The 71,312-nt window shown below is 45.6% G+C and overlaps 1 protein-coding gene across 3 annotated transcripts; it reads left to right on the top strand.

Moving 5' to 3' along the window:
* Nucleotides 1-27,617: 27,617 nt before the first annotated feature.
* Nucleotides 27,618-41,538, top strand: BATF3 (basic leucine zipper ATF-like transcription factor 3). 3 transcript variants are annotated; one of them, XM_086342307.1, is made up of 3 exons: nt 27,618-27,917; nt 31,089-31,193; nt 40,891-41,538. In XM_086342307.1, the coding sequence occupies exons 1-3, from the start codon at nt 27,688-27,690 to the stop codon at nt 40,946-40,948; spliced, it is 393 nt and encodes a 130-aa protein (XP_086198433.1). In that variant the 5' UTR covers nt 27,618-27,687; the 3' UTR covers nt 40,949-41,538. The 3 variants fall into 3 exon arrangements, with proteins under 3 accessions (XP_086198433.1, XP_086198435.1, XP_086198434.1); XM_086342309.1 differs by lacking the exon at nt 27,618-27,917 and adding an exon at nt 28,097-28,330; XM_086342308.1 differs by lacking the exon at nt 27,618-27,917 and adding an exon at nt 30,841-30,993.
* The last annotated feature ends 29,774 nt before the right edge of the window (nt 41,539-71,312 follow it).

Here is a 71,312-nt window from a genome sequence, read left to right as displayed (position 1 = left end):
CATAATCACACCTCCTTTTACCCTACAAATACTTAGTGAATCCAAATGCTGTGCTAAGGTGTATGGCTACACGCGTGTAAACAAGGCACAGACCCTGCCCACAAGCAATCTGCCTTTGGTTCCCAGAGATATCAATGGCAGCCAGAAATTCAATAAGGTGAAAAAAAAGAGCAGAAGGAAAGGGGCCCCCAAGTTTGGGGGCAAAATTGCACTGCTGCTGGGTTCCAGCCTCCCAGAGGGAAGATGAAAGTAACACGCAAGGGTTTTGAGACTTCTGTGGAATTAGCTGCTTGTAAGACATTGCTTCGTCTGGCTTCAAAAGCTACGATGGAGCCCTAAGAAAGTCCTGTCATTTACAGGCAAATCTTAATACTTTGATTTCTCTTTGTTAGAAGCCCAACCCAAGAATTCCGCTTGGGAATTTTTCAGATATGACAAATGATTGCTTCTCTAGAAATAGTCTGTCCTCATTTCTTTTGTCTCTCACACTCAAAAGGAACAAAAATCCAAAGACAGAAATCAGTATTGTGTTCTCTCTGTTTGGGTGATGAACGTGTGGCTCCCTCACTGCCAACTTCCAACACTCCCGAGATGGTCCTTCCTGAAACACAGGACTTGATCTGCTGCACAATCTGCCCCGGAGCCCCTCCTGCCTCCCAGCTGTTGTCGGAGTCAGAGAGAGGGGAAGCAGAGGAGGAACAAGATGAAGTGTGGCAACAAAGGGACCGTGACCAAGTGTACCACGCGTTATCTGTGAAGGTATCACACTCTCCAGAGATTTCCTCGAACGGTCTACGTGATGTGCAGATAAGCCCTGTGGTTCCCTTTGCTATTTAATACATCAGATCAGAGTCTCAGAATTCTCAGAAATCACTTTTTCCCCTAACACAACCCCTTTTATCTTTCATACCTCCCTTTAAATATGATGTGGAAGAGTTGTGTAAACCAACCCTCAAAGTAGTGGTGCAGCGAAATCAGGTGAAAGGCCATTAATAGATTGAATTAGAAAATTGTTTAAGGCAATGTGTTTTTGTTTGTTTTTTAGTTTATTTTAAAAAATTTAGTTTGTTTTTAAAACAAGCACATAAAGAAACCACTTGGAAATTCCCTTGCGGTCCAGTGGTTAGGACTCGGTGCTTTTACTGCCGGGGCTGGGTTCAATCCCTGGTTGTGGAACTAAGATTCTGCAAGCTGCACCACAAAAAAACAAAGCAAACAGAATTCACTATATGCCTAGAATGGTACAGAAATACTTCCCTATAAGTGTTGAAATATAACCGTATCAACTTATTTGCAGAAAGTGAAGTCGTTCAGTCATGTCCGACTCTTTGCAACCCCATGGACTGTAGCCTACCATGCTCCTCCATCCATGGGATTTTCCAGGCAAGAGTACTGGAGTGGGTTGCAAGATAATAGTAATAAAATACTAATAGTTACTATGTCATTGAGTGCTTCCTGTGTGCCAAGAACACGCTAAAAACTTCACGTGCATCATCTCATTTAATCCTCAAAACCATGCATGAGGTGGGAGCTATTATCATCTCCTTTCTCAGGATAGAGAGATAAAGGTAAGACACTGTACGTGCCCAGCCACCTTCCTGGGGGTCTGCAGACAATACTCGGTGAAGCGAGGTGGTGTGACTGCAAACTCTGCCTCCACCCCTCCCCATCAGTTCAGTTCAGATCAGTCGCTCAGTCGTGTCCGACTCTTTGCGACCCCATGGCCTGCAGCACTCCAGGCCTCCCTGTCCATCACCAACTCCCAGAGTTTGCTCAAACTCATGTCCATAGAGTCGGTGATGCCATCCAGCCATCTCATCCTCTGTCGTCCCCTTCTCCTCCAGCCTTCAATCTTTCCCAGCAACAGGATCTTTTCCAGTGAGACAGTTCTTCACATGAGGTGGCCAAAGTATTGGAGTTTCAGCTTCAACATCAGTCCTTCCAATGAATATTCAGGACTGATTTTCTTTAGAATGGACTGGTTGGATCTCCTTGCAGTCCAAGAGACTCTCAAGAGTCTTCTGCAACACCACAGTTCAAAAGCATCAATTCTTCTGCGCTCAGCTTTCTTCACAATCCAACTCTCACATCCATACACGACCACTGGAAAAACCATAGCCTTGGCTAGACAGACCTTTGTTGGCAAAGTAATGTCTCTGCTTTTTAACATGCTGTCTAGGTTGGTCATAACTTTTCTTCCAAGAGTAAGCGTTTTTTAATTTCATGGCTGCAGTCACCATCTGCAGTGATTTTGGAGCCCCCCAAAAATAAAGTCTGCCCCTCCCCATGACACAGAGAAAAGGCCCTTGCCTTGGGTCGCAGTGTCCTTGCCATTACGCCACAGCTCCCTCGTGCACTCCTTTTTTTTTAAATGACATGTAGCAACATATAGTAACAACAAACATTTCTAAATTTCCCAGGAGTTATGAGCAGCATCTAAGAAATTGCTCAAAATGGTTTTAAAAAGTTGATTATCTTAAGGAGATTGCGTGTGTATTTCTGCTGTTAATTACTTGAGAAATATAAATCATAATAGCCAACCATTACTTCATGGCAGGAAGTTAACAGTCCTGCCCATTCAAGATTACCGTTATAAATTCTGAATTGGCCAACTGTGAATTAATAAGCTTTCAAAGCAACTTCCAGACAATTGAGTCATCAAGTTTTTCAGAGAAGTATGTGGCACACATTTAAATCATTGCCCTCTTTGGTGACATGTTCATGATATTAATTTAAATTATAAAAGAGGGATTCCCTGGGAGTTCAGTGGTTAGGACTCTGTGCTTCCACTGCAGTCTGAATGGGTTCAATCCCTGGTCAGGGAACTAAGATCCCACAAGCTGTGGATAATAATAATAAAATGATAAATAACAATACATTAATATTATATATATTAACATATATTATTATGTATTAATATATTACATATTAATATAATAATATATATAATAAATAAAAAATAATAATAATAAAAGAAATAATTTTAGTTGACTAAAAATTATGTCAGTTTTCCAAATACATGTAGCATCTGTTACAAAGATAGTGTTTAGAAAACATTAAACTGACTTTGTTTCGTTTTCCCAGTTAAACTTTATTGTCTCCTGGTCTTCCACATCTAAGGCTGAGCGCTGAGCCTTACTGCACCCCAGGAATGAGGGGGAAGCACCAGCCCCACCTGGAACAAAGGACCGTGGAACAGTTGCGCCTCTTTTCTTTTGGCTGATGTTGTCTTCATTGCATTGCTGGAATTTCTCTAGTGTGGCTCATGGGCTCCAGGATTCCCAGGCTCAGTAGTTGTAGCTCGTGGTTTAGTTGCCCTAGGTGTGTGGGATCTTGGGTCTCTGACGAGGGATTGAACCTGTGTCCCCTGCATTGTAAGGCAGATTCTTAACCACTGGACCACCAGGGAAGTCCCCAGCTTGAGTCACAAGGCAAGTCCTGAACACCATATTTTTGGGGTAGAGAAAAGGATTTTCTAATTCCATTAGCCTCCATATACCACATTAAGAGTCAGGTCTGGTGGGCTGGTTATCAGCACAGTCTAGGATAGAGGCAGGTGAGGAATCTTGGTGCATTCTGTCCCCATTGCACTGTGGAAAGATGAGGAGGGTGAAGCTGGCAGGCTCAGAGCCCGACTGTCCTCTCTGGGCAGTGGTCTAGACTGACTCCAGGAGGACAGAGTCTGGAAGATGCTGTCTCTGTGCTCTTTGCAGCGAGATAAGACAGAAGGGTAAAATCAGCGCCGAGGTGGTGCTCCACAGTCCAGCCCCTGACCCTGTCTCAGCTCTGTTGTCTCACAGAAGGCGTTTGGAGTTCTCCACATGCCACGTGAAGGACTGTAGGAGCAGCCAGCCAGTGGAGGTGGCTGGCAGCCTACTGTGGGGTACCAGGCAGGAAGTCATACCAAACTGCCTTAGTTTTTATAGTTTTATGATGCATTTATTTTCTACTGACTATTCCTCTGCCACTTATTATTTTTGCAGAAAGTTCTTGGCTACTTTTTTTCTTATCCCCACATGAACTTTAACATCCGATGCCCGCCTCCAAAAAAAAAAGTCTTGTTGGTATTTTGGGGGAACTGCATTAATTTTATAGCTTATTTTTTAAGGAAGATGGACAGATTAATTCTTATCTAAGAACTTGGTATGATCTGTTTTTTTTTTTTTAAAGGCCTATTGCTAACATGACTCTGCTTGATTATTAAATTTCAAAGCCCTTGGCCTATTAATCTGTCTTGAAGTCACTTTGGAACACCATATACTCCTCTCTTGTTTTTAGGAATTACAGGGTGTTGTTGTGATTTGTCAGAGAAGGCAATGGCACCCCACTCCAGGACTCTTGCCTGGAAAATCCCATGGACAGAGGAGACTGGTGGGCTGCAGTCCATGGGGTTGCTAAGAGTCGGACACGACTGAGCAACTTCACTTTGACTTTTCACTTTCATGCATTGGAGAAGGAAATGGCAACCCACTCCAATGTTCTTGCCTGGAGAATCCCAGGGACGGGAGAGCCTGGTGGGCTGCCGTCTATGGGGTCGCACAGAGTTGGACACGACTGAAGCGACTTAGCAGCAGCAGCAGCAGCAGCAGCACTGTGATTTGATTGTTTATGAGTTGCTATACAGTAAGCCCCCTACATATGAACCTTCAAGTTATGGACTTTTAAAGATTCAAACTTGTGTTCTCAAATCCAATCACATAAGTTAGTTCACGTGTCAGGCGTACATTGACATGTGCGTGCTTCCTCTACAGGTGGTTGTGATTTGTGTACTTTAGTGTACTGTACTGTATGGACGCAGTAGTACAGCAGCTTTATTTCAAGCTAGATCTGCAAGAGGGTGACTTCTCTGTGCAATGTGAGGAGCTTACTAATGAAGGCCCAGTGGAACTGGAGGCCCGGAGAAAGGATGAAGAGGGACCAAGAGGAGAAGTAACTGAAGAACCAAAGAGATGCACGACGCAGGAGATGGAAGGAGATTTTCTTGAAGGCATTGTTAGTTGTTGAATCACAGGACCCAAATGTGGAACAGCACACAAAGTTTGCAGCAACCATTCAGAATGCAGTCCAGTGCTCCTGCGTCATCCATGACAAGGGAAAAAGAGCTACTACCCAGGCATTACTGGATCATTTTTTCAAGAGGATAGAGAGAATTGAATCCAGCAAGGAGCCAGAACCTGTGCCATCAACATCAAATGAGAGTGAAAGTGCAGCCTGCCCTCCGTCTCCTGTCACTGCCGATCCTTCAGTTCTGCCATCTCCCACCGCCTCCCCAGTCAGTAACTCTTCTCGCCTCTTGACTCCGTGCCAGTCCTGTGTGCCAGCTGTGTACTGTGTACTTTTTAAGGTACTGTACTGTAAGATTAAAAGCATTTTATTTATTTTTTGTGTTTGCTTTTCATGTATTATTTGTGTGAGAAATATTACAAACCCATTACAATACAGTACTATATAGCCAAGTGTGTTAGTTGAGTACCTAGGCTAACTTTCTTGAACTCAGGAAAAAATTGGACTTAAGAACGCACTCTGAGGATGGAACTCTTTCATATGTAGGGACTTATTGTATAACAAATCATCCCCCAAATAGTGGCTTAAAACAACCAAATGATTACTTGCTCACAGTTCTGCAATCTGAGCTGGGCTCAGCTGGATGGTATTTCTGGTCTTCATGCTGGTGTTCACTCATGTGGCTGCATTCAGCCGGCAGGTTGGCTGGAGGCTGGGTTCCTTTGGGACTTGGGATGGTCAAGCATCTCTCTCTTTCCCTATAGTCTCAGTGCCTCTCTCTTTCCAAATGGACTTCCCATGTGATTTCTCCAGCAGGGTAGCTGATCTCTTTACACAGTAGCTCAAGGATCTTCAAACTACAAAAGCAGAAGTGTCCAGGTCTTGGATTTAAGCCTGGAACTGGCACAACACCACCTGTACTATGTTCTTTTTTGGATAGATATAGGGACCACTGCAATGGAAATTTTTTTTTTTACTTTACAGTCTACTAGACTGTACAGTACTGTACTAGGCTGTACTGCTACTACTAGACTACTATTGCTAGACTGTACTAGGCTGTACTAGACTGTACTGTAGGCGGGAGGAGAAGGGGCCGACAGAGGATGAGATGGTTGGATGGCATCACCGACTCGATGGACATTAGTTTGAGCAAGCTCCAGGAGTTGGTGATGGACAGGGAAGCCTGGCGTGCTGCGGTCCATGGGGTTGCAAAGAGTCAGACATGACTGAGCGACTGAACTGAGCTGAGACTACACTGTATTCTATTAAAGTAGGTCCTGGGCCAAGTCAGGTTTAAGAAGGGGTTTGAGGGTGGGGGCTCTACAAGGGCATGAATGCTGGGAGACATAGTTCATGATGGGCCACCGAAATGATGGGCTACCACAGTAGTCTTAAAATTCTTCAACGGGCACTAAATCCCCAGGATCTAACCCAGTGCTTGGCATCTGTTGAATGAATACTGCTGAAGCGTCTGGCTGATGCTGCATGTATAAGTAGCACCACTGGAATGTGGAAACTCAGGTTCTGAAGGCAAGGTCTGAGTGAGCAGCCACCTGCAAAATCACACTTACAACAGCACCACTTGTTTGCTGATGCGTTGAGGTGTGTGGGGCCTCCCGCACATCTGTGAGACACCATCCTCCTTCTCAAAAGGCATCACCGATTATTATATCCTTCTTGAGAATCTATTCAAAATACACACAAGACAATAAATAAATTGCAGCACTTACATTCTGTGGAAACAAAGGGGAAGTTCTTTGAGGAGAGTGGTTAGCGTGGAAGGAGGCCAGAGATTTCACTGTTCTGGTTAGTCAAGGAAGATTTCCTGGAAGAGGTGGTTTCAGGAACTCTACGAATAATGGGAAAAGATTGAGGTCGACTGGGGGATATTCTGAACAAGTGATACGACCTTAAAAAAATCCAAGACGCCAGAGTACGATGGATGAAAGGAATGACAAACAGCTGTTTGCAAAGAGTGAAAGGCCAATTCGGGAAGGAGTTTGGCGGAACAGTCCAGCCACTGCCTGCAAAAGTTGGGCAGTGCCCGAGACATTGCTGCAAAGGTCGAGTCTGAGACTTGCTGTCACTACACTGGCACCATCTTCCATTCGTCTTCCCTGTTGCTTCTAGAAGGATTCAGGTCAAGGCACAGAGGTGAATATGGCTGGATCTCTCAGGCTCATGGGTAGCAGCACACAGCCTCAAAGAGTGTGTAAAACTGACTTCCCTGGAAAGAAAGGAGACCAGGAGGAGGCAAGATGGGAGAGGCCCCAGTTAGCTAGAACTCTGGGTCATGTTGAGTAAAGCAGCCCCCGTGAAACCAGAGCTCCTTGAAGAACAGAACCCTCTGGGCTGCCCTCCTGCCAGGAACTCACAGTAAGGGGCAGAGTGAGGTCCCTCAGGCCTGTTCTTTGTGACCCTTCCTTTCGTGATGAATGTGGGGGAAGTGACCGGGGAGTGGGCAGGAGGCCTGTGTTAGTTTTCCTGCTCCATCCACCTCCCCCGAGTAATCAGCCAATTCCTAGAACTGCCTTTGCCATTCGTGGCTCTTATTAGCAACCACACTCTTGAGTCAGACAACCAGTAATGCTGTCTGAAAGCCAGTAAATACTTGCCGTATGTAGAATCCTAAGCCAGGCTCCAGGAGAGGGCACATAAAGTCAGAAGTGAGAGGAAGGCCCAAAGGTCATCTGATCTAGCCCTGTGCTCCCAGAAAGGAGAATAAGCAGGTCAACCAGTTGTCAGGAAAAACAGCCTCTTCAAAGGTTTCAGGGAGACTGCAACTCTTTGAGGTATAACTAAAATAACTGGAAAAGAGACTCAATGCCAAAGAGAAAGAGCCTTATGATTCACTCCAGAGAAGAGCAGGTTGAGGGTGGAGTAGTTTGTTTAGTTCTGTGGAAGATTCTCAGGCAGGGGAGACTTGCCAGCGCTCCTCGGCCTCTGGTGGGGAGAGAACAAGAGGAAATGAGTTTGAAGGACAGCATGTGGAACCGAAAATAAACATGAACTGCTGACCATCAGCGGAATTAGGTCCTGGAACACTGAGGGTGGGTAGAGACTCTTCATTAAAAACAAAAGAAATCTATCAGGTATACTTTGTCTAAACAGGAATCAGAAAGGATCTAGAACAATCTTGCCAAGGTCCTTCAATGCTATCAGCAGTTCTTATTGAGTAAAGGGATTATGGGCAAATTGATTACAATAAATTATTTTAATTATTAATTAAATATATAATAGTTTGTTATTGATTATCAGTGAGTATTGCCATTGTTATTTTCTAATATTCTATGATAATTGTTTCATTTTTGTAATGAGATAAGAATTTTTATTAAAATTTTATTAAAATTCTGATCTTCTGTGACTTAAATATTTATAGCTCAATTTTTAATAAAAAATAAAATAAAAAATTTTATTTAATAAAATAAAATTGCTTGGTGTGTGAAATTGCACACACAGGAAATATAAAACTTCAGTTACTTTTATGTAGGTAAGTGTCTGAAACTTGCCTGGAACTTCCTATTTACTAAATACTATATACTAAATAACATAGTAGATATTTTTTAAAGTTCTTTTGTATTATACAGTTTCCTGAAACTTCCACTTTGCCTGAAAAAGTGAAAGGTTTTTTTTCCTTCCAGTTTTCTTGAAGTATAATTGAAATACAGCACTGTATAAGTTTAAGGTGTAAGAAGTAAATGTTTGAAACTTAGTGGAGACTTGTCCGTTTCCATGCATAAGAAAATGCATCAGGATTTTAAAAATACACTTCTCAGCTGTTTTGCTACTGTGGGGATATTTCATGTGTCACTGATGCAGAAATCACTTTGTAGCACGAGTTTATCAGTATTCTGAATAATTCATCCTTCCAATCTTGTGTAGGAGATATTTCTGCTCAACGAATTGGAAGTTTTTCTAATGTACCACTTTTGATGAATTTGGTTGTTCAAGATGGAATTTTAACAAATGTTCACTATGTGAGCTAGAATGTTACTACAGGAGAGGCACATCGCCTACCAGCCAAGACATAGGCATAAAGAAACGACAAGACAGTCCTGGTCTGAATCACTAATGGGAGAGCCCGTCACTCGTTTCCCAGATGCGTGCAGTTCGATACCAAGCCACCCATCATCTGACACGTGTTAGAGCACGATGGAAGAGGGCCATCACTTCCACTTGGAATGATTAAGAACGTCTCCACAGAGGATGCATTTGAGCCACATTTCATTTATTTATTTATTTATGACTGTGCTGGGTCTTTGCTGTGCCTGGGTTTTCTCTAGTTGCGATATGCAAGTTGCTCATTGCAGTGACTTCGCCTGTTGCAGAGCACCAGCTCTAGGCTTGCGGGCTTAGCTGCCCCACAGCATGTGGGATCTTCTTGGACCAGGGATCGAACCCATATCCCTTACATTGGCGGGTGGACTCAACCATTGGGTCACCAGGAAAGTCCCTGAGCCACACTTTAAATGTAAGTAGGATTTGGTTGACAAAGTACATTCTAGGCAGAAGCAATGGCATGGGCGAAGATGAGATGTGCTGGCAGGGACCATCCTAGCTGGGACATACTAGGATAATACCGAGCCATTGACATAGCTGGATTTGTTACATCAGAAATATGCCATGAGCTTTAAAAGTTGGGTTAAGGTTTAGGATGGTATTTGTCAGAAAGTGGGGAGGTTTTAGAGGTTTATGACCTAAGTATGTGTATAATTGCTTGTGGCACTCTGCTAGATGGAGACATACAAGGAGATCTATCCAGAAACATATTCCTGGCTGCTCTATTCAGAGGCATTGGCAGGGTTCACTTCATGTGTGAAAACAAAAACAAAAAAACAAATGAGTAGAAAAAGCAATAGGTTTGAATAATCGGTAAATCTCAACATGTTTTAAAGGGTACAATTTGAGAGGAAGGAAAATATTTAATTTGATCCTCAGTCTTACTATATAACTCTGGGAAATGCAGATCAAGACCACAAGACAACAGCATTTCCCACCTCCTAGACAGGCAAAGATTTAGGTATCTGATGACTAATAGAACAACTAAACAAAAGTCAACGAGGATATAGAACTCAAGCAACAGGTCAAAGCAGTACTTATAGAACACCCTACCCAACAGCTGCAGAATGCACATTCATTTCAAGTGCCCATGAAACATACACCAGGTTAGACTATATCCTGGGTCATAAAACAAACCTCTGCAAATTAAAGAGAATTTTAACTATAGAGAGTATATTCTCTGACTACATTGGAATCAAACTAGAAAGCAATAGCAGAAAGATAACAGGAAAATCTTCAACCACTTGGAGTAAACATTATTCTAAATAATTCATGAGTCAAATAGGAAATTGCAAGGGAAATTTTTAAAATTCCTTGAACTAAATGGAAATGAAAATATGATATATCAAAATTTGCTTGACATAACTAAAATGATGCCAAGAGGGAAATTTATGCAGTAAATGTGTCAAACTTTGAACTAAAGGACCTAGAAAAGAGCAAAATAAGTCCAATCAAGCAGAGAGAAGGGAAAAGTTAAAAACAGAAAAATGATAGAGAAAACCACAAAAACAAAAAGACGATTCTTTGGAAAGATTAACAAAATTGACAAATCTCTAGCAAGACTGACCAAGAAGGAAAAAAAAGAGAAAATACAGATGACCAATGTCAGGAATGAAACAGGGAACATTACCTGAGAACCTCCAGGCTCAAAAGAATAATAAAGGAATATTATGAACAATAACATATACAAAGATTTGACAACTTGGGTGAAATAGACTCGTTCCTCAAAAAATATGAACTACCACAACTCAATAAGCAAGAGATAATTTTAATAGCCTTATAACTATTGAAGGAATTGGCTTCATAATTCTAAAACTTATGAAAAGGAACCTCCATATATGGATGGTTTCACCAGAGAATTCTATTAAACATTTAAGACAGAATTTTAGAAAAATTTTTTAAAACAATTTTTAAAATTTATTTTTTGTTGAAATATAGTTGATATACAATGTTGTATTAGTTTCAGGTATACAGTAAAGTGATCAGTTACATACATATGTATTCTTTTTACATGTATATAATAGGCTTTCTACATACATATGTTCTATTTTTAATATTCTTTTCCCACATGTGCTGTGTTATACTTAGTCATGACGGCCTCTTTGTGACCCTATGGGCTGTAGCCTGCCACACTCCTCTGTCAATGGAATTTCCCACCAAAAATACTGGAGTGAGTTGCCATTTCCTTCTCCAGGGGCTCTTCCCAACCCAGGGGTCAAACCCATATCTAATTGCATCTCCTGCACTATAGGCAGATTTTTCACCGCTGAGCCACCAGGGAAGCCCTTTTTCCATATAGGTTATTACAAAATAATTAGTATGGTTCCCTATGCTTACAGTAGGTCCTTGTTGGTTATCTATTTTATATGTAAGAGTGTGCATATGTTACTCCCAAATTCCTAATTTATTCCTCGCTCCACATTTCTCCTTTGGTAATTGTAAGTTTTTTTCTAGGTTTGTGGGTCTATTTCTCTTTATAAATAAGTTCATTTTATCATTTTTTTAGATTCCACATATAAGTGATATCATATGGCATTTGTCTTTGTCTTTGACTTCCTTCACTTAGTATGATAATCTCTAAGTCTATCCATGGTGCTACAAATGGCATTATTTCACTCTTTCTTATGGCTGAGTAGCATTCCATTATATATATATATGTGTGTACCACACTCTTTTTTGCCATGCTGAGCAGCTTGCGGGATTTTAGTTACCCCACCAGGAACTGAATTCGGGCATCAGCAGTGAAAGCTTGGAGTCCTAGCAAATGGGCTGCCAGGGAATTTCCTGTACCACATTTCTTTATCCATTCTTCTGTTGATGGACATTTAGGTTGCTTCCAAGTCTGGGCTATTGGAAACAGTGCTGCAATGAACATTGAGGTACATGGATCTTTTTGAATTATGGTTTTCTTCTGATAAATGCCCAAGATTAAGGCAAAATTAATACCAATTCCATACAGTCTCTTCAAGAAAACAGAAGAGGGGGACATTTTCCATTTTATCTTACGAAGCTAGTAATACTAATACCAAAACCAGACAAAGCCCATACAAAATAAAGAAAAATACAGACCAATATCCTCCATGGATACAGAAAAAAAACAAAATATTAGCAAGTAGAAATCAGCAATACATAAAAATGAATTACACACCATGACTAAACAGAGTTTGTTCCAGAGAGACAAGGTAGTTTCAGTACTTGAAGATTAATTGGTATAATCCACCATTTTAATAGACTGAAAAAGAAAAATCTCATGATTATATCATTTGATGCAGAAAAAGTACTTGACAAAATTCAACAATTCATGATAAAAACTCCCAGAAAAATTAGGAATAAAGGGCGTGCATGCATGCATATTAAGTTGCTTCAGTTGTGTCCATCTCTTTGGCACCCTATGGACTGTGCCCTGCCAGGCTCCCCTGTCCATGGGATTCTCCAGGCAAGAATACTGCAGTGCGTTGCCATGCCCTCCTCCAGGGGATCTTCCCAGCCTAGGGGGACTTCCTCAATTTGATAAAGAATATCTACAAAAAAAAAAACTACAGCTAACATTACAATTAACATGATGAAAGACCAAAAGCTTTACCCTCTAGGATCTGGGACAAAGTAAGAAGGTTTGCTTTCACAGCTTTTATTAACATTTTATTAACTTTTATTAACTGGAAATTTTTGTCAGTGCAAATAAGATAAGAAAAAAAAAAGCAGATCAGAAAGGAAGAAATGAAACTACCATTATTGGAGATGACATGATTGTTTACATAGAAAATCCCAAAGAATCTGCAAAAAATTCCTAAACTAATAGGTAAGTTCAGCAAGTTCATAGGACACAAGATAAATCTAGAAAGAGCAAATAAACACATGGACACTGAAGTTAAAAATATAATACCTTTTATAACCACTCAAGGGAGGAGGCAATGGCACCCCAATCTGGTACTCTTGCCTGGAAAATCCCGTGGACAGAGGAGCCTGGTAGGCTGTAGTCCATGGGGTAGCTAAGAGTCGGACATGACTGAGTGACTTCACTTTCACTTTTCACTTTCACGCATTGGAGAAGGAAATGGCAACCCACTCCAGTGTTCTTGCCTGGAGAATCCCAGGGACGGGGGAACCTGGTGGGCTGCCGTCTATGGGGTCGCACAGAGTCGGACACGACTGAAGCGACTTAGCAGCAGCAGCAGCATAACCACTCAAAGAAAAAAAGAGAAATATGTGTTAATCTAACAAAACATGTAGAGAACTTGTAGCTAAAAGTTATAAAATGATGATGAAAGAAATAAAAAATCTAAATAAATGGAGAGACATACTGTGCTCATGGATTGGAAGACTCAACCTAGTAAAGATATCAATTCTCCCCAAATTTATATATAGGTATAATGCAATTCCTGTCAAGATCCCAGCAAGATTTTTTGGTGGATATATACAAGATTGTTCTAAAATTTGTATGGGATGACAAAGAAACTAGAATAGCTAAAATAATCTTGAAAAAGAAGGAGAAAGTAGGAGGAATCAATTTATCAAATTTCAAGACTTATTATTGATATATAGAGATAGTAATCAAGACGGTGGTATTGGCAGAGAAATAGATACATATGTAAGTAGAACAGAGAACCCAGAAATAGACTCATACAAACACAGCCGGCTGATTTTCTAAGTTTTTCAGCATTATATTTATTTATTTATTTATTTGGCCGCTTTGGGTCTTAGGTGCAGCACATGTGATCTTCGTTGCATCATGTGGTATCTTGAACACGGAACACAGGTTCTCTAGCTACAGTTGCTCTAAGGTATGTGGGATCTTAGTTCCCTGACCAGGGATCAAAACTGTGTCCCCTGCGTTGCAAGACAGATTCTTAACCACTGGACCACCAGGGAAGCCCCTTGGCCAGCTGATTTCTGATAGTGATGCAAGAGCAATGTGGTGGAAGAAGACTGGCTTTCCGACAGTCGTGCTGGAGCAACTGTACATCTATAGATAAAAAGAAAAAATGAACATCAACCTAAGACTTCACCTAACAGAAAAATTAACGTGGATCATACACTTAGATACAAAACATAAAACCATGCAACATTTAAGAAAAAAATAAGAGAGAATCCTTAGGATCTAGGGATAAAGAGTTCTTAGACTCAATACCAATAGTGTGATCCACAAAAAAGAAAAATTGATAAATTTGCCTTAATAAAAATTAACAATTATATTCTGCAAAAGAACTTGATAAAAAATGAAAAGACAAGATTCAGAGTAGGAGAAAATAGTTGCAAACCACATATCTGAATAAGGACTAGTATCTAGTATATATGTAGAGCTCTCAAACGTCAATAGCAAACCAACAACCCAATTATAAAATGGACAAAAGATGTAAAGAGAGAATTTACTGAAGAACGTATAGGTATGGCAAATAAATACATGAAAAGATATTCAACATCATTAGCCATTAGGGAAGCACAAATTAAAAACCACAGTGAGCTATCATTACACATTTATCGGAATGGTTAAAATAAAAATTAGTTACAACAACATGTGCTGGAGAACATGCTGAGAAATAATATCACTCATGCATTGCTGGTAGGAATTTAAAATGGTTCAGCTGTTCTGGAAAACACTTCATCAGTTCTTTAAAAACTAGACATTCAACTGTATGTCTAGTTCAACGGTCTCACTCTTGGGCATTTTCCCTGAAGAGTAAAGATTTATGTTCACACAAAATCCTGTAAACAAATGTTTGTAGTAGCTTTATTTTTCATATCCAAGAACTGGAAGCGACCCAGGTACCTGTCAATGTGTTAGTGGTTAAATAAACTGTGGTACCATAAAATACTACTAAATATAAAATATATAAAAATGCATAAAATACCATAAAATACTACTCAGCCACAACAACTGCAAAAATGACCTATTGCTGATCCAGGTAACAACTTGGTTGAATCTCCAGAGAATTATGCTGAGTGAAAAAAAGTGAATCTCAAAAGATTATATACTGCCTGACTATGTTTATATAAAACTCTTGAAATGAAAAAGTTATAGAAATAGAGATTTCTATACCAAAAGCTATGGGTGATCCTTGTGGTGCTAGAAATGTTCTGTATCTTGACTGTATCAGTGTCAATATCTGCTTGCAATATTTTACTAAAGTTTACAAGATTCTAGGAGGAACTGGGTAAACGGCACATGGTGTCTCAGACTTCCCTGGAGGCCCAGTGGTTACGACTCTGCTTGGCTGGGGATTAAGGTCCTTTCTGCTGCATGACGTGGCCAAAAAAAGGCAAATCTACAAATATCTCAAAATTTTAAAGTTTAACCAAAAAAGGCAACAAAATGATAAAACTTATGATATTTAAGGTAAGGAGGTAGATGGAGTAGGGATGAATTCAAAGTAAATGAAAGGGATTGTCAGTGCTTTGGTTTTTTGATTAGATGATGGGTTTAGAAGTGTTTGCTATATTATTGGGCTCTTCTCTGATGGCTCAGTGGTAAAGATTCTGCCTGTAGTGCGAGAGCTGCAGGAGACTCAAGTTCCATCCCTGAGTCTGAAACATTCCCTGGAGGAGGGCATGGCAACCCACTCCAGTATTCTTGCCTGGAGAATCTCATGGACAGAGAAGCCTGGTGGGCTACAGTCCACGAGGTCACAAAGAGTTGGACACAGCTGAAGAGACTTAGTGCACTGTATTATTAATATATAACTAAGTGACAAATAATTAAAAGAAGTCATGAACCAATGATGACAGAGTAAAAGGTACCAAGAATCAAGGTTGATCCAACTTTGTGTACCTCAGGTCTACTGGGGGGAAGTAACAAATGAGCTCAGTTCCTTATGAGAAGCAGACTTTAGGCAGCTTTCTTACACATACCAGAGGCTCTTTCTGCCATAAACAAGTCAACAGCAAGGGCAGTGGTTAAGAGGGAAAAGGGATTCCTTGAAACAGCCACAAACACCCATTTTGAGAGTTTGGGGAAATACCAAAGGTATTATCCTCTTTCTAATGAAGTGTGCTGCTTGCTGGTGGAAAGTCATTCATAGTTTATTCATTCAGCGGCTATGTGACCAGTGCGTGTTGGCACAGCAAGAAGCTGGAGATGCCTTCAAGGAAATTACAAAGTAGTTGTGGAAAGTGGTCACTTCTATAGGAAATGAGTGAAATTATTTTTTTAAGTGAGTCATGAATGTCTTATTCATTGTTTTAAAGAGAATAATGAGCAATCTCTTCAGACACCAGGCTATTATCATTCCTATGGTATGCCATAATTTGGGGTTGCCTTCAGTTCAGTTCAGTTCAGTCGCTCAGTCGTGTCCAACTCTGCGACCCCATGAATCGCAGCATGCCAGGCCTCCCTGTCCATCACCAACTCCTGGAGTTCACCCAAACTCATATCCATAGAGTCGGTAATGCCATCCAGCCATCTCATCCTCTGTCATTCCCTTCTCCTCCTGCCCCCAATCCCTCCCAGCATCAGAGTCTTTTCCAATGAGTCAACTCCTTGCATGAGGTGGCCAAAGTTTGAGGTGGAGTTTCAGCTTTAGCATCATTCCTTCCAAAGAACTCCTTGCAGTTGGATCTCCTTGCAGTCCAAGGGACTCTCAAGAGTCTTCTCCAACACCACAGTTCAAAAGCATCAATTCTTCGGCACTCAGCTTTCTTCACAGTCCAACTTTCACATCTATACGTGACCAGTGGAAAAACCATAGCCTTGACTAGATGGACCTTTGTTGGCAAAGTAATGTCTCTGCTTTTGAATATGCTATCTAGGTCGGTCATAACTTTCCTTCCAAGGAGTAAGCACCATTTAATTTCATGGCTGCAATCACCATCTGCAGTGATTTTGGAGCCCCAAAATAATAAAGTCTGACACTGTTTCCATTGTTTCCCCATCTATTTCCCATGAAGTGATGGGACCAGATGCCATGATCTTAGTTTTCTGAATGTTGAGCTTTAAACCAACTTTTTCAGTCTCCTCTTTCACTTTCAGCAAGAGGCTTTTTAGTTCCTCTTCACTTTCTGCCATAAGGGTGGTGTTATCTGCATATCTGAGGTGATTGATATTTCTCCCAGCAATCTTGATTCCAGCTTGTGTTTCTTCCAGCCCAGCGTTTCTCATGATGTACTCTGCATATAAGTTAAATACTAGTATTTCACAACCTGTTAACACATTATTCTACTAGATGTCTTTCTGTGGGAAACAGAAGTGCAGGGGGAAAAAAAAAGAAAAATCAGTTACTTAATTTTTCTGTGATGTATGCTAACATGATGCTTCTGAAAGTCATTAAGCACACCCATATCTGCCTTGATGGTCTGTGCTGGACCTTCTTTGGGGGCAACTCTTCTAATCCAAATGCTAGACGTCCCAGTGCAAATGTTCTTTATGTATTAATCAATTAAAGACTTAGTAAGTACATGCTCTGCCTGAGTTTGAATGCTAACTCTGCCATCTTTTTCTTGGTAATCTGGGAAAATTTCTTAAGCTCTCTGTGCCTCAATGCCCTCATTTCTAGTGCTGGTTATTCCTACAATGAGGCACTGAGTTGGGGAGGAGGGCTGAGGGGTACAGGAGACATTGGTTTTGCCTTCATGGAACTTTTAATCTAGTAGGGGAAGACAGTAGGGCACTAATATATGAATAAGAATATTCATTGGAAGGGCTGAAGTTGATGCTCCAATACTTTGGACACCTGATGTGAAGAGCCAACTCATTGGAAAAGACCCTGATGCTGGGAAAGGTTGAAGGCAGGAGGAGAAGGGGACAACAGAGGATGACATGGTTAGATAGCATCACTGACTCAATGGACATGAATTTGAGCAAACTCCAGGAGGTAGTGAAGGACAGGGAAGTCTGGTGTGCTGCAGTCCATGAGGTCGCAAAGAGTCAGACTTGACTTAGCAACTAAACAACAACAAAAACTGGAAAGACACATCAAACTGCTGGGGGAACTGGAGGTGATGATGACTTTTCATTTATCTATACTAGTTGAATCCCTTCTTCTTAAAGAGAGAGTGCATTCATGTATTTCTTTTGTAAATGAATATTTTTTAAAAAGCTTCCTAAAGGAGTTGAGTACTGGAGAGAAAAGGGATGTGTAGTTAATTCTTGGTTTTTCTGGCTGCGCTGGGCCTTTGCTGCTGCTCTCATACTTTCTCTAGTTTGGCAGGCGGGGGCTGCTCTTCATTCCTGGATGTGGGCTTCTCATTGCAGTGCTTTCTCTTGCTGCAGAGCACAGGGCTTTAGAGACAGTGAGCTCAGTAGTTGGGGCCCTTCAGCATGTGGAACTGTCCCAGACCGGGAATCACAGCGTGTCCCCTGCGTTGGCTGGTGGATTCTTAACCACTGGACCACCAGGGAAGTCCTGTAGTTAATTCTGATCATTAAGGAAAGTCTTCATGGAGGAAGAGATGATTCAGCTACTTTTGGAAAAAGGAGTAGATGTCCATCAGGTCAGCTGATTTAGGGGCGGGGAGGGGATGTGTATGGAAAAAGGAAGAGGGGAGCAGAAGGACAGGAGCCACAGGTCCTTGTGGCCTGGAAGCCTGCAAGCATGCTACTGCATGTGCATAAAGGGGTGAGGTGGGTCGAGGGGGCAGAGAAGGTTGGAGAGGTGGAGAGAGCCCTGTGAGGCCAAGTAGGATTGCTGGGCTTCATCCTGGTGACAAAGGGGAGCCAAGGACGAGCCCTGATTGGTCGGGTGGAAGGTGTGGAAGATGTCCAATGATTTCTGCTGGGCGGCTGGGCAGCTATTGGCACCAGACTGTGGGCCAGGACACAGAGAGGAGCATGCTTGGGTGGATGATAGACTTAGTGTGGATCTTGTGAGGCTGAGGTGTCTGTGGGATATCCCAAGAGAGAGGTCTAGAAGGGAGGTCTTGGTGCAGAAAGACAAACTGGAAATGAATGAGAATGTGAGGAGCTGGGCCAGGGATGGAGGGTAGAGCTCAGGGCAGCCATGACCAGAGGCAGCCAGAGCTGCAGAGATGAGAGAGACAGACAAAGGCAGATGGATACACAGAGAGACAGAACAAGGATATAAACCCAGTCGCTTAAATTCTCCAGCCACTATTCCAGAACTTTCTTTGACATCTGGGCCAAACACTGGCATCCCACCACCAATAACTTCTTTTCTTTTTCTGTCTCCTTCCCCCCATCCTGTTTTCTCCTTTGGCCTTTTTCTTTTTTCCTCTTTGCTTTGGAAGGGCCAATTCTACTTGCAGAAACAAGAAGATAACAAGCTAACATACTGAGATTAAGGATTCTCCCCAAATCTCTTCCCCACTTTTAGGACCATGGAGCCTAAAATTTCACCGTGTGGTATTTGTCCTCTGTGTAGATGCATCTTCAGTACTTTTTCATTTTATTAATAAAATGCAAGTATCTTTAGTAGAGGTAATATTAACCCTTAGGTTTGACTTGCTGTCTTTGTCTTTCTGGTCTGAGAGCTAAGGGAGAGAAAAACCTGAAGGGTGGGAAGACTGGGTGAAGAAAATGTGGTGATGGGTTTTGAATCAGGCTGCAGAGCATTGGCCTGTAGCCTGCATAGCCTGCCCCTCGAGGAATCCTGGGCACCAGGGAGGTAGTTCTGAGGAGTGGATATAGAAGGAGCAACAGAAGGAAAGTTGCTAAAAACAACCCTTTTTGTTGTTGTTCTTCAATTGAGTTACCTCTTTGTATCGGGTAGCCAAAGTAGTGGAGCTTCAACTTCAGCATCAGTCCTTCCAATGAATATTCGGGACTGATTTCCTTTAGGATTGACTGGCTTTATCTCCTGCAGTCCAAGGGACACTCAAGAGTCTTCTCCAGATTCTTTCCAGAGTTGGAAAGCATCAGTTCTTCAGTGTTCAGCCTTCCTTATGGATCAACTCTCACATCCGTACATGACTACTGGAAAAACCATAGCTTGGACTATATGGACCTTTGTCGGCAAAGTGATGTCTCCGCTTTTTAACAAGCTGTCAGTTTTGTCACAGCTTTTCTTCCAAGGAGCAAGCGTCTTTTAATTTCGTGGCTGCAGTCCCTGTCCTCAGTGATTTTAGAGCCCAAGAAGATAAAATCTGTCACTGTTTCCACTTTTTCTCCTTCTATTTGCCATGAAGTCATGGGACCAGATGCCATGATCTTAGATGTTTGAATGTTGAATTTTAAGCCTGCTCTTTCACTCTCCTCTTTCACCCTCATCAAGAGACTCCTTAGTTCCTCTTTACTTTCTGTCATTAGAGTGGTATCATCTGCATATCTGAGATTATTGATATTTCTCCTGGATATCTTGATTTCAGCTTGTGGTTCTTCCAGCCTGGCATTTCTCACTGCATAGAAATTAATAAGCCAAGTGACGATACACAGCCTTGACATACTCCTTTCCCAATTTTGAACCAGTCCATGTTTAGTTCTAACCGTTGCTTCTAGACCTGCATACAGGTTTCTCAGTAGGCAGGTAAGGTGGTCTGATATTCCCATCTCTTTAAGAATTTTCCATAGTTTGTCATGATCCACACAGTCAGAGGCTTTAGCATAGTCAATGAAGCAGAAGTAGATGTTTTTCTGGAATTCCCTTGCTTTTTGTATGATCCGACGGATGTTGGTGATTTGATTTCTGGTTCCTCTGCCTATTCTAAATCCAGCTTGTACATCTGGAAGTTCTCAGTTACCTAATTAACTAGTAGGATATTCATACACTGCTGACAAGAGTATCAAATTGCAAGACCATCTTGTAATATGAGTCAAATACCTTGAAAATATGTTATTTCCTTTTGATTAGCAATTCTTTTCCTAGGAATTAAACTTTAAGGCCATAATCAGATAAATGCAAAAATATGTTTATACCATGATTGCTATAAGCTTTATTATATGCCCTCCTTAAATTCATATATGAACCCCAGAGTGACTATAACTGGAGATAGGATCTTTATAAGGTAATAGTTTAAGTGAGGTGATAAGGATGGGGCCCGAGGTCCAATGGACTGTGGCCTTAAAAGAAGAGGAAGATAGAGACATGTCTTTTCCTCTGTCTCTTCCTGCCATGTGAGGGCACAGTGAGAAGACAGCCTCTATAAGCCAAGAAGAATCTTTACAGGAAACATAGCTGGCTAGCATCTTGATCTTGGACTTTCCAGCCTCTAGAATTGTGGGAAATATGTTTTTGTTGTTCAAGCCACCCAGACTGTGTTATTTTGTTATGGCAACCAGAGTTGACTAATACAATGATATTTATAACAAAGTTGTTTACACATATGGAAAAATTAAAAACAACAGAGTAATCAATTTTTCTTTTTTTGCATACAGAAAGATTGAAAACAGAGTAATAGATGGGCTTCCCTGGTGGCTCAGATGGTAATGAATCCACCTGCAATGCAGGAGACCCCAGTTTGATTCCTGGGTCGGGGAGATCCACTGGAGAAGGGATAGGATACCCACTCCAGGATTCTTGGGCTTCCCTGGTGGCTCAGCTTGTAAAGAATCCATCTGCCATGTGGGAAACCTGGGTTTGATTCCTGGATTGGAAAGATCCCCTGGAGATGGGAACGGCTACCCACTCCAATATTCCGGCCTGGAGAATTCCATGAACTATTCCACGGGGTCACAAAGACCCAGATAAGACTGAGTGACTTTCACTCACTTTTTTCAAGTGAAAAGGAATGTTAGAGTATGACTTCATGTATACACATACACATGTATATCAATATAAGCTTGCATTTAAACATGTGGAAAAGCAATATATGTGTATGTCAGTGTTCTCCAGAGAAACAGAACCAGTAGGAGGTATTATACACATATATATACCCGAAACCTCTTCGTCTGTGAGGCTGTTTCTCCTTTCCATAAGACAATGCTTCTGTAATTTCACTTTCTATAGAGAGACCAGAAGGATAATTCATTTTTTTTCCAATTAAAGGATAAAAATTTGATCAAAAATATTTATGTCATTTCTTTCAGCCTCTCAACAAATTACTGGTAATGACATATAATTTTTTAGAATTGTCAGATTTGAAAAAATTCTCTAAATTTTTCAATAGGTAATGTGTGAGTTGTAATATTTTAGGACATTTCACGTTTTATTTTCCAGTGATTCATCTTAAACATTCTTAGAACTGATGACCTTCATCAACCAATTTGTGACCAATGTCCTCATTGTACTGGTATCGTTTCCTTATCAATGTCAATATTTCAGATAAGAGCAGCAAGACTTGTAAATGCTTTTCCATTGTGTTTGTATAACGCACTCTACCTCACGAGTGGGTCATCAGACAATCCAAGAGCTTGTTCACTGGTTCCATTTGACGCTGTATTTTCCTCTAAATGAATTACTGCTTCATTGTAAGCTGAAACGTGTTGTTATAATTTGCTTATTTTTGTCAAAAATTTTCTACTGATTTTAATTGCTTATCTTATCTTTTACATTTCCCTAATTTTATGTGTCTTTTCCTCTCAGTTGTTTTTTTTTTTTTCGGCAGTGCCATGAAGCTTGAGGGATCTTCTTTCCCCAACCAGGGATCAAACCCAGGGCTCCTGCAGTGGAAGCACAGAGTCCTAACCCATCGGACCACCAGGGAATTTTCTCTCAGTTCCTTAATACATAAATGAATTGATTTTCAAATTTTTTATTTATTGTAATTAAAATATAATTGATGTACAATATTGTGTGAGTTTCGATGTACAACATAGTGATTTGCCACTTAAATACATTGTAGAATGATTGTCATAAGTCTAGTGACCATCTGATACCACACAAAGTTACTAGAGTATTATTGTATATGTTTCTCATGCTGTAAATTACCTCCCTGTGACATATCAACTTTATAATTGGAAGTCTGCACCTCTTATTCCCTGTACCTATTTCATCTAACTCCTTACCCTACACATAAATGAATTTGAAGAAAGAATGTTGTCCTCCCTATATGAAAAAATCAGAAGTCTGTACTCTCTTTTATTGAAAATGTTCCAGGACATATTTCCAAATAGCAGTTAAAGGGTCATAATCAAGCTTCACCAAATAAATCACTCCCATTAACAAAGAAAAAAATTCCGTATGTTACATTTATTATTGTATAAGGTGTGTGGTCGATTTCATTCCTGGAAGGAGAGAATTTCGACTAGAACCATACACGTGTGACAATCTAAGAATTTTCAAATTAGCTTCTGGGGCTGTACATTTCAAACCTTGTTTCTCCTCCACCACTGACATCAGTGTGGCATCTGGCGGTGCAGGAATATTCACGTCTCAGTACAACCTACCTTGTCAGGTGAGTTAGTACAGAAGGCAGCAGGAATATTCCTGGGAGCCATACAGGTAGCAGTAATAGGACTTGACAGAAGAGACTGCAAACCACAACCCTGTATCCCAGTATATAAATATATCTCTGATTAAACCTTCCCCCAAATGCCCACAGCCACTTCAACACCACCAGACTTGAAGGGACTGAGTGGAATTTGGGGGTGGAAAAGAGACAGTGGTTTGAACCATCTGTGGCTGAAATATCCCAGTTGTCCAAATTTTATTATGCCCTGTCACCAACCATATGGACACATTGCCAGGGCCCATTCTGGTCCAAGTGAGAGGCCTTGAAGCTGATGCCCTTTGACTTCCTGGCAAATTGGCCTCAGGCTCCTCCACTCTCAACAACTTCCAAACCCTCACCCCCACTCTCCTGGTTTGTTGCCATCGACTCTTTTTGTCTTCCTTGCCCATTTCAATCTGTTCTTAATGCCGTGGCCAACATGGTCCTGTAAAAACTGACAGTCAGATCATGTCACACTTCTGCTCAAAAGATTCCGATGTTTTCCCATTTCACTTCCATAAAAGCCAGTAGTCCAAGTGGCCCTGTGTGGCCTGGCTCTTTGCTTTTCTGACCTCGCCTCGTGGGATCCAGCCCTTTCTCAGTTCACTCCAGTCACCTACAGTTTCTGTAATGACCGGGCACAGTCCCATGAGGCTCCCGAACTTGCTGTTAATGCAGTCTGGACAACTCTTCCCAGAAAACCCTTGCTTGACCTACCCTCATGTGTGCGTGGGTGCATGCTCAGTCACTCAGTTGTGTCTGACTCTGCGACCCCACGGACTGTGGCCGCCAGACTCCTCTGTCCATGCGATTTTCCCACTTGAGTGCGTTGCCATTTCCTCCTCCGGGAAATCTTCCTGACCCAGGGATCGAACCCACATCTCCTATGTCTCCTGCATTGGCAGGAGGGTTCTTTACCGCTGAGCCACCCGGGAATCCTGACCTCCCTTCACCAGTCCCTATTTCTTGTCCCCGCTTTGTTTCTCCATAGGCTGTATCACCATCTAAACAGATGTTCTGCTTTCCGTCCCTCTCCCCACTCTAGAACTGAGCTCCATGAGGTGTGGATCTTTGTGGGCACGGTTGTGCCCATTTCCTGGAACATGACCGATTTCAGGTAAACACAGGGGTCTCTGCCTTTAATGGACCTTTCTCTAGCCCCACCAGCAGCCCACAGGACCACCTTCTGAGAAACAGCAGTGAAAGTAGTTACTGGAAGTCCTGTTTCCCTAAAAGAGAAGAGCAAAGGTAACACAGTGGCAGGATTTTCTAGCATTTGAGCAACTTGGTTTTATAATGAAATGTTTTCTTGCGAAGTGAATCACCAGAGAATTTGATCACTGAGCTATAAACCTCTTGCATCTCCTTCCTTTGTCCCCAAAAATGCAATCCAGAGTCACTGTGGTAGTAATAGGAAATTGCCAAATCATATAATCTTCCCAGTTCAAAGGAAAAAATACAAATGAAAAGGAGGAAGAAACAAAGCAGACACTTGAAATGTCTGTTCTTGTTTATCTTTTCTTCCTTTTCATTTTTATTTCTCCTTCTGATTTCAAATAAAATGAACTAGAAAATAGCACAGAAAAGCAGCAAATACAGGCTGTCATTAGAGCATCCCACTTGATCAGAGAGGTGTTGACATTCTGGTGTAACAAATGAGCTCAGGACTAGAAGAGATAATATCACTTGTAAATATAGAACATTTTAAGTTGTTAATGTAATAAAACATTTTCCAAAATGTATAAAAAAGACAAGTGAAAGTATTTATAATCCTACCACCACAATAAAAAAACTAGAACTTTTGTATATTCCCTTCTAATTTTTCTCATATGCATACACTTTTTCATTGTGGTAAAAAAAAATACAACATAAAATTTACCATCTTAGCCATTTTTAAGTGTACAGTACAGTAGTGTTATGCATATATTTTTATATACATGTTACTGTTATATCTTTTGTATCCTGATTTTTTTCCCTCAGTTTGCCTCATATCAAATAAATCGTCCATGTAGCAAATCTGTCTACATGCTTGTAATTTTAAAGATGCATAACAGTCTATCCTGTGGTTAGAACATACTTTATTTAGCTGTTCACCTATAATGGGACATTTATGGTGTTTACAATTTTTCACTCTTACAATATTATTATGAATTTTTAGTTAGTATAGTATTTTTCTCTTTAATATTTTCGCTGATCTTCTTGAATGCTTTTCTAGAAGTTTCCTAGGGAAACTAAGTCAAAAGTGATATCTTGCACGATTCTTGAAAATTACAATAGAACTGCTTTCCAATGCTTTCTACCAATTTACAAGGATACCAGTGCAATATGAGAGCACCAATTTCACCACACTTTCACAACTTTTTCTTTTGATATTAATATTTTAATTTAAAGGTCATATTACTTTAACATGTATTTTTCCTACATCTATTTTCCTTGATTGTTTTCTCTGTTGGAGAATGCCAGTTTGTGTCAGTTGCTATTTACCTTTAGGAGGTTGTCTCAATATTTTTCTTATTTTTTTTCATGTGCTGTATATATAATAAAGATTTTTAACACTGTCAGATTTACTGTGAATATTTTTCCCCATCTGCTGGTTTAAAATGTCTAGTTATACTGTCACCTGAGGCAATTTAACACTGTTACACTGTTCAGATCTATCAATGTGGTTTTTCCTATCACCTTCATCTTAGAAAATTCTCTCCACTTTGTCTTATCCCCAGGGCTTTGATGAAAGATTTAATTCTGCTTTATCTTCCTGATTTTATTTTCTATCATTATTTCATTCATTCCTTTTGATGTACATGTAGGTCAAATTAATGCGTTCTGTAAATTCTCACTAATTAACCAGGACTCTTCCTTTTAATATATTTGAGGAAAGCCCTGAGTAACTGAAACTGTAGGTCCATCCCCGTGTGAAGAGTTCTTGTGTACTGGGGCAGGGTTCCAGCCTCCCTGGGGGAAGAGGAGGAAGGTAGAACCCAAAGGACTTAGAACGCGATGGGTTCAGCGAGACCAGAAAAGGAGCAATATCTCGAATGAAGTGTGGGAGTGCACCTAAATGTCCTTGCGTTTTCACCTTGCTCTTCGGTCAGAAACGACACTGGGGGATGAAAGTGTTTCTAAACATTAAAGACTACTTGACCCGGAGATTTCCCTGTCTTTATTGGAGTCGTGCCGAGTTTTCCAAGAAGGAGCCCCTCTCAGTTGACCTACAACAATACATACACTGATCGTGTTTGGAGCCTTTTCTACGCACAGCACGTCGTGTGTACCTGGATGAGAGGCAGAATAATAGCCCCAGGGCAACCATGAGTTCTGCTGAGCAAAGAAAAGGATAAAAGGACATGAAAAGAGAAATCCAGGTGGACGGAGAAAGGGCTCCGCCGCTGTGCAGCCTTAATCGTGCGGGGCGTCCACCCTCTGTCCTCCCGCGACCCGCGTGCACCTCCACCCTCCTCTCAGCTGGTCCAAGCCTCTACACACAGACAAGAATCACCACTTGCTTCCCTGCCCTCTAGCCAGCTGCATCTCAAAACTTTTGCAAGAGTCTTAAACCTGGCGCGGAGAGCCACGTGCACTAGACTGGGAGTCACAAGTGCCCGACCCCTCACCCCACCTACCCCGCCTTCATCCCCACGGCTGCCCACGAACCTGGAGCCTGAAAGCTTAAGCGACCACACTAGGAAGGCACGTCTGACCTCCTGATTCTGGTTCCCACCCGCCGGCCCAGGTTCGCGGTTATCTTTCCTTCCCGGTGCTCACAGTATGCAGACCACAAACCCATAACCACCTTTTTTTTTTTTCCCCCTTTGCTGGGACCACGTACAACATCGCTTGACTTTGCATCTTTTAACTGGCAGGCAGGTGGAGGGAGAAAGCCTCGGCCTCTGTCTAGCACGAAGTCCCGCATCTTAACCTGGTGGGCAGAGCATCCGCCACTTGAACCTTGGGAGAGAAAAAGCATCGGGTCCATTTCACGTTAGCGCGCAGGGTCCAGATCCCCGATCCTGTGTACCAGGGACGTCCCCCCGTGCCAGCCAGGCTCCGGGGAAGCCCAGCCACTGTGAAATCTCCAGGACAATCTTCCTCGCCATCCTCCCCAAGGGAATTCACCCTCCGGGGCCGCCCCGCCTGGTTCCCTCCCACTGCCCCGCGGAACTGGCGAGAGGAGAGAGAAGGTGCTCTCCTCAGAAAGGCCCCGGGGTGCCCCGTGGGTCTCAGGGTACACAGGCCTGCGTCTCCCCGGTGGGGCCCCGGAGGGAGGGAGCGTGACCGACCGCAGCGCAGAGAAAGTCCCCCGAGACTGTGACCCCTGCGCCCGGGCGCGGGGGTGAGGGGGAAAGGCGGGCGGATGCGCAGGAAGGTGCCGCTATGGGACCGGGAAAAAAAACACCGACCCCCCAAACCGCCCACTGGAGTTTCTCAGCCCGAGTTCTCCGAGAGCGGCCGAGAGACGCCCCCCAGGGCTGCGCCGCGCCTCCACGACCGCAACCTGTTCCAGCGTCGCTTCTGGTGGGGGAGCTTCGCGCTCCCTTCTGGGTTCGGAGCCACCACGTGACTTCCACGAAGAAGGGGGGGCCCAGCGGAAAGCTGCGGCAGCGGTGGGATTTGGGACCCCGGGGTGCGGCGAGAGGGCGGGGAGAGGAGGAAACGGAGCGGGGGTGGGAGAAGGCGGGGCGGGGCGGACTCGGGGACGGGAAGGACGGCGCGCTGGGACCGGGGGTGGGGAAACCCGGGCGCCGCGCGGCGGAGCCGGGGGAGCGGGAAGCCCGGGGGGCGGGGCCGAGGCGGCGGCCCGCAGGTGCGGGGGCGCAGGGATGCGTGCGGCCCGAGGGAGCCGGTAGGCAGCGCCCCGCGTGCAGGGCGCGCCGGGCCGCGCGGCCGCTCGTCCGCGAGGCTGCGCGGCGGGCCAGGCCGGGCCGGAGCAGCGCCCGGCATGTCGCAAGGGCTCCCGGCGGCCGGCAGCGTCCTGCACAGGAGCGTCTCGGCGCCCGGGAACCAGGCGCGGCCACAGGTAGCGAGCTAGATAGAGGCTCGGGGGGATGCTCGGGTTGGGGGGAGTGGTGGGCGCGCTACGAGGGGCGCGAGGAGGTGGGTGCTGGGGCTCCCGGCTGGGGACTGATAGGAGCAGGGGTGGAGGGCAATGCGGGAGCCGGACGCGAGCGGCGTGGGAGGCGCGCGGGGAGCCCGCTGTGCGCCTCTGCCCGGCCGCCCCGAGCGCACGCCAGGTGCCTGGAGCGTCCGGGATGGTGCCTGGGCTCCTGAGCCTGGGAGGAGCAGAGGTCAGAGGGCGCCGACGCCTGGTAGGGCTGGGCACTGTCCACGCTGCCCGGCACGTGGGGTCCGGGCCTCCCTAGGTGTCGCCATCCGTGCGCCGCCGCCGGCTGCCACCCCATCGCCGGAGCGCGTGGTCCTTCCCCGCCGCGCCGAGCTGGGGCCAAGGTGTGGAGAGGGGAAATTCCGCTCCGAGGGGCGGCTCGTGCCCAGGCAATCTCAGCATGTACTCTCCTCCGGCGGCCTCCCGAATGGCCCAGGGACGCGAGGTGGCGGCCCGAGGTGGGCAGACTCCAACCTCAGGGCGGGTGGAGAGCCCTCGGCGGGCGCCAGGTCCTCTGCGCTGTCCACCACCGTGTTTACAGCCGCTTACTCGGGGAAACACACAAGGTTGCCGGTAGGGACGGCAGACCGAGAACTTCCCACTCAACTACGTTAGGACCGAGTCTTTTCAGGGTTATGCCCTGCTTCTCAGTTAGGAGCCTGGTACAGAATGTCATCGGGTGACGCTAGGGAGTCACACAGCTGAGTCTGGGCCTCAGCGTTGCCACACACAGGCTGAGTAGCCTTGGGGAATCTGCTTCACCTCTCTGAGCCTCAGTTTCTCCACATGTAAAAATCAATATAATATAACTTCTTGTGATTTTTATGAGGACTAATAGAGATATGGTTAGTAATATATGAATATCTCAACATTTTGCTGCTCTCTTTCTGCCTTAATTAAATGTTTCTGCTGGTTGTCAGGTCCGACCATGTGGTAGGTGATAAATCCAGTTTGGAGTGTCCACTTTTACAGGGCAGGATGCATGCTTCTCCCTTGTGCCTTATGAATCTCCAATGAGGACCAGAGAGGCATGATTTGGTGATGAGTGCTATAAGGGACTCAGCAGAAAATAGCAGTCTCAACAGAGGTTATTGAAGACACACCATGTGGCGCTTTGGGATAAAATCTAGTTTTATCTTATGCAGCTCCAAGCACTGGGCTGTTAGGATGATCATGGCAGAGATTACTGACCACTTGTTCAGGGCATGCGTCTCTAGTGCCCAAGACAGTGCCTGGCACATGGCAGGTACTCAGTTAATACTTACTGAAAGAATGAATGAATCACACTTACAACAAATGAGAAAATTGAAAAATCAGAGAGTGTAAGTCATTTACCCAAGGCCATATTGCTAGTAAGAGACAAAACCAAGACCCTGTATTTCTAAAGCTAAAGTTCTGTTTGTCAGACTCCCTGTTGTGTTCTGATTACCTCCACCAAGACTTCTTTGCCTCTTAAAGACTGCATCTTAACATCTTGTGTCCCTTAAACACTGTCTTCAGGCCACTTCTCTATGTCACATTCTTTCTTCTTTTCCTTTCATAGCTTTATTTTCTTGCATATGCTGAAAATTCTCTACTCACTGTAACTTGGGGAGATATGTATCTTTATTATTTGGAATATTAGACCAGATAAAATGATATCTGAAAACATCTGTTATTTCATGTTATCAATATTTGCTTTCCATTAATAGTAATAACTGAGTAGCTTTCCTGTGTTTGTATCCCACTGATTTCTTGATCTTGAAACTCTTTAAAGGTAGTATTTCTATGGAATCTTCTCATAGGTCTCTGGGAAGCAAATACTATACCCCTCCTCTGTTTTCTATAACTGGATGAAGTGCTTTTTACCATTGTAGGTGCATTTTTCTGCCTGCCTTTTCAGAATAACTCTTGAAGGACTTGACTGCTGCTGCTGCTGCTGCTAAGTCGCTTTAGTCGTGTCCGACCCTGTGCGACCCCACAAACAAATCTCATGTATAGCTAAGAGCTTTCAAGACACATCATCAATTTAGGATTCAAATTGCTCTGACCTGTGAAATAAAATGTCAGTCAAACACTGTTCAAAGGGATGAGCTGCCTGTGGCATTTAGGACCACTTGGTGTGTTAGGAGAGTTGCATGATTACAATCAGTAACCAGCGTAGTTGTGATTTGCACACAGTGTCAAAAGTACCTGTTTGTGTGTGTTGGCGGAAGGCCTGGCCCACGGCAAGTCCCAGATAGCAGCCGCCTTCTGCCTTTCCCGTCCTCAGTTGCACACCAGCACCACACCTCTTCCAGGCACACACCCCGTGGGGTGGGGGAAAGGTTTGAGAACGTTGGTTTGGAGTCCAGCAGACGTGAGTTCCACTTCCCGTTCGGCCCCCCACTAGCTGTGATACCTGGAGCAAGTTCCTCAACCTCTCGGAGTTTCTTATTCCTCATCTTTTAGATGGCAGTCCCACCACACAGGTCTCGGGGGTGGCAGGGGCGGGGTAGCAGCTAACCCAGCCATAGCTCATGGCTAGTGCTCCCTCGACGCGGGGCCACTGTTCCCCTGCTGATGGAGCAGCAAGCGCTGCTGTGACTGCAACGAACACGGTGACGCTCCACGAGCAGGGCTGGATGAAGAGAGCGGGCAGAGGAGGGGCGGGGAGGGGCCTCAGCATCCCACCTGACCACGACCTTTCCCCCAGAGCCCTGAGGATGATGACAGGAAGGTCCGGAGGAGGGAGAAAAACCGAGTTGCTGCTCAGAGAAGTCGGAAGAAGCAGACCCAGAAGGCTGACAAACTCCACGAGGTGAGCAGGTGTTTGGGGCTGAGCCACGTGAGGGCCACGGCAGGGAGTGGTCCTCCGCCCCTGCAGGGTGGTGGCCGCGAGGCTGCGCCCTGGTCATCGCCACTTCGGCCACGGGCACGTCTAATCCCACTGCCTCCCTCCAGCCCAGCGTTCGAGTCTTCCCTCTCTGGTGTCTTCATTGCTCCCTCACTGGTTGTATCTCACAGTTCTCTTTTAGTTTTAAAGCGAGGAAACTTCCTTTTGATCCTAACTCCCTTTCAAGCTAGTGCCCCGTGTCCTTTCTTTCCCTCCTTTATTTACCTGCTTCTTAAAAAAAAAAATTATTGAATTTATTTGGCAGACAGGATCTATTTTCATGGTATGTGGGATCTAGTTCCCTGACCAGGGGTGGAACCTGGGCCCCCTGCATTGGGAGCACGGACCACCCGACCACCAGGGAAGTCCCTCCCTGCTTCTTGAAAAGAGACCTGCTGTCTCGATGTCCCCAGTTCCCATTTATTTCCCAGGCCACTGTGATATCCTTTCTGCTCCCCAAACACACACACACACACACACACACACAGACATGCAAATTTCCTACAGAAACGGCTCCACTGAGTCCGCTAGTGTCCTGGCACTGCCCGGTCCAGGGACCTCCTTCTAGTCCCCTGATCCTTGACCTTGCTGGGACCTCTGACAGCTTCTTGGAACATTCTTTCACGGTCTTTAGCTTCTTTATTTTTACAACTTTAAAAGAGTATTTATTTGCATTTATTCCTTTGGCTGTGCCAGGTCTCAGTCGCAGCGCTCAGGTTTTTCAGTCTTCATTGCAGCATGCAGGATCTTATAGTTGCAGCATGTGGAATCTAGTTCCCTGACCAGGGATTGAACCCGGGACCCCTGCATTGGAAGTGTGCAGTCTTAGCCAGTGGGCCACCAGGGAAGTCCCCCCTCAAGGTCTTTAGCTTCCTATTTCTCCTGACCCTCTTAACCGCTTTTTTCTGTTTCTTTGTCCACCTTTCTACTTGTCTGTTTTCTCAAATGTTGGTGCTGACCATGCTTTCAGACTCTACCCTTTTTTCCTCTCACCTGGGAGATTTAATCTGTTGATCTGTCAGCTCCCAGCATCGCTTACCCTCAGGTAGGCAGTGATCACTGCAACAAGACCTCTGTCCTGGCCCTAACCCCACACCTCCAGGGTCTGCTTCGAGGCCTCCAAATGGGTCCCCTCAGGCTCCTTGGTGGCAGCCTGGCCATAATAGTGGGATTGCTCATCCTGAGACTTCCTCTTCTCAGCTGTCTTCAAATTGTAATATGAAGCTAATGAACCATCGACCCATCACCCCAATCAGGAACCTGAGGGTGATGCTAGACTCTTTCCTTTCCTGCCATCCCTGTGGATTATCCCACATAATCTCGAAGCCAGGACTCGGGAACCACTCCATGTCAGGAAGTGATGTAGAAGGCATCCAGGATCTGTCCAAGGAATCGACGGCAGCTCTGTGCTCATCTTTACACAGGATTGATGTGATCATTAAGGGTTTTGGTTCAGCAGTTTCCTGCCAGTCTTTCTGGCTGTAGATGGTCTCAGCACGGCCAGTCTGAGGGTGTTGACAGCATTGGAGACTTTGGGGTGTTATGAGTAGGAAATGACTGCCTCTAAAAACCCCTTCACAGTGAGCAGAGAACAGATTTAGAATGCACAGCCTCCAGAGAGAGGAGACCCACTGATGTAAATTCACAGAGGGCCATACATTATAAATGCTAGATTCTTTCTTGAAAGTAGGAAGCCTGCATTGTAGAAAGAGATTAGGACCTTCAAACCAGGGTCTGGGAAAGCCTGTCCCAGACTGGATTGTTCTGTAAAATTCCTCAGAAGAATTGGGATGTCTTTTGCCTCCTTTCTTCCCTCCCCTTGCTCCTGAAGCAAGCCTGGTTCTAGCCTCATGTTACCAAACAACCCCCAGAAGGGATTTGTGGCTCAGTCAGTGCACAGCCCTATGTTCAGAGCACATGCGCCAGCCTGACAGCTGGGCCCTTCCTCTCGAAGAGCTTCTAGTTGGAGATGGGTATATTAATATCAAAACGCACCAGAGGATACTCGGTTTTAAGACCTCTGTGATTATGTGTGCAGAGGTGACTAAATGACTTGGATAAGATCTTTTGTGGAACAAGGTCAAGTAGATTCATTCAACAGATATATATTTTTAAATTTTTATTTTTATCTATTTATTTGGATATACCAGATCTTAGTTGCAGCATTTGGAATCTTTGATCTTCATTGCAGCATGACAACTCTTAGTTGCAGCATACTGGATCTAGTTCCCTTACCAGGGATGGAACCCCGGCCCCCTGTATTGAGAGCACAAAGCCTTAGCCACTGGATTCCCAGGGAAATCCCTCAACAAATGTTAAATAAGAACCATTGCCAGCAAGGCACTACCACTGGGTCACAAGGAGAGGAATCAGATCTCATTCCTGTCCTGGGGAGGTATAAGAGTCTTAAAGTGAAACTGAAGTGAAAGTTGCTCAGTTGTGTCCGACTCTTTGCGACCCCATGGACTATATAGTCCATGGAATTCTCCAGGCCAGAATAGTGGAGTGGGTAGCCTTTCCCTTCTCCAGGGGATCTTCCCAACCCAGGGATCAAACCCAGGTCTCCCGCATTGCAGGTGGATTCTTTCCCAGCTGAGTTAGGGGATTTTTATTAATTGTATTGATTAGTTCAGAAAGCCTGGAACTTATTCTGTATACCATGGAAGGTAACATGAATACTACAGCTTCAAAAAAAAGAGATGGGTCTCTCTCAATTTCTGTCATTGTGGGATTTGATAACCAAATGAACTTGACGTCTGGGAAACTTAAGGGTGGTTCGTCACATTTTCTCCTGCCTAATCCCTCTTAGAACAGTGGGTGGAGGACCCTTCATAGCTTGTTCTGCTATCCATAGACATAACCGTGCCAGCTGCCCTTTCCAGAAACGGGGCTGATTGCTCTGAAACCCAGGGCCTCCATAGAAGACCACGGCCTCCCCTCTTTCTCTGGGGAGCTGCCAGGATGGATCAGGATCACGCACCATGGCGAGTTTTGTTGGGAAACACAGTGTCAAGGAGGCCAGGACAGTGGTTCCATACGGACCACACAAGCCCTTTGCCGTCACTAGCTGCACACAAGTGTCGTTGGTTGCTGGTGGCAGTAGCCACCTTGGTGACTAGTTTTCAAACTTTGACGAACATCTGCACATTGACAGTGAGATGTCTGCTTCAGGCGTGTGGTGATGAATAATTCGTGCTCCAGTGGGTTGCGGGCAGGGGACCTTGCACACTGCTGTGGGTCACAGCTGAAAGCCCCGTGGGCTCCCTGGGGCTCCCGGGCCACGTCTAGGTTGGGAGAAGTAAGAGGTGATTGGAAACCTCCTCCTCAGACTCGGAATGCGGCCAGCGCGTTGGGAGACATTGAGGGGCCATGAAACCCACCACCTGACAGTCACAACTGCCCTGTGATTCCCCGAGGAGAGGAGCCCACCCGTCCTAAGAGTAAAGTAAAGCGGGGTTTTTTTGGCTAAACCTGCAACCTGTGGGATTTTAAATTCCTGGACCAGGACTTGAACCCACACTGCTCTGCAGTGGAAGCATGGAATCTTAGCCAGTAGACCGCCAGGGAAGTCCCCTTGAGTAAAGCCTTTATCCCATAAATTCCTCTATCCCATCTTGTGGGCTGCCATTGCTAAATATCTCCATTTAACACGAGCTCTTTATTTGCCTTTCCTGAGCACTGTGAAGGGGAATATTTAGAGCAGGATGTGTTTAAAAATTCCCATCATCCTCTCCTGCCCACTCAGTTCTTGAGCCTCTCTTCCCTCCAACATGCAGAAAGGTCTCCTCTAGTCCCAGCTGTTACAAGTCTCTCAGGCGCCCTCCTCCTTCCCCAGCTCTCCAGCGCCAAAGATGGGGGAGCTATCCCATCAGGCAGGACCCCCCCCCCAAGGGCAGGTTGGGAGGGGCGCCTGGGCAGGCAGAGCCAGGGAGAGGCCAGGCTCACTCTTCAGGGTTGTCTGAGTTCCCCCGCGGGCGGGTGTTTCTGGAAGCCACACTGTGGTGACCAGAAGCGGTTCCTAGCATGTATCTGTGTGCCTTACTGTTCACTGTGGCTTTTCAAGTCACCCAGTCAAACCACTTACCCTTCTCTCGGGGATTTTGAGCCCGTATTCATCTCTGAACACTAGGCACACGACCTGGGTCCACATTCACAGATGGGAACCAAGAAGACGGTCCGGGCCTCTAAGGCCTGTTGCGAATGTGTCAGAAGTGGGTCACACTGGTTCAAGCCAGGCACCCGGAGATGTCAAACTGAGAAAGGATTTTGAGCCAGAAAAGGAAGGCAGCAGTGCCATCCTCAGGAGCCCTAAATGTCACAAACTGACAACTGTCTTGGGCAATATGATTGTGGTGTGTGTTGCCCTGGTGTTTTCAGATATTGCGTGTTCTAAGAGAATGCTTCATGTCAGTCCTCAGTGGGTTTAGAAAGTGATGATGACACTAATTTGTACCGCCCTGGGCTGGTGACACAATTTTTCTGCTGGGAAGCATATGAGCTTAAGGCTTGGGAAGAGACTTATTGTAAAATCCTGAGTTCGAGTAGTCCTTTCCTGCTGGTAACCGCCATGGGGGAAGTTTGGGCCCAGGCACTGCCAAGCAAAAGCAGAATTTCTATCATTGCGTGAGAGCTGCGGCTGATCTTGGGGTTAGGGATCAGGTCCCAAGTATGTATGACCTTGGAAGAGTCGCTGTACCTCTGAGCTTCGGTTGCCTCACTTGTGAAAGAGGGTCTGTGTCCTCCTGATGGCCTTTCCCTTCCCCTCATTCCCTTCCCGCCTTAGTTATCATCTCTGGCCCCTGGTTCCCACATACCAGTCTTTGCGTCAAAGGCATCTTAGACTCCAAATCTCTCCCCACCCAGACAGCACCTCAGTCCTCAATCAGCCTCTCTTAGGTGCTCAACCAGGGTTTCTCAAGCCCAGTGCTATTGACATTTGGGGTCAGCTATTTCCTCACTGGGTTGGGGAGGGTGTCCTGTGTACCCTAGGACATTGAGCAGCATCTGTGCTCAACCCTCTACCCTCTAGAGGCAGTGGTGCCCCCTTTGCAGCTGTCACCACCCAGGCTGTCTCCAGCCGCTCCCAATGTCCCCTGGGGACTGCCAAGATTGCCCCAGTTGGGAATCACTGCCCGAAACAGCTTAATTTCCAAGGCAGAACTTGGATTTGCAGTGATTTCGCCACCTCCCATTCTAGTCTCTGCTCTGTGACTGTGTCCTGCAAATACCCAGAGAAGGCAGCCTGGTGACCTCAAACCCTCCCAGGGCAGGAGACTCAAGAGTCAGCAAGATCAGAGCTAGACTGATCATCTCTTTGGAAATAACAAAGGGTCTAACGTTCTTGGCTTGTCTTACACACACATTAAGTCCAGGTGATTCTCCCCAGGCTGAAGAGGGTCTTCCTCATTCCCTCTGTACCCACTCAGTGTTCCCACCTCCTCTTCCCCACTCCCCTTTTTTATTTTTGTGAAACTGGTCTTGCCTGAAGAAGATTTTGACTTCTTCTCTTTTTATGCCCTCAGCCCGATAAAAAGCCCCCTCTGGCAGATTTATGAATAAAACTTAAGTCCCAGAAGAGAAAGTCCCCAGGGAGAAGGCAGCCAGGGGACCTGCTGGGCGCCCACTCTGTGGCCTTTCTGAGCGGGGGTTTGGGGCAAGCAGAGGACTTAGGCAGTGTGGCCCCCGTGGCTTCCAGAGGGAAAGCTCAGACATTCACGAGCATCTTGCCACACAGTTCAGTAACCACACAAAGGCATTTGGAATATTCTGCCACAGGAAGGAGTCTGTTCTTTGGAATCCAGTTAAAATCTTAGCTCACTGTGCTGTCCTTAGTTTCTCAGTTGTGTCCGACTCTTTGCGACCCCATGGACGGTAGCCCACCCAGCTTCTCTGTCCATGAGGACTCTCCAGGCAAGAGTACTGGAGTGGGTTGCCATGCCCTCCTCTAGGGGATCTTCCCCACCCAGGGATCGAACCCAGGTCTCCTGCATTGCAGGTGGATTCTTTACCATCTGAGCCACCAGGGATGGGACCATTCAAACGTGTTCTCCATTTTACTTGGAGTGAAGAGCATTTCCAGTTGCAGGATGGAGTGTGTGTGTGTGTGTGTGTGTGCACGTGTTGTGCACGCTTGCACACATGCATGTGCAAGCTACCCAGAGCTATAGTCTCTCTCAGCCTCTGCTGTGGGCAGGCTCCCCGTGGTGCCTGTGCCCCCATGCCCTCCTCCCATCCAGACCCTTCCAGCCCATGGAGGGCCTCTTACTGCATTAGGAGACTGACTTCTGACTCCAGAACTAGAGCTGGTCAAAGCCCAGACGAGAGTGTGGGGAGCTGGGGGTGGTAGGTCTGGGAGAGAGCTGCAGGCAGATGTGGCCAGCTCCCTGGGGGAGCCAGAGTCATCCCCGGACAGCCTGTGGGCACGTGGGTGAGGCCTGCTGCCATGGACAGTATTCCAGGCCACCCTGAGAGCCTGCCTTGGAAAGACAGGGGGCAGAGGGACAGCTTCAATGGCCTCTGCATGGAACCCCTCTGGGGCCCTTGTTCTGAGCGGGAGGAGGGTGACTAGAAGGGGGAGGCAGGGAGGAAAGAAGGTAAGAGGAGACCGAGGGCAAGAGTTGAGGAGTCACTGATGTTGAGGAGTCGTAGATGTTGGCACTGGGGCCAGTCAGAAGGGTTATAGGAGAAGGTAGCAGAGGCTCCTGGTTGCTATATGTTTCTAATCTTTGGGGAGAGACTTTATTTACTATAAGTAAGATTGAACTATGATACAAGACTGAAGAGAACAGATAATGAGAGATGTGGTTTCATTAGGTGCTGTAATCAGGGAAGCCTTCCTGGAGGTGGTGGACTTGAGCTGGGCCCACATTCGAAAAAAGGAAGATAGCTCTGTTGAGGAGAACAGCTTTAGCAAAGAGGGAGAGCTGAGAATTTGCATGTGTCTTCATACTTGTAAGAAGATCAGACTTTTTCCGTAATATTTCTTAAACATTACTGGTAAGATAATAAGGTTGGGTCCCCAGCTCAGAAAATGCATGGTACGACAAAGCCTAATCATATGAATCAACCTAGAAATGGTTGAAAACAGCTTTTCAACAAGATGCAAATGAGACTGTCAGCCTTAAGAAGGTCAGGCTCTGCAAGTGGCCGAGTATTGTAGGACTTACTAATGAAGAAAAAGAAGACTTGCTTCATCAAATGAGGGGAAAACTTAGAGCTGTGTGGTATCACCAGTTCAGGAGCTGACACAATCAATATTCAAAATGATTTTGCTGGGCTGGAAGGTGCCCAAGAAACAGGGTGAAATTCAGTAGAAGTGGATGTAGAGCCCACCCTTAAGCCAAAATATAAAAAAACGGTCATTCAAGCAAGGACGGAGGTGCAGCAGATGCAGGCAAATCCTGCACTTCTCTGCAAGCTCAGGGAGAAGAATCTCTCGAGCCAGCTGGCTTTGAATGTGGGTCCCACCCAGAGCAGACTACCTCTAGACAGCTGCCCTCCGCATGGCCGGTCCCTCCCCAGACTCACGCACTGCACTGCGTTAGGGGAAGTTTGCTCAGAGCCCCTGGCAAATGGAACATACATCGGGAATGGCCTCCAGGAGGGCAGAGGAAGCAGAAGTCCTAAAACCCAAGGAGCCGGGAGGACCTGAGGCAGTTGAGCTCAGAGAACACCTAAGGGGAAGTGGTATGGGGCCATCTCACATTTCAAGAACTGTGATGTTGAGAAAGTATCGCACGTACTCTGTGTGGTTCCATAGGTGGAACCAAGCCCAGTAGGTGGGTGTGAAGGGGAGAAGGATTTTAGATCAGTACAAAGCGGAGCTTTCTAATAGAGCGGTCAGAAGGAAGTATCCTTGGAAGAAGGAGAGAGTCGGATGTGGGAGATGGGATTACATAGGGAACACTGGGTGCGTTGGGCTAAGGGCTCTCTGATTCCGCCCCCCGCCCCGCCCCCAGTTCTAAGCCTCTGTAAACTCTCATACAGTGGAAACTTATTAGGTGAGTGTTGAAGCAAAGCCAAAGCAACAGGTATTTTTCACTCATTTACTCAGCATTCAACAAACATGCGTTCTGTTCCAGACACTTTTCCGGGTGCTGGGTCTAGAAGAGTGAACCCAGCACAGACCTTCAGAAGCAGATCAGCAGCTGGGGGCAGGGGTGGCTGGCTGCAGAGGGAGATTGAAGGAGGAAACAGAACAGGCTCCGTCTTGAAAGCAGGACTCCATCTTGAGCCAGACTGTGGACTTGGAGCTAGATGCCCAGGATCTATGGAAATGACATACCAATTGGAAAACCAGGCCCCTAGAAGGAAGAGCCCCAGGGCTTGTACCTAGACTCTCCATTGCCTGAAAGAATACCCTAATTATCTGTGTAACTGAATAGAATCATACACTGTATTATGCTTATTGGGGTATGACCACAGGCCTATTGATAATTGTCCACTGTTAACTTCCTAGGCTTAAGACATATGAATCACAGGTTAACTCTGTATCTTTCTTTTCCTTTGTTCAGACTAGTTTCTGGGAATTTGGGGAGGTGGATTTGGGCATGAACACTTGGAGTATATAAGGTTTTCCCCAAAACTGGTCGGGGTCCTTGGCTAAGAGGAGACTCTGCCTTGGGCCTGCCGGTGTAGTAAACTGCACTCCACGATCTACATTGTCCTTCTGAGTGAGTTTGTTTCCTGGAAAGCGTGGCTAAAGCAAGATCAGGGAACTTCCAGATGGATGGAGACATTCTGTGTCTCAATCAAACCAGTTGTTTATGCTTGTCAAAACTCATTGAACTAAACACATAAAGTCTGTGCATTTTATTTTATATGAATTATACCTCAGTACAGAGAAGGCAATGGCACCCCACTCCAGTACTCTTGCCTGGAAAATCCCATGGGTAGAGGAGCCTGGTAGGCTGCAGGCCATGGGGTTGCGAAGAGCCAGACACGACTGAGCGACTTCACTTTCACTTTTCACTTTCATGCATTGGAGAAGGAAATGGTAACCCACTCCAGTGTTCTTGCCTGGAGAATCCCAGGGATGAGGGAGCCTGGTGGGCTGCCGTCTATGGGGTCGCACAGAGTCGGACACGACTGAAGCGACTTAGCAGCAGCAGCAGCAGCATACCTCGGTAAGCAGCTTCCCCTCTGGCTCAGCAGGGAAAGAATTCACCTCAATACAGGAGACACAGGAAACAGCAGTTCAGTCCCTGGGTCTGGAAGATCCCCTGGGGGAGGGCATGACAACCTATTCCAGTATTCTTGTCTGGAGAGTCCCATGGACAGAGGAGCCTGGTGGGCTACAGTCCATGGGGTTGCAAAGAGTTGGACCTGACTGAGCAGGTAAGCGCACACACACACACACACACACACACACACCCCCCTCAATAAAGATGATTCAAAAAAACAAAGCCCTCATAGAACTTGCGCTCACAGAACCTTTCATCCCGGTGGGAGGGGAGAGACATGAACCAGAGGAACAAACACATCCGAGGGGTGGAGGCAGGCACCGTTAAGGAGAAACTGCCAGGGAAGGAGGTGAGCTTCGTGGCCCACAGTTAGATCTGCGGGAGGATGGAGGAAGGGCATGGGTTTCAGGGCCGATTTTGCGCCTTTCCTGTCTTCTCAGGAGTATGAGTGCCTGGAGCAAGAAAACACAGTGCTGCGGAGGGAGATCGGCAAGCTGACAGAGGAGCTGAAGCACCTGAGCGAGGCGCTGAAGGAGCACGAGAAGGTGTGCCCACTGCTGCTGTGCCCCCTGAACTTTGTGCCCTTGCCGCGGCCAGACCCCGTGGCCGGCTGCCTGCCCCGGTGAAGCCCAGAGACGGCCCCCCTTGGCCCAGCGAGGAGCCCGACGAGTGGGTGTCTTTCACCCTGCCCAGGAGGAGGCTTCTCTCCACATTCGGGTGCCTGGGTCACCTCTTTGGAGCTCCGGGCTGGATCCTCGGTGGCCCAGCCTCAGCGTGACGCTCCCCCTCCCCGCAGGAACCCGACTCAGGTCCTCCAGCGGAGCCAGGCCTGAGTCAGGCTGGAGTCGCTGTGCTTCTGCTTTGGCAGCTAGTACCTTCCCTTGCAGAATCATTTCCCCTAGCATATGCATAATAAAGGCATTGTCGGGACTTCCTTGGTGGCCCAGTGGCTAAGACTCCCAGCTCCCAATGCCCCTGGTTCCATCCCTGGTCAGAGAACTAGATCCCACATGCCACAATGAAAGATCCTGCCTGCTGCAGCTAAGACCCAGCTCGGCCAAACAAATAAATAAAAATATTAAAAAAGGCATTGTCTTCTCTCCTTTCGGCCAAGTTCTTGGAATTTAGAGACGCAATACCTTTCCTCTTTCTGAAGAGGTCATCTCCTGTTCCCTCAGGTGGTTTTGCAGCTCCTGGGTCTGATTTCCCCTCCTGGTCATCACCCCCAAGGACATATCCAAGCTAGGTGGGGAGGCATCTGGCGGGGATGGGACTCCCTGCCCTCCCCTAGTAGGGTGGCACAGAGGGGTGCTGCGCCTGACTCCTGCTTGTCATATGCTCTGCGTGGCCTCCCACCCTGGTCAACTTCCCCACCCAGGCTGGACTGTCATGGAAGATTTTCTATTCCAGGCTGACTTTCTCCTGAATCTGTGCACTGTACACTGTTTTCTCTGTACACGCGTTGGTCACCTTCCATTCTGTTAGTACTCATAGGATCAGGCAGCAAGTTTCCTTTTATAGAAGTCTGAATCACTATTGAATGGGAGAGTTGTTCAGTTGCTAAGTCATGTACTACTATTTTCGACCCCATGGACTGCAGTACACTAGGCTTCCCTGTCTTTCATTGTCTCCAGGAATTTGCTCAAACTCAGGTCTGTTGAGTTGGTGATGCTATCCAACCATCTTATCCTCTGTCGCCCCCTTCTTCTGCCCTCAGTCTTTCCCAGCATCAAGATCTTTTTCATTTAGTCGACTCTTCGCATCAGGTGGCCAAAGTATTGGAGCTTCAGCTTCAGCATCAGTCCTTCCAGTGACTATTCAGGGTTGATTTCTTGTAATATTGACTGGTTTGATCTCCTTGCTGTCCAAGGAAGTCTCGAGTCTTCGAGACTTCGAAGGTGCTCAGCCTTCTTTGTGGACCAACTGTCACATCTGTATGTGACTACTGGAAAAACCATAGCTTGGTCTATACGGACCTTTGTTGGCAAAGTGATGTCTCTGCTTTTTAATATGCTGACTAGGTTTGTCATAGCTTTCCTTCCAAGGAGCAAGTATCTTTTAATTTCATGGCTGCAGTCACCATTCACAGTGATTTTGGAGCCCAAGAATATAAAATCTGTCACTGTTTCCACTTTTCCCCCTTCTATTATGGGACCAGATACGATAATCTTAATTTTTTGAATGTTGAGTTTTAAGCCAGCTTTTTCACTCTCCTCTTTCACTCTCATCAAGAGGCTCTTTAGTTCCTCTTTGCTTTCTGCCATTAGACTGGTATTATCTGCATATCTAAGGTTGTTGGTATTTCTCACAGCAATCTTGATTCTAGCTTGTGATTCATCCAGCCTGGCATTTCTCATGATGTACTCTGCATGTAAGTTAAATAAGCAAAGTGACAATATACAGCCTTGATGTACTCCTTTCCCAATTTTGAATCAGTCTGTTCTTCCATGTCTGGTTCGAACTGTTGCTTCTTGACCAGCATACAGGTTTCTTAGGAGACTGGTAAGGTGGTCTTGTATTTCCATCTCTTTAAGAATTTTCAACAGTTGTTGTGAACCACACAGTCAAAGGCTTTAGCGTAGTCCATGAAGCAGAAGTAGATATTTTTCTGGAATTCCTTGCTTTTTGTATGATCCAATGGATGTTGGCTATTTGATCTCTGGTCTTATGCCTTTTCTAAATCCAGCTTGTACATCTGGAAGTTAGTTCACTTACTACTGAAGCCTAGCTTGAAGGATTTTGAGCATAATCTTGCTAGTATGTGAAATGAGTACAATTGTATGATAGCTTGAACATTCTTTGGCATTGCCCGCCTTTGGGAGTGGAATGAAAGCTGACCTTTTCCAGTCCTGTGACCACTTCTGAGTTTTCCAAATTTGCTGACATATTGAGTGTAGCACTTCTCTTATTTAAACAAATATTAGAGTAGATGAGGAGAGGAGAGGCTATTTCCTTTCCAAGGTCCCAGTCAACTCTACTTTTTCAGAAAAATCAGAAGCAAGCCAAGTTGAAGGAGGCCCCAGAGAGTAAAGCAAAATTCCCCCTTCCCAATTATCTTTTATTCCTGGAACAAAGGAGTTGTAGAAGGTGGAGCCAGCCCACATAAAGGGAACAAGAAATAGGGACAGAAAAGAAAGTGTAAATGTAACCAACTGTAAATGCAGTTGGTTAAAAAAGAAAGAAAAGAAATAGAAAGCAGCTCTTCCAGGGGTGAAGAAATAGTTGCTTTCATACCAGGATCCCATTTGGCTGCTCCCCACAAGCCTCTTTTTCTTCTCCTTTTCTTCTCCTGCTTGCTGGAGTCTTGCCTCTGTCTTGTGACTCACACAGGCTGATGGTGGCAAGGTTTGCCTGCTCAGAGGTGCTGAAAGGCTGCTGTTAGATAACAGGGCCTGTGCCTGCTGGCTTCTCAGTTGGCGCTAGTGATAAAGAACCCGCCTGCCAAAGCAGGTTAGTCGTAAGAGATGCGGGTTTGATTCCTGAGTCAGGAAGACCCCCTGGAGGAGGGCATGGCAATCCACTCCAGTATTCTTGCCTGGAGAATCCCATGGACAGAGGCGCCTGGCGGGCTGCAGTCTTATGGGGTTGAACATGACTGAAGAAACTTAGCACATAGCACATGCCTACTGGCAGGACCAGGTCAAAGCATCCTGAATGCTGCTGTTTCAAGGGGGTGGTGGCATTATCTAGCCTCACAGCTTGTGGGATCTTAGTTCCCTGAGCAGGGATTGAACCTGGGCTCTCGGCAGCAAAAGCACAGAGTCCTAACAACTGGACCGCCAGGGAATTCCCAGCACAGGAGACTTTGAAATCATCCAGCCTTATCCCTTCACTTTGCAGATGAGGGGTGTGGCAAGGGGAGGGGATTGCTCACGGTCACCCGTGGGTGCGAAGCAGAGCCAGGCTGTGATCCCGGTGGACCTGACCACGGATCCAGTCTAACTGATAATCAGGCTGCTGTCATGCCACAAGGCGGTGATTCCGGGCAGGGTCCTGCCGAGCCAGTGGCTAAGTGTGGTGTCACCATCTGTCAGCACCTCACCAGGCTGCCCCGTCCCGGCGAGCGGCCCTTCTGCGAAGGACGGACTCAGAGCCAGGGTCCCAGGGGCCGATGTAGCTGAGAGCAGGACACACGGAGTGTGCATCTTGTACCCGCAGGCATTTTGCCGCAGCTGTCTTTCAACTCCAGCGCATTCCTGAAGGGAGCATTTTACCGTCTGGCTGGGGCTCACCTGGCCCCTGCAGTACTTCCAAGCTCCAGCTTGCAGACCTCTCTAGCTGTCCTGAATCCTGATCTGCTCCGGTCACTGCTGTCCAGCTGGCTGATCACCCACTCCACTGCTGACCTGGGGGTGTCTGAGCCTGCCAGCCCCACTGGCCAGAGCCCCCTGGCTCCATGTAACAACCCAAGGCCCAGTCTCCTTCCATGTAGGTGCCCTGTGCCCCCGAGGCCTTGGGGTCCCTCAGGTCCTCTCCCCTGACTGGGAGACTTGGAGGAAGGGTCCAGGGTGGACAGTGGGGAAGGGCTGTATCCTGGAGATGAGAGGGCATCCTTTCCTACCCACAGTTCACGGGCCAGATCTCAGGCCTCACTCAGCCGCAGGGGAGGTTGGGAAATGAAATTCAGCCATGTTCTTGGGAGCTGGAGGAACAGGTTTAGGTGAATATCTGCAGTCTCTGCCATAAAAAGACCCAGCTTTTGCTCCCCAAACCTCACTGAAACTGCCCCCTTAAAGGTCCCCAGAAGGCTCCTTTTGTGCCAAATCTAATGGGCATGTCCCAGGCTTTATCTTCCTTTACTTCCTAATGGCCTGCGATACCAGCTTCTGTGCTGGTTGTCAGTATAAAGGGGTCTCCTCTTCTTGGAGCCTCGATCACCACCTGTCTCTATACTGACAACTCCCACATCGGTACCCACAGCCCAGCTGTGTCTTCGGAGGGCAGACCTGTGTGCTCAATTGCCTGTCCTGTGTCTCTGAGAGGACCTCTCACAAGCGTTTCCCCGTCAACATGTTCAAAGCTGCACTCTTGGTCTCATCATCTTCTCTTCAAATATGCTTCTCAGTCTGTTTTTAACTGTCTGTTAAAGGCTCCAACATCCACCTGGTCGGAAACCTATACATCATATTTGATTCCTCCAAGTCCTTCGGTTATGTCTCCTAATTACCCCACTACCCCGATCCGGCCACTTGGCTCCAATGTGCCAGCTGCCTTATCTGCTTATTAAGAACTTTATTCAGATTATCTGATGAACTCTGGGGCTTCCTCCCTAAGCTGGGTGCTCACTGAGTTTGAGCAAACATTTGAGGAGGGTTAGGCACCCATGTTTGATGCCAACAGTCAATTTGGAGTTAGGGAACCAAAAACTAGGGTAGCCCAGGGTAGTGAGTCAACAGTGACGGGGCCAAGTTCCCTCCAAGATAACTGGAGATGTGACGAGCATTCTGAAAACCAAAGAGTCGTCAAGTTGCTAAGTCATCTGGTTGCTAAGATCGTCTCTGCCAAGATCCCAGTAACATTAGGGGCTGTCTCAGCTCTCCACCTCCTACTCTGAAAAGGCAGAAAATCTGTATAAATTAGTCCAAGAGGGACAGGGGAGGTAGACCTGTTCTGGAGACTGGATTTGATTGGTTATGTTCACCCTGCTGCGTGTGCCAGACGCTGGGCCCTGCGTGTGAATTAAATCTGCGAGTGGCTCTTTGTCGGGCTGAAAGGAAGGGAAGCAGGCTAAGAAAGGCGCCTTCAGAATAGAAAGTGTCAGCGAGGGAGGAAGTCCTTCCTTCTCACCATGCAGCCACACCACTTCCTGTCCGCAATCTTGCCCCGTATTGCACCACCGGAGCCTTGAAACCTGGGGTTTCCATCACTGAATCAGGCCCCAGTTTGGGCCTCAAACCTTGGTTGAGAATGATGACTCTTAACGGACAGGAAAGTGAGAGCCCCGAAAGCCCCTCTCTTTCCCATCAGTGCTAGGGTTCCCACAGTCTGGGTGTCCTCCCCAGCGCTGTGGGTTCTGCTCTAGCAGGAGCTGGAGGAAAAGGGACAGACTCGGAGCTCACTGACTCGTCTTCCCTCCGGGATGTGAAGGAAATCTGGCAGAGTCACCCGAGCCACAGCGGGAAGACTTGCCCCCGAAAGCCAGGGCAGCAGAAAGAAGGAAGAATGGAGAGGAGGAAGGAGGGAGGAAGGAGAGATGGATGGAGAAAGGGGAGAGGGTGATGGGAGTCCTTGGGCTCTGAACCTAAACCATCCCTGTTCCTGGGGAAGTTATGCTGAAAGCCCCAGGAGGCCTGGCTCTTGGAAGGCCCCTAACAACACCACACGTCTTGAGGCGTGACAGTGGAGCTGGTGAAGGCCAGCTTCCGGAAACCTCGCTCTACTTGGAGGCAAGGGAAGTTTCCTGGATCACCCATTTAGAAACTGACCACCTTGATGACTCTGTTCCTCCCCAACTATTGGGGGCAAAGGAGATCCGTGTGGTTACTACCGCCGCCACAGACATCATCACCATCAATGTGACACACCCTGAAAGTCTGCAGTGAGCAGGTGTAGGTACCCATGACGTGGCGTGCTCGAGTTTGAGCCCCAGTCTGGGGCTGTGTTCAGGGCAGATTCTGTCCCTGGAGATAGCTCACCTGCTCTTCTGGGTGCTCTAGCATGACCTTTTCTAGTATGATGTTCTTAAGAAGATCAGAAATGTCACTGCAGATCAGACCAAAGGCCACTAGCTCAGGATTCCAACCACGACCTCGAGGGAAAGTGCGAGGGAGAGTCCAGGGTCTGCTTTCTATGACCCTGTCCTGGAAGGCCTGAGGTGTACCTGGAACTTCCCTGACTTCCCTTAATAACCCTGCTGCTTATCTGTGTGCTTGCTTAGTCGCTCAGTCGTGTCCAACTCTTTGTGACCTCATGGACTATCTGTAGCCTGCCAGGCTCCTCTGTTCACGGGATTCTCCAGGTGAGAATACCGGAGTGGGTGGCCATTCCCTTCACCAGGGGATCTTCTGAACCCAGGGATCGAGCCCACGTCTCCTACATCTCCTGCATTGGCAGGCAAATTCTTTACCACTGCCTCACTTGGGAAGCCCAGACGCTTATCTATTCATCCATTAATCAAGGGTCTTCATGAACTGGTTTGAGTTCTCCGTCGCCTTGTACAGGGCGGCACTCTGTTCAGCATCCACCCTGTGTGGTTCCACATCCCAGAGGAAAACTCCTTGGATGGTGCTGGAGTCTGGAAAGCCAGATTGTTTCCAGAGCATCCTGGGTTCACCAAGCTTCTTTGCAATCTTTCCTCTAGGCTGGCAGCAAGGCCAGAAAGTACCTTCCAAAATGTCACAAACCCACAGAAGGGACAAACTGACAAACCCTCAGTTTGCCAGGCAGGACTTTTTGAAATTGAGAAAGTAAGAGAGTTCAAGAACCAATAGTGGTTGGTGGCCAGCATCCTGAGGCCAAAGGGTGGAAAGAACCAGCGAACATTCCCCACAGCAGTTCTTGAGTGGTTGCAGCACATTTGCAAATTATTAATCATTATGAAACTTTATTAGTAATTGATTGCATTACTTTTAATTCATCTTAATTATTGGAGTGAACAAATACATTTATTAATAAAATGAAATAATTCATTATTGTAGTATATCAATACATTTATTTATGAAGTAACAATAAAAATTTTATTGTAACATAATAAAATAATGAATTATTAATAACTAGTTACTATTATGAATTTAGTCTTCCCTGGTGGCTCAGCAATAAAGAATCTGCCTGTAATGCAGGAGTTGCAGGAGACAGTTTTGATCCCTGGGTTGGGAAGACCCCCTGGAAGAGGGCACAGTAACCCACTCCAGTATCCTTGCCTGGAGAATCCCCATGGACAGAAAAGCTTGGTGGGCTACAGTCCATATGATGGCAAAGAGTTGACACAACCGAAGTGACTTAGCACTAATTAATTATCGTTCCAACGATTAGTAGTTAAGTCCCCATTGTGTATGTGTCAGGGTTGGGGGTGGGGAGCAGGACCAGCAAGGAAAAATCCCCCCAAGCCCCTAAATACCTTAGAGGGCCACCACGTCATAGAGTTTCCGAAATCTTACCTCCAGACCCGTGTCAGCTGGAGGAAATGTAATGATTTTCTCCATCTTGTTGGAACAGGGAATACCTCTCTTTAAAATGTAAGCAACTACAGGACAAGAAATGTGTTTTATTTATTCATGTATCCCTAGTTGCCTAACACGGTAACCAGCACATTTTCTTAGCAGTAAAAAGTCCTGTTTGAAGGATAGATGGAGAAGGATGAAGGATGGTTGGAGAAGGATGTATGATGGATGGATTTTCCTAGTCTTCACCCCAATTAAGGCCTCACCCTCATTCCAGCTCCCCCCAAAAAACTTACTCTTACTCTCTTTGTGATGTGAATTTCCCATTGTCATTTCCCCATTTAAGAGTGTGGACCTAAGCTACTTTTCTTGTTCCTGTAATTTATCATCTGGGTCAGCCTGCCTGTTGTAAATTAGGGATTCCCATAAACCACAGTGAAGTTGTTTTTTAAAGGCCTGGTAACAGTACCATTGAAAGGGACAGTAGGCGGGTTGATGAGAATGGGGGAGGGGGCAGAACTACACGCAGAGAACAAATCTCAAGTGTCACCTTCAATTTTATTTAAAAGCTGAGATACAATTGTATTTTATTTGTCCTGCAATTCTTACTATTTAAGCCTTTAATATTTATTTAGGATTACTTAACTTGTCACTGTGCACAGAGAAGTGGTATACATAAATCACCAATAACCCTCAACTAGAGAGAGAGGAAAAAAAAAGAAATTTAACAGGATGCGTCCCTTGTGACTCAGCTGGTAAAGAATCCGGCTGAAATGCGGGGGACCTGGGTTCGATCCCTGGGTTGGAAAGATCCCCTGGAGGAGGGTGTGGCAACCCACTCCAGTATTCTGGCCTGGAAAATCCCATGGACAGAGAAGCCTGGCGGGCTACAATCCATGGGGTCACAAAGAGTCCAACACAACTGAATGACTTCACTTCACTTCATGGGGGGAAAAAACACAGGCATCCCCAGGAGCTTGTCTGGGTTCAGTTCCAGACCCCTGCCTTAGAAGGATTATAGCAATGATGCAAGTCACGTGAGTTATTTGGTTTCCCAGCACATATGAAAGTTACGTTTACTATAACTATACTATAGTCTATTAAAGTATGCAGCAGTATTACCTCTAAAACCCAATGTACATACCTTAATTTAAAAATTCTTTATTACTAAAAAGTGCTGTCATCTGAGCCTTCAATGAGTCATCATCTTTTTGCCAGTGGTGTTTTGCTGCTGGTGGATGATGATGGCTGATGACTGATCTGATCAGAGTGGCAGTTGCTGAAGCTGGCTGTGGTGGTTTCTTAAAAAAAGAGAGCAAGAAAAAAAAAAAAGAGAGAGCAAGGAAGTTTGCCTAATCAATTGACATTCCCTTCACAAGCAATTTCTTTGTGGCATAGAATGCTTTTCAATAGCATTTTTACCTCCAGTGGAACTTCTTTCAAAACTGGAGTCAATCCTTACCACTGCTACTGAAGCAAACTTGGGGGTGCTCACCCTATACGCAGTTAAGTCGATCTACTGACACCGGATTGTGGCGAAGGAAAGGTCAGAGCTTATTGCAGGGCCAGGCAAGAAGGATGGGCAGATCGTGCTCAAAAGACCCAACTCCTCAATGGTTTTCAGGGAAGGGTTTTTAAAGGCAAGATGATGGAGACGGACAGGGTACATGACCATCTGTGTACACTCTTCTGATTGGTTTGGTGGTGAGGGAACAGGGTGATGTTTCTGGAACCTCTATTATCAACCTTCTGGTTCTAAGTGGCCTGGGGTCTACATTCTGATGGTCAGCATACAGTTAACTTTTTCTACTTGGTGGAGGTTTTAGAATCTGCAAAACAACTCAAGGGTATGCTCAAGGGTCTATAACCTTGAGGAGGAACTAAAGGTCCTTCCCTTTGTTCTATGGCTAAACTACTATTCTTTTGTCTTGCTTGACTGCTTTCCTTTGTTTCGGTATTTTCTCACTTCTCTGATTAAATTTGTTTTTTGGAACTTGGGGAAGGCCTACCATAGGTAGAGGACACAAGGAAGGGGTGGGGTCTGTCTCTGGGAAGATCCCGCCGCAGGGTCCTGATCAGTTTCATCACTGCTTTAGCAACTAAGTTTATATAATACTATAAATCCTATGTTGTCATTTTAGCAATCTTCACACCATCTTCACCACGAGTAGATTCTATCTTAAGAAACCTTTTTTTTTTTTTTTTCTCAAGAAGCAACTCCTCATCTGTTAAAGTTTTATCATAAGATTGCAGTGATTCAGTCACGTCTTCAAGCTCCACTTTTAATTCTAGTTCTCTTGCTGTTTCTACCACATCTGCAATTACTTCCTCCAGTGAAGTCTTCCTGCTCAAAGTCATCCATGAGGACTGGAATCAACCGTTTCCAAACTCCTGTTAATGTTTACATTTCTACCTCTTTCTATGAATCATGAATATTAATGGCATCTAGAAAGGGGAACCCTTTCCAGAAGGCTTTCAATTTACTTTGCCCAGATCCATCAGAGGAATCACTACTTATGGTAGCTATAGCCTCATGAAATATGTCTCTTACATACTGATAAGACTTGAACGTAGAAGTTACTCCTTGGTCCATGGGCTACAGAGTGGACGTTCTGTTAGCAGGCATGAAACAACATTAATCTCATACGTCTCCATCAGAGCTCTTGGGTGACCAGGTGCATTGTCAATGAGCAGTAATATTTGGAAAGTCTTTTTTCGTGAGCAGTAGGTCTCAACAGTAGGCTTAAAATATTCACTGAACCATGTTGTAAATAGATACACTGTCATCTAGGCTTTGTTGTTCCATTTATAGAGTACAGGCAGAGTAGTTTTAGCATAATTCTTAAAGGCTCTAGGACTTTCAGAATGGTAAATGAACACTGGCTTCAACGTCAAGTCACCAGTTGCATCAGCCCCTAAAAGAGAGGCAGCTTGTGCTTTAAAGCTTTGAAGCGAGACATTGACTTATCTCCAGCTATGAAATTCCCTGATGACATCTTCTTCCAATAGGAGGCTGTTTCATCTACATTGAAAATCTGTTGTTTAGTGTATAGCCACCTTCATTAATTATCTAAGCTAAACTTCTGGGAAACTTGCTGCAGCTTCTATGTCAGTAATTGCTGCTTCATCTTGCACTTTTATATCATGGAGACAACTTATTTTCTGAAACCTCATGAACCAGCCTCTGCTAGCTTCAAACCTTCCTCAGCTTCTTCACCTCTCTCCACCTTCATAGAATTGGAGAGAGTTAGGGCTTTGTTCTGGATTAGTCTTTGGCTAAAGGAAATGTCGTAGCTGATTTGCTCCTCTATCCAGACCACTAAAGCTTTCTCCATATCCGCATAAAGCTGTTTTGCTTTCTTGTCAATTTGCGTATTCACTGAAGCAGCACTTTTAATTTCCTTTGAGAACTTTTCCCTTTGCATCCGCAGACTGGTTAACTGTTTATTGCCTAGCTCTGGCCCATCCTGGCTTTTGACATGCTGTCCTCACTCAGCTTAATCATTTCTAGCTTTGATTTAAAGTGAGAGATGTGTAACTCTTCCTTTCACTTGAGCACTTAGAGGCCATTGTAAGGTTACTAATTGGCCTAATTTCAATATTATTGTGTCTCAGGGAATAGGGGAGGCATGAGGAAAGGGGCAGAGATGGGGGAACAGCTTGTCAGTGGAGAAGCAGGACACATACAACTTACTGATGAAGTTTCCCATTTTTATGGGCACAGTTCATGGAGACCCAAAACAATTGCAATAGTAGCACCAAAGATCGCTAATCACAGATCACCATAACAAATATAATAATGAAATTTTGAAATATTGCAAGAATTACTACCAAAATGTGATGCAGAGATATGGAGTGAACAGATTTGTTTGGAAAAATGGCACCTATAGACTTGCCCAATGCAAGGTTGCCACAACCCTTCAATTTGTAAAAAAAAAAACACAGCATCTTCAAAGCCTAGTAAAGCAAAAAGCAATAAAATGAGGTGTCCCTTCAGCTTGTCCAGAAAACACTCTTCAGGTTACCTAATTACGGTCTTTCAGAGTCTTTGAGCTAGTTTACAGTTCTATAAATTGTAGCTAACTGAGCAATGCAAAGTAATTTTTACCTATAGACATGCAAATTATACCAAAAGATGATCATTTTCCTCCCGTCCTCTCCCTCCAAAAACCAGTTTGCCTGAATTTGCGCCATCATTCCAATATTCCAAATCTATAAATATGACCACCCTTTGCATTCTCTTCTGAACTAGTTATAACTGCTCAGCTTCCCGGTTGATTAATAATCATTACTCTTTATGATCTAATTTAATCTTTCTCTTAAATGTGCCTAAAAATTTTAATACATGTTCATTTTATATTCGAATAAGAGCTATGTTTTTTTTTTAATTATTTTTAAACAGGTTCAAATGATCCTAGTATTGTTGGTTTGGAGGTGTTCACCCCATGTGGATAGAGGCAGTATATTGACACTAATGTCACCTCCAAGGAGCAAAGTCTCCCGGGCTCCTTCTCTGGTTCTGCTGTCTTGGGCTGCATTATCCTGAATCAGGTCCTCATATTTTGCTGTTCCTCCTCCTCATTTTTTTCTTCCAGTTCCAAAGCATCCTTTCCATGACAGGCCAAAGGCCATTTTTCCTGGAAGCCTGCTAGATCCCCAACGCATTGGATTGAATGCTCTTATTCTGTGCTTCCCTTGACGGTACACTGAGTCACAGCATACACCCCATGCTTTGTTATAGCTCATTTAAATAGCTGAATACGCAAATGAATGGATCCTGATGTGAGAGGCTTCTCAGCACCTTCTAACCACCCATTCTGGTGCCCAACTTCCATGAGAAAACTTCTCGGGTATGAACAGAATCTCTGTGGAAATATCTCTCTTCCTTCATATTCAGCAGACACATTGCCTTTTAAAATTTATTTTGTATTGAAATATCTTTGTGCTTAAAAACCCTTACCCTTGTATATGTATGGCTGAGTCCCTTGGCCGTTCACACTATCACAGCATTGTTTGTTAATTGGCTATACCCCAATACAAAAAAAAAAAAAAAAAACCCTTACACCTGTTTCAATTTTTCCTATTGATATTTTCCTCTTGCATTCTTTTTTTCCTCCTCTATCCTCTTTAGTTCGCTACAGAGTCCAGGAAGCTAAGAACCTGTCATTGCAAACAAATGCTTTGAAGGTGAGTACAAGCCAACACATTTCACCGCAAGCTGTTCTCCAGCTGTCCAGACCTTCAAGGGTGCAACAAAGGAGCGGGCTTCTCCCTGTGGTCACTCTTGGCGTGACCCTGAAGCTGGAGTGCATCATCTTCACACCTCCACAAGGACACAATGGCCTGCCCTGGTCTGAGTCATCTCAGTCTGCAGAAAGCTAGGAGAGAGAAAGTCACCCGAGAGGCACTCCAGGGCCCCAGAGCAGACTGAACAAATCTGTGCCCTTATCCAGTCTAATTCTTTGCATTAATAAGGAGAAAGATGATGATGCATTTCAGAAACCTCTGGACCACGCTTTCAAATCAGGATTTCAGAAAGGCTTTGCGGTGTACTTGCATCTCACCCCAGGGCCAGGCAGTGCGGTTGGTGGTCACCGAAGGTTCTTTGCCTTCCAGCTTATTGGTGAGAAAATATGGAATCCTGTGTCTGTAAGAACTGAAACTGTCTAGAAACAGGATTTGATACCCAGTAGGAGATGGGAGACTTCCCTTTTGCTGTTCAAGTTTCACCTTCAGTTATCAGGAACTGAGCAGGGGGGGCACCACGCCGGGAGCTGCTGCAGCACAGGCCTGGGGAGCTGCTGCTCTCTGGGGATGAATACACTCTGCTTTCTTTATGAATGTGCCTCGTCACAGTGAAAGAAAGTCCCTGGTCGACTCTGCACGTCCCAGGGTTTCACTGGAAGAGAGGAGCGCCAAGTGCAGTCCCAGAGGCCGCTGGCCCCAGGATCCCCTGGGCTGCCCTTTGCGGGGGAGGGGGGGAGGGGGGGTGCCTGGCATCGTATCTGCAGCTAGTGGAGCCCGGGGAGGCAGGGACCGTGGGGCACAGTCCAGTCTGTGCTGGTGAGGGAGCCAGCCGACTCACAGCCTCATCAAGGGACACTGTGTTGGAGGGCTTTGAGGGTCACGTGGTCCACCTTACTCATTTGACAGCTGAAGCAGTGGAAGCCCCAGAGGCCAGCCACATGCCGCTAGGGATGCATGGTGGGTGGCAGGGCCAGGACTGTCGGGAATCCTCCTATCTCCATATCTTGGGTGTCATTTTTCTGCCATTCCACAGAATTGACTCACGCATCTGCCTTGCACAGGCCGTGTCGGAGGATGTGGTTGTGCTGGTGTTATCTCGCTTGAGGCCCTGAGCCATTTTCACCCTTATCTGCCTCACTTTGTGTGCAGGAAGCTGACCCCTCCGTCTTCCAGCCCCTTCTGCCCCATTGGCTGGTTTCTAACTTACATCAGCCAATGGGAAGCACCGGTAGGAGACTGGAGGGGGAAAGGCGGACCGGGTGGGCTGGGATGTTTCTTGCCTGTCTCTCCCGGATCTGGAACCTCAGATCTGACAGTGTCACGTTCTTCTGTGACAACAGCTACCCCTGGAACAACAGCCCCCTCCTCCACTGAGTTCCACCTTTTCCTTCTGCCTGGTCAGGCCTAGATGTGTCTGTATCCATTGTTTGTACCCCTTCGGTGCCTCAACATCTAAAGGTCCCCTTAATCCTGTCCCATCCCTTTATGGCAAATAGATGGGAAAACAGTGGAAATAGTGTCAGATTTTATTTTTTGGGGCTCCAAAATCACTGCAGATGATGACTGCAGCCATGAAATTAAAAGACACTTACTCCCTGGAAGAAAAGTTGTGACCAACCTAGATAGCATATTGAAAAGCAGAGACATTACTTTGCCAACAAAGGTCCATCTAGTCAAGGCTATGGTTTTTCCAATAGTCATGTATGGATGTGAGAGTTGGAGAAAGCTGAGCACTGAAGAATTGATGCTTTTGAACTGTGGTGTTGGAGAAGACTCTTGAGAGTCCCTTGGACTGCAAGGAGATCCAACCAGTCCATCCTAAAGGAGATCAGTCCTGGGTGTTCTTTGGAAGGAATGATGCTAAAGCTGAAACTCCAGTACTTTGGCCACCTCATGTGAAGAGTTGACTCATTGGAAAAGACTCTGATGCTGGGAGGGATTGGGGGCAGGAGGAGAAGGGGACGACAGAGGATGAGATGGCTGGATGGCATCACTGACTCGATGGACGTGAATCTGAGTGAACTCCGAGAGTTGGTGATGGACAGGGAGGCCTGGCGTGCTGGGATTCATGGGGTCGCAAAGAGTTGGACACGACTGAGCGACTGAACTGAACTGAACTGAACTGAATCCTGCCCACCTCCCTCTAAATTGTCCCTTCACTAAAAGCTCTTCCATAGAGTAGAATCTTGGCACCTGATTGATCTGTTGGTCAAACTTGGTCCAGCATTCTAAACCAAGAACCAGGACTTCCCTGATGGCACACTGGATAAGAATCCGTGGGCCAATGCAGGGGACACAGGTTCGATCCCTGGTCGCGGAAGATCCCACATACCGCAGAGCAACTAAGCTCAAGTGCCACAATTACTGAGCCTGAGCTCTAGAGCCCTTGAGCCGCAACTACTGAAGCCCACGCACCTAGAGCCTGTGCTCTGCAACAAGAGATGTCACTGCAATGGGAAGCCCAAGCACTGCAGTGACGTGTGGCCCCCTGCTTACGGCAACTAGAGGAAGTCCTGGCAAAGCAGTGAAGATGCAGCACAGTCAAAACATAAATATTAAAAAAAAGTCACCAGTGCCCAATGATTTTTAAAAACAAAATAAACCAAAGACCAGTTGGTTAGCAACAAACAAATCTGTGCTAAGGAACACCACCATCACCAAAAGCTTGGAGAAAATTACTTTGTACTCACTCACTCAGAGCCTTAAGACTCAGCATCTGTCTGACTAACTAATGGCCAAAGAACACGTTTCTTGACAGCAGGGTCTGCCCCATGAAGGAAAAATTAAAAGGCTGACTGGAGTCAGTCCATCTCCAGCTCTCTGTCTGCTGGACACAGTGGGACTGAATTCCTGAGCTCCCTGTGGGTGTAATTCTTCTCTCAGCTTCTCTCACTCTCCACTCTCATATGTAAAGCCTAAGTAAGTCAACAGTCTTCATGAAAGTCTCCACCTGGTAAGCCCTCAGCCATCTTTCAACTCACAGTTCGAATGGTACCTCCTTTGAGAGGCAGCCCCTGAGTTACCTAGTCAGAGCTGGAATAATCAGAACTATTCTTCCTTCCTCTGTGCTGTTGTAGAACCTCATATGTGTCTCTGTTATAGCACTGATCTTCTTTTATTCAATTTTAGTTTCACTGTATTATTTTTAAATTTTCATATAAATTTAGAATTACCTTGTCAGTGTGTAGAAACCACAGTTGTTTTCAAATAGGGTTGCATTAAATGTATAGATCAATTTGGGAAGAAGAAGAAAAATTGACATCTTGATAATCTTGAATCTTCTAATCCATGCAGGTGATGTATCTATCTAGCCTTTTATTTATTAATAAGTATTTTAAATATCTCTCAGCTTATATAACCTATTAGAAAAATTCACTGTAGACATCTTACACATCTTTCTTTAAATTTATCCCTAAATATTTGATGCTTGCTGATGTCAGCGTCAGTGGGGTTTGTAAGATTATAATTTTCCAGGTGTTTGTTCTGGTTTATTGATTTTTGTGTATTGCTCTCATATATTTTCACCTTGCTAAATTCACTTACTAGTTCTAATTATTGTGTAGGTATTCTTATTTTTACGATTTCTTGGAATTTTCTATGTAGGTAATTATGTTGTCTGTAAATAAAGAAAGTTTTACTTTTTCTTTCCAAACTGTGGAAAGGAAAAATTCACTTTCTTGCCTAGTGCTCTAGCATAGTATTTAATACAGGCATTAAGAACAGTTATCTTCTCATTTTTCTCTCTCTTAGGGGAAATCATTCAGTCTTTCACCATTAAGTATGTTGTTAGCCATAGTTTTATTTTAGAATTGCCCTTTATCAAGTTTAAGAAATTCACTTCTATTCTTAGATTGCTGGCACTTTACTGTCAAGGATTACTGGATTTTTTCAAATGCTTTTTCTGCATCTATTGAGCTGATTATTTGGTTTTTAATCCTTTGTTCTGTTATTGTGGTCAGTTACACTGATTGATTTTGATTTTTGAATGCTGTGTTGACCTTTCATTCCTGGGATAAACCCCATCAGGTCATAGTACATTATTCTTTTTACAAATTGCTGAATTCAATTTGCCAAAGTTGTGTCAAGAATTTTTATTCCTATGTTCATGAGAGATATTGGTCTGTGATGTTTTTCTCGAATGGTTTTTGCCAGATTTTGGTATAAAAGTTTATTTTTAAATCAAAATTTATTTTTTAGTCAAACACACACAATTCTAAAACATTAGATAGTGCTAGAAGGCTTATGGAGTAAGTAGCATTAGTTTCAACTACAAACAGAAAACCCCCAAATATTTGTGCTTAAACAAGATTTCGTGCTTCAGTTATGTCTGACTCTTCATGACCCTATGGACTGTAGCCCTCCAAGCTCCTCTGTCCATGGGATTTTCCAGGCAAGAAATTCATATGTGTGTATGTGTGTATGTGCCTGTGTTTCATTTACAAGTAATATAAGAGGAAGGGAGTCAAGCTGGCATGGTATGACACTTCCACTGTGTCATCAGAGACCTAGGCTCATTTCCTTTTCTTGATTATTCTTAACATCACCTTATGTTCCAAGGTAGCTGCTGGGGCACCACTCATCATATCCATATTTCAGGCCATCAGCAAGAGAAAGGGGAAGAAAAGAAAAAGGTTGTCTGTCTCTTACTTTTACAAAGCCTTCTAGAAGTCCCACATGACCCTTCTACTTATGATTCTTTGGCCATCATTTTATCATATGACCACAGCTAGTCGCTGACTTATAGAGCTTCTCTATTTCTGGCTGCAAAGAACATAATCAATCTGATTTCGGTATTGACCATCTGCTGATGTCCACGTGTAGAGTCATCTCTTGTGTTCTTTGTAGAAGATGGGGAAGATGGAGAAGCTCTATACAGTCAGCAAAAACAAGACCGGGAGCTGACTGTGGCTCAGATCATGAGCTCCTTATTGCCAAATTCAGACTTAAAATGAAGAAAGTAGGGAAAACCACTAGACCACTCAGGTATGACCTAAATCAAATCCCTTATGATTATACAGTGAAGTGAGTGAAGTGAAGTCACTCAGTTATGTCCAACTCTTTGTGAACCTAAGGGCTGTAGCCTACCAGGCTCCTCTGTCCATAGGATTTTCCAGGCAAGAATACTGGAATGGGTTGCCATTTCCTTCTCCAGGGAATCTTCCCAACCCAGGGATCGATCCCAGGTCTCCCGCATTGTAGGCAGATGCTTCACCATCTGAACCATGAGGGAAGTCCTCGATTATACAGTGGAAGTGACAAATAGATTCAAGGGATTAGATCTGAGGGGCAGAGTGCCTGAAGAACTATGGACAGAGGTCGGTGACATTGTATGGGAGGTTGTGATCAAAACCATCCCCAAGAAAAAGAAATGCAGAAAGGTAAAATGGTTGTCTGAGAAGGCCTTACAAATAGCTGAGAAAAGAAGAGACGTGAAAGGAAAAGGAAAAAAGGGAAAGATATACCCATCTGAATGCAGAGTTCCAAAGAATAGCAAAGAGAGATAAGAAAGCCTTCCTCAGTTATCAGTGCAAAGAAATAGAGGAAAACAATAGAATGGGAAAGACTAGAGACTTCTTCAAGAAAATTAGAGATACCAAGGGAACATTTCATGCAAAGATGGGCACAATAAAAGACAGAAATGGTATGGACCTAACAGAAGCAGAAGATATTAAGAAGAGGTGGCAACAATACACAGAAGAACTGTACAAAAAGGTCTTCATGACCCAGATAACTGTGATGGTGTGATCACTCACCTAGTGCAAGACATCCTGGAATGTGAAGTTAAGTGGGCCTTAGAAAGCATCACTACGAACAAAGCTAGTGGAGGTGATGGAATTCCAGCTGAGCTATTTCAAATCCTAAAAAATGATGCTGTGAAAGTGCTGCACTCAATATGCCAGCAAATTTGGAAAACTCAGCAGTGGCCACAGGACTGGAAAAGGTCAGTTTTCATTCCAATCCCAAAGAAAGGCAATGCCAAAGAATGCTCAAAATACCACACAATTGCACTCATCTCACATGCTAGCAAAGTAATGCTCAAAATTCTCCAAGCTAATCTTCAACAGTATGTGAATCAAGAACTTCCAGATGTTCAAGCTGGATTTAGAAAAGGTAGAGGAACCAGAGATCAAATTGCCAACATCCATTGGAGCATAGAAAAAGCAAGAGAATTCCAGAAAAATATCTACTTCTGCTTTATTGACTATGCCAAATCCTTTGACTATGTGGATCACAACAAACTGTGGAAAATTCTTCAAGAGATGGGAATATCAGACCACCTTACCTGCCTCCTGAGAAATCTGTATGCAAGTCAAGAAGTAACAGTTAGAACCAGACGTGGAACAACGGACTGGTTCCAAATTGGGAAAGGAGTACATCAAGGCTGTATATTGTCACCCTGCTTATTTAACTTACATGCAGAGTACATCATGAGGAATGCTGTGCTGGATGAAGCACAAACTGGAATCAAGATTGCCAGGAGAATTATCAACAACTTCAGATATGCAGATGCTGCTGCTGCTGCTAAGTCACTTCAGTCGTGTCCGACTCTGTGCGACCCCATAGACAGTAGCCCACTAGGCTCCCCCGTCCCTGGGATTCTCCAGGCAAGAACACTGGAGTGGGTTGCCATTTCCTTCTCCAATGCATGAAAGTGAAAAGTGAAAGTGAAGTTGCTCAGTCGTGTCCAACTCTGTGCAACCCCATGGACTGCCGCCTACCAGGCTCCTCTGCCCATGGGATTTTCCAGGCAAGAGTACTGGAGTGGGTTGCCATTGATATGCAGATGACACAACCCTTCCAGCAGAAAGTGAAGAGGACTAAAGAGCTTCTTGATCAACGTGAAAGAGGAGAGTGAAAAAGCTGGCTTAAAACTCAACATTCAGAAAACTAAGATCATGGCAGCCAGTCCCATCACTTCATGGCAAAAAATGGGGAAACAGTGGAAACAGTGACAGACTTTATTTTCTTGGGCTCCAAAATCACTGCAGAGGGGGACTGCAGCCATGAAATTAAAAGATGCTTGCTCCTTGGAAGAAAATCTATGACAAACCTAGACAGCGTATTAAAAAGCAGAGACATTACTTTGCCAACAAAGGTCCATCTAGTTAAAGCTATGGTTTTTCCAGTAGTCATGTATGGATGTGAGACTTGGACCATAAAGAAAGCTGAGCATGGAAGAATTGATGCTTTTGAGCTGTGGTGTTGGAGAAACTCTTGAGAGTCCCTTGGACTGCAAGGAGATCCAACCTGTCCATCCTAAGGGAAATAAGTCCTGAATATTTATTGGAAGGACTGATCCTGAAGCTGAAGCTCCAATGCTTTGGGCACCTGATGCAAAGAGCTGACTCATTAGAAAAGACCCTGATGCTGGGAAAGATTGAAGACGGAAGAAGGGGACGACAGAGGACGAGATGGTTGGATGGCATCACAGACTCAGACATGAGTTTGAGCAAGCTGAGGGAGTTGGTGATGGACAGGGAAGCCTGGTGCGCTGCTGTCCATGGGGTCATGAAGAGTCAGACATGACTAAGTGACTGAACTGAACTGACAACTGGTTGCCAGGAAGGGTGGGAGGTATAATCTTTTAGCTTGCCTAGGATTTACTGAGAAAGAAGAAGATGGATACAAACATTACCCTGAGCCAAAAAAGCTAGGATACAAAAAGAGTACACACTGTACGATCCTATTTGTATGAAACTCTGGTGAAGTCAGATCTAATTTCTAGTGACATTTTTGATTGCAGGCCAGGATTGAATAGGATGAAGTAAAAGGAAACTTTGGGGAATGAGGGAAGTGTTCCGTAACTTGATTGCATGAGTGTATAAATTTGTCAAAATTCATCCAAGTGTATACTTAAGATGGATGTGCTTGTGTATGTAAACTATACCTCAGTAAAGTTAATTTTTATAAGTCTGGAAAATCCCAGAAGCCATAACAAAACTAACTTAAATGTTGTTCATGTCTGTCAATTCTTTATTCATTTGCTTACCTTAACATGATTGAAATCAGAATGCACATAATGACTCTGAATATTGCTTTTTTCACTTAACATTACATCATAAAATTTTCCCACAAAATGCTCCATTAATTTTCATAATCACCATTTTAAATGACTCTGTAATCCTTTGGGAATTGAATATGTAGTATACGCTTACCAAAAAAATTGAGAAACACCCTGCACAGTAACAACTCAGTCTTTCCCCCAACTCTGACCTTTAAGGCCCCTTACTTAGAAGCAGTGGACATCCAGTTTCTAGTGTGTACATTCAGAAATATTCTATGCACAAAAAGACATAGATATGAACATCTTTCCCTGTCCTTTTAGACATAAATAAGACAATATGAGAAACTTCTTTTTCCCCACAATACAGCTTGGATACCATCTCCTGTTCACACATCAAAACAGGTCAAATTCTTTTTAACCCCTGCTGCTGCTGCTGCTGCTGCTAAGTCGCTTCAGTCGTGTCTGACTCTGTGCGACCCCATAGATGGCAGCCCACCACGCTCCCCCGTCCCTGGGATTCTCTAGGCGAAAATACTGGAGTGAGTTGCCATTTCCTTCTCCAGTGGATGAAAGTGAAAAGTGAAAATGAAGTCGCTCAGTCGTGTCCGACTCTTTGCGACCCCATGGACTGCAGCCTTCCAGGCTCTTCCGTCCATGGGCTTCTCCAGGCGAGAGCACTGGAGTGGGGTGCCATCGCCTTCTCCTTTTTAACCCCCACATGTGTTCTATCCAGTTGTTGTTTAGTCACTCAGTTGTGTCTGACTTTTTGTGACCCCATGGACTGTAGCTCCTCTGTCCATGGGATTTCCCAGGTGAGAATACTGGAGTGGGTTGCCATTTCCTTCTCCAGGGGATCTTCCTGACCCAGGGATTGAACCCACACCTCCTGCTGGCAGGTGGATATTCTTCCACTGAGCAAACTGGGAAGTCTGTTCTATATGGTACTAAACCAGTATTGATAAACACTTAGGGTTTTCCCAAGTCTTTTTTTTTTCTATTTCGCATAGCACAAAATATAATGTTGAAGTTTTGACTCAGCTGCCAAGTAAAAAGTAGATGCTACATTCCAAAGCAAGAGCTAGCCTGTATGTGAAATTTACCACAAATGTAGCTGAAAGCTGGTGACATGCCCATTGAAACCTCCGAGCTACACTGAGAATATAGAAGGGTGGAGAGAGAAGAGATGGTGAAAGGATTTGTGAGGGCATCCTCCAACCTCCAAGGTCAAGAAAGACTTGATTCAACAGATAACTCAAAGGGCTCAGGATGCCCATCCTGCAGCCTGGGGTCTGACCTCTGCCTGGGAGATGCTGAGGAGGAGAGAAATGCGAGAATGCTATCTTAAGGGTACAAAGTGGTGTGGCTGCCTCCGCTCCTCCTGTGGGCTCAGGACTTTTCCAGAGAAAACTACATTCATGAGTTTCCCCGTGCAGCAGTTGCAGCTAAGCCAGGGCCATCTCCCACGCCTCTATCCTCCCCTCTTCCTCCCATCTGTCAGTTGGAGGTTCAGGGGGCCAACATTTATCTCCTTGCCCACAGATCACAGCCTGTTTCTCCCATATTCTCAGCACAAGACGGGCCAGGACCTCTGGATTAGGTCTGGCACCAGTGCGCAGCCTGGCTCCTTGCCTTTGACCCTTCTTGGCCCCCAGCCCACTTACCCTGTGGGTTGGGCTGAAGGGGCGCTAGTGGTAAAGAATCCACCTGCCAACGCAGCAGACACAAGAGACCCAGTTTTGATCCCTGGGTCGGGAAGGTCCCCTGGAGAAGGAAATGGCAACCCACTCCAGTATTCTTGCCTGGCGAATCCCATGGACAGAGGAGCCTGGCAGGTTACAAGTCCATGGGGTCTCAAAGAGTCGGACGCGACTGGGCACTTGTCAGCAGTGCGTCACTGTGCCGAGCCTGAAGGGCTTGTCTCCTCCTTCCTACCACCTGCAGCAAGACAGGGGCTGCCTCTGGCCCCGCTGCTGCTCTCCTGGGGGAGCCTGCTTTCTGGGCTTCTTCCCTCTCATTGGGCCAGCTGCCAAGGTCATGACCTGCACATACCCACGTGGTCCTTCTCGAAGTCCTCAGGTTGTTCTCTCTGGGCTCCTCTCACCCTCAACCAAGCTCAGGGCTGGCTGCCCCCAGAACAAGTCACGTGCTCAGAGAGGGCCAGCCCCTGTTAGCATCCTTGGGAGCAAAGCGAAATTCCCCCAGGAGAGTCACTGCCTGTGAAGACTTTAATGTGATTCAGAAGGGTGTGAGGATCTTGCTGAACTGCACATCCTGACCCAGGAGACACGGATGCTGAAAGTCTGAATTTCCAACAAGCTCCCCAGTGACGCCAGTGCTCTGTGGACCGAATGTTGAGCGGCAAAGCCAAAGTGAATTATTTAGGAAGTCATTCTTTGGAGTCATCTCATGAGGCAGGGAGAGCAGTCAGAACTAAAGATGAAAGTGAAAGTGAAATCACTCAGTCGTGTCTGACTCTTTGCCCCATGGGCTGTAGCCCACCAGGTTCTTCCATCCATGGGATTTTCTAGGCAAGAAGACTGGAGTGGGTTGCTATTTCCTCCTCCAGGGGATCTTCCTGACCCAGGGATCAAACCCAGGTATCCCTCATTGCAGGCAGACTCTTTACTGTCTGAGCCACAAGGGAATTAAAGATAAATTATTTAGATATTGTAAAGTACCAGGGCTTTTATTTCTTCCAAGGATATGTATTATCACGGAGTGGAGTGACAGGGGTTTAAAAAGAGTCCAGTGAATCTGCTGCAATAAAGAGGGAAGCCCTGGGATGCACAGGTGTGTGAGGACCTTGAAACAGCTTGAAAATGCCTGATTTTCACCCACAGGCCAGGGTACTATGACTGATTCTCTTACCCATTTTTTTTGTTGCTGTTGATGACAAGGGCCACTTTTAGAGGATTTTCTAGCACTCCTTGAGTATGTTCTTATATATGCATTGAACAAATGAACAAATAATTGGATTCGTTTGCTTAGAAATTAGTCTGCTCATTGTACAAACGTGAACTCTGGTCCCATCATGGTGTTGTCACAAAGTCTGTGCACAGCCCTCGTTAATGATGCTTTCCCCAAAGCAGCCTAAAGGAGATCAGTCCTGGGTGTTCATTGGAAGGACTGATGCTGAAGCTAAAACTCCAATACTTTGGCCACCTGATGTGAAGAGCTGACTCATTGGAAAAGACCCTGATGCCGGGAAAGATTGAGGGCAGGAGGAGAAGGGGACAACAGAGGATGAGCTGGTTGGATGGTATCACCGACTCAGTGGACATGGGTTTGGGTGAACTCCAGGAGTTGGTGATGGACAGGGAGGCCTGGTGTGCTGCGGTCCATGGGGTCGCAAACAGTCGGACACGACTGAGCGACTGAACTGAACTGAACCCCAAACCTAAGCCAGGCTCCCATCAGGCGCCTTCTATTGCCTGTACAATGCTCAGGGATTTCTCAGGATTACACGATGTGTTTTCCTGAGCAAGGCTGACCGATCACTGTTGCTGCCTTGCAAGGACAGCCAGTAGCAGCTCTCTCCTGTTATCCCTCACCTCCTCTGTCTACGTCGTGTGGGGGTGGAGGTGCAGGAGGGCGGGCAGGGAAGCTAAGAGCTGCCTCGAGAGGCGAGAGGCGGCCGAGCACGCCGCCATGCTGCCGCACGGTTTCCCTCCGAGTCATCAGGGCAAGGATGAGCTTGGAGAAGCGGGGTTTTCCTGCCAGGGTTCGATCTCTCTGGGTGTGAGTGGATGCAATTGGCTCTGCAGCCTGGCAACCAGTACCTACCCCCCACCCATGTGGCTACTGCCTCATTTGCATCATGATTTACATGGCTGGGTCTTAGACAGTAGCCGGTAGGTCTTTTTCAGAAACGTTTAGGCAGATACATGTTCTCTGCATACCTATGCAAGTGAAGAGTTCTTTGGAGTGATGGCAGGATCAGGTGGGCATTTCTCACGTGGGCATTTCTACCAGCAGTGCCAGCTGCTCGTGTGCTCAGAGCCACAAAGCTTCAGCATCTCACTCGGGTCCGCCTTATGAAGCAGCGCCTCAGGTGGGGCCCTTGGTGATGGAGGGGAAGGGATGTAGAATTGATAAATACGGCCCTGGCTTTTGAGGAACTAATAGTCGGAGGCAGGAAGAGAAGCAAAGCAAGATCCTGAGAAGTCGTGAAAGAACTTCTGTGTAAATGGGTTTAGGAAGTGTAAGGGCCCAGGGTGGTGACCAAGGAGAGAACCGAGGTGATGGAACCCTGGGGGGGCAGGGGAAGCAGAGGAGAGTTTGCTGCGTCCTCCAGGGAGTTACGAAACTCCCTAAGCTTAGTGTCCCCCCTATGGTGGGTGAGACAGTTACACCTACCCGCTCAGCTGTGTTGAGGAGGAAATGACATAATGAATATAAAATGCCTGGAGCAGCCTCCGCTCCGAGTGACCAATGTCACAGTCATCATGACTGTCAATAGGACGGAACTCCACGCAACTCCATCTCCCGTCACAGGCGGAGCAACCCTGACGCTGCCTTGGGTATTTCGTTTTCCACTATGAGGAAGGCCTGCCCTGAGCCTCACATCCTCAAAGCTTGGGTTTTCTGTGGACTCTACACCAGCAGTGAATGAACGGCTGGGCAAAGTGCCATCTGTGGCTACCAAACAGGACAGACCAGAATGAGGCTGAGAGGGTAAACCTCGGGACTGCAGCCTCAGGGGTAGAGAGTGTAACTCGCTTCCCACCCGCAGCCAGGTGGGGCTGGAACAGGTTGGTCGACCTGGAGGTTACGTGGTGAGTAGTGAGGAGCATAGGCCCAACCAGGTTCAGATCTCAGCACTGTCGTCCTTCCTCCTTGCTGTGCTTCTGTTTCTTGATCCATCAAAAGGAGATAATAATAGTACCACCTCAAAGTCTTGTGAGAATTGGAGGAGTTAACACATACAAAGGGGTTGGAACAGTGGCAGGGAGTCAACACGATGTATTAGCTAGTCTTATTTTTTTACTTGTGTGTGTTAGTCACTCAGTTGCGTCCGAGTCTTTGGTATCCCACAGACTGTAGCCCATCAGGCTCCTCTGTCTGTGGAATTCTCCAGGCCGGAATACTGGAGTGCGTCGCCATGCCCTTCTCCAGGGGATCTCCCTGACCCAGGGATCGAATCCGGGTCTCCTGCCGTGCAGGCAGATTCTTTACCATCTGAGCCACCAGGGAAGCCCAAAGAGATGAAAGTGTGGTTTTGACTGGGCTGGGTTGGCCTCGTGTGGGCTTTCCCTGGTTGTGGCGTGGGGGCCACTCTCCAGTGCGATGCGTGGGCTTCTCGTTGTGGTGGCCTCTCTCGGTGCAGAGCACAGGCTCTGGAGCGGGTGCGCTTCAGTAGTTGCGGCAGTCAGGCTTAGTTGCTCCATGCCATGTGGAATCTTCCCAGACCAGGGCTCGACCCTGGGACCCCTGCATTAGCCGGTCACCATTGGGCCACCAGGGAAGTCCCTTAGCTATTCTTATTGAGCAGAGGTCCTTGGGTATGAAATTCTGGGTTTTGTCCTCGTCTGATCATTTTTTGGGAGGAGACTGACGTGTGTAGGGTAGTGTGAGGGGGAATTGTGGCCAGTGGACCAAGGACGCCCAGGTGGGCAGGCAGAGCCCTCCCCTTGCCCAGGTCTTCAGCAAAGCAGAGGATAGGATAGCATGTTTGCCAGGAAGGAGGAGGAGGTGCTTGTCCAAGGCCAAACAGTTCCTCTAATGGACTTTCATGGATTCATTTTTAGCAACATCCACGTGGAGGTTGGGTGACACCTGCCCAAGGAGTCATCTCCTCCTTTGGCAGGTGGAGAATGGCTGTGTCTGCATGAGCCTCCATGCCCGCCCACCACAGCTGTGCTTCCCCGCCCCCCAGCAGCCCCTCAGCCTGGCCTGGGTGCCTAAACCTTACCATGCCGACATCTGACTTTCCTGACCACGGTTTTTCCTCCTTTCCTTTTATTTCTTTACTTAAACAAACAAAAAACCCTTGCTATGTCACACCTAGTTTTGTAGTTCGCTTCAGGTCGCTCTCAGAATAGGCAGAAAATAAATTAATAAACTTACTCCTGGAGTTCTCATTTACCTTTCTTGAAGTTTTTACAGCAGTGATTTTCAAACTTTTTTTTTTCCAGAGAAATCCTTTTTTAAAAAATGAAACATTTCACAGACACTCTACAAATGTATATTATACTTACCTTGTGTAGTATTGTGGGTTTGGCTCCACACCACCATGGTAAAGTGAATATTGCAATAAACTGAGTCTCACAGTTTTTGGGGTTTCCCAATGTGTATAAAAGCTACGCTTACACTATAGTGCCGTCTATTAAGTGCACCATAGGATTATGTCCAAAAAAGTATACTGAAAATACCTGATGGCTGAAAAGTGACGAAATAACCACAAAAATAGCATCAGAGATCACAGATCACAGATCACCATGGCCAATATAAATATAACAAAAAAAGCTAGAAATACTGTGAGAGTTACCAAAGTGTGACACAGAGAAATGAAGTGAGAAAACACCATTGAAAAAATGGTGCCCCGGAGTTGCTGCAAACCTTCAATTTATAAAAGTAACAATAATACCTGCAAAGCAAAAGAAAGTGAAGTGCAATAAAAAATATGTGAATATATTTATGTCTTACTCAGGTTAAAGTGGGAAAAGGGCTCCAAGTCCCCAAGCTCTGTCTGTCCCCTTTCTCCTGAACTTAGCTCCCCAGCCTTAGCTCTGGGGAGCTCTGTTTGTAAACCACCAGTAGGCTCCATGGAAACCATGCCGCAACATTCAGTATGTCATTTTGAGGCAAAAAAATAAGGAAGTGAGATGACTGTATGACCGTTTGGACAATTTGCTAATTACTGGTGGAATGCTAAAGAATGACCATTCATACCTAACAGAAAAGAACTATGAACAAAAACAAAGTCTTGTTCAGTCTTCTAGCATAAAAAATAATCATTGTGAGTTTTAAGTAACAATTCGGTCTTACACCTTTCTGATGGAATGTCACTGTTGAACCCTGGTTCCTTGGTGCGAAATATACAAGAAAAAAATTTAAAAGTCATGCTGGAAAAGAGTGTTAATCGATCATCAACACAAGCTGTATCAGCTGTATCTGTATCAACTGCTTCCATCTCCCACAAACCAGTGAATTCCCGAATGCCTCCACTTGTCTGTCTCCCTGCTTTCCTGTTTAACCCTCTTGCTCCTCAACTCCCAGCTCCATGAAGCCTCTGTGATTGATCTATCTCGTCCAAACGCTGTAGCCCTACTAGGGCAAGCGCAGGCTGCTCTGAGCCAGGCAATGCACCTGGCTCCCCCAGGGAGGGCAAGGTCTGGGGTCTGAGTCACTTCGCACTTAGTGGTCAGCCTCACTGCCACCATCAGGCTCTGCCTCTGCCTGGTACCTAGCACAGCGTCTGCTTCTAAAATAACAAAACCTTCATGGCCATGTTGGTATACAGTCAAATGTATCAATATTATATATGCAAACATTTTCTTGAGACTTTCTTCTGATTAAAATAAATTTTTTTGGTAAGCCTCCCAAAGTTTTGTGGGCCCTTTGCACTATGCAGTTATATAAGGCTTCTGCTTGCTAGCATATGTAGACTGGGCAATTTGCTTAACTTCTCTGGGCTTAGTTTTCTCATTTGTAAAATGAGGATAATAATAGGACCCAATATGCAAAACTAAATGTTAGATTCTACTTGTTTTGTTTTGCACAATTAAAAAGACAGAAACACAAGGGATTGTTGTTGCTGTTCAGTTGCTCAATTGTGTCCAACTCTTGGCCACCCCTTGGTCTGCAGCACGCCTGGCTTCCCTGTCCTTCAGTACTCCCAGAGCTTGCTCAAATCCATGTCCATCGAGTCAGTGATGCCATCCAACCATCTCATCTTCTGTCACCCCCTTCTCCTCCTGCCTTCAATCTTTCCCAGCATCAGGGTATTATTTTCTAATGAGTCAGTTCTTTGCATCAGGTGCCCAAAGCATTGAAGCTTCAGTTTCAGGATCAGCTGCCAATGAATATTCGGGACTGGTTTCCCTTAGGATTGATTGGTTTGATCTCCTTGCAGTCCAAGGGACTCTCAAGAGTCTTCTCTAATACCATAGTTTAAAAGAATCAGTGCTTCGATGCTCAGCCTTCTGTATGGTCCAACTCTCACATCCATACATGACTACTGGAAAAACCATAGCTTTGACTAGATGGACCTTTGTTGGCAAAGTAATGTCTCTGCTTTTTAGTATGCTGACTAGGTTTGTCACAGCTTTTCTTTCAAGGAGCAAGCATCTTTTAATTTCATGGCTGCAGTCACCATCTGCAGTGATTTTGGAGCCCAAGAAAATAAAGTCTTGTGTTGTGATCCAACCTCAAATCTAGTGTTTCCTTGTATTCTTGGCAAAGAAAAAAAAAGACTTCCTATTTCAAAGGAAAAGCAAGCACCACACACACACACACAAAATAATAAATGAAGCCAAACCAAAAGCCCTTTCTGAGACATCCAAGAACTCTTGCCAAACACCAACTTGATGAGTTCACAGTAAATGAATCAGAGACACAAGGTTTAGGTTTCCCTCTCAGAGTCCGAAGACAGAAGCAGGAAGGCAAGAACTTCAGAGAGCAGCTGGCTGTGCCAGCCCAGCTCTGCCAGCTGAACAAGGGATCAGAAGTCCAAGAGCCCCTCAGACATCCTTCCCCTGGGCTCAATTCACATTTCTCATTGAACATAGGCTATGGCTCAGATGATAAAGAATCCACCTGCAATGCAGGAGACCTGGGCTTGATCCCTGGGTGGGGAGGATCCCCTGCAGCAGGGAATGGCTACCCACTCCACTATTCTTGCCTGGGAAAATTCCATGGACAGAGGAGCCTGGTGGGCTATGGTCCACGGGGTTGCAAAGAGTTGGACACAACTCAACGACTAACACTCTCCCAGAGAGGAAATGCCATTAAGGGGCCCTGATGAGAAACTAGGTAGAAACCAGGGCCCTCCAAACCCAGTATTTGGTTTGGATTATTACGGCTTAATTCTCCTTTCATTCTATTCCGTTCATTCCAAGATGCAGGCAGGTAGGATTTCTAAGAAAGATTTGAGGGGTGGTATGGAGGTGGTGGATTGGTTCTCCGTGGAGGAGGTTTTCCAGGAAACTCAGCTAGCTTCCTGAGAGATGTCATACACTGGAAGGTTCCCAGGGGCCTGGCAGGGGAACTCTGGAATGACTCAAGTACTGATCTGAACCAGGAAAGGGTAGGTTATGGCCCGAAACCACACCCTCCTCTCACTTTGTCAAACTGCATCCATTTTACTTACCACTTCACCCCCACCCCCTACCAATAATCAAGAAGCCTTCCTATGTGAACCAGGAGCCCTTTCCACCCCAAGTCACCCACACCTCCAACACCCTCATTTGCAATGCAAATGTGGTTAGATTTTATTGAGGTCTGAGGGTGCTGTGAACAGCTTCAGCAAGGCCCACCAATGGAATCTAATGAGTCTGATCGCAGCTTTTTA

Source organism: Bos grunniens, chromosome 16 (genome assembly GCF_055505025.1).
Source record: "Bos grunniens cultivar Pamir isolate PY7600 chromosome 16, Bosgru_T2T1.0, whole genome shotgun sequence".
Classification (NCBI taxonomy): Eukaryota; Metazoa; Chordata; class Mammalia; order Artiodactyla; family Bovidae; genus Bos; species Bos grunniens.
The sequence above is the reverse complement of the archived record's forward strand: the minus strand, read 5'-3'. Positions and strand labels throughout refer to the sequence as shown.

Bases quoted from the DNA above. Each gene is read 5' to 3' on its own strand.
- BATF3 (XM_086342307.1), top strand. From the start codon at position 27,688: ATGGGACCGGGAAAAAAAACACCGACCCCCCAAACCGCCCACTGGAGT. The intron at 27,918-31,088 runs GTGGGATTTGGG...CCTTTCCCCCAG, and splicing joins AGCGGAAAGCTGCGGCAGCG to AGCCCTGAGGATGATGACAG. The intron at 31,194-40,890 runs GTGAGCAGGTGT...CTGTCTTCTCAG, and splicing joins AGGCTGACAAACTCCACGAG to GAGTATGAGTGCCTGGAGCA.